This window comes from Argiope bruennichi, chromosome 5 (assembly GCF_947563725.1).
Source record: "Argiope bruennichi chromosome 5, qqArgBrue1.1, whole genome shotgun sequence".
NCBI classification, from domain to species: domain Eukaryota; kingdom Metazoa; phylum Arthropoda; class Arachnida; order Araneae; family Araneidae; genus Argiope; species Argiope bruennichi.
Window position 1 is genome coordinate 113,611,149 of NC_079155.1, and position 68,226 is coordinate 113,679,374.

Genomic DNA, 68,226 nt, shown 5'->3' on the forward strand with positions numbered 1-68,226 from the left:
AATATTTTGATATTAAAAATAAAATTAAAATAATATATATATATAAATATTTGTCATCTTCGAGCCTCGAACTGAAAACCTCCAAAACTAAGCGCTACACTCTGCAGATCCAGCCACTAAGCCTCGTAACTCGAGGGCTTCTGAAGGGTCTAAGAGTCTCATTCCGACTGTCCAGTAAAATTTTAAATACGGTGTCAATCTGGTCTAAAAGCACAATGTTAAGAATATGAATGAATTCTGCGCATGTGCGTGAACTTGACTCGTAATATTGCGAATAAATATAGAAATATTTTGATATTAAATTCTATTTTTTATGTATATTAATTAGAATTATTCAATTTATCTGTGGAATGATGGAGAAAACTAGCTAAAATAAATTTTTAAAAAAGAAAAATATATAAAAATATTTGTCGGCTTCGAGCCTCGAACTGAAGTCCTGCAAAACTAAGCGCTACACTCTGCCGATCCAGCCACCAAGCCTCGTAACTCGAGGGCTTCTGAAGGGTCTAAGAGTCTCATTCCGACTGTCCAGTAAAATTTTAAATACTGTGTTAATCTGGTCTAAAAGCACAATGCTAATAATACGAATGAATTCTGCGCATCTGCGTGAACTTGACTCGTAAAATTGCGAATAAATATAGAAATATTTTGATATTAAATACTATTTTTGACGTATATTATTTGGAATTATTCAATTTATCTCTAGGAATGATGGAAAAAATATTTCAGTTAACTCTGTTAGTGTCTCAGTGATAAACAAATCTTAGCAGATGGCACTAAAATTTGGGTCACGAAATATCATCCAATTTACTGATCCTATTATGAAGCAGTGCTCCAGACACTTTTAAATGAAGCAGTAAAGGATTTTAATGATAAGGATAATTGTACAGATGAGTTTTATGATGAAAGTTCGCATTCAACTGAATCTGACATGTATGTTGAAACGCAATTAATATTTCTAGTGATAATATATTTTGAAAAATTTATAAAATATATTAATATACCAAGATAAGTTTATACAGAATTTATAGGTTGATTTTATCATTTCATAGGTTGATCATTTTATCATTTCATAGATTTTATCATAGGTTGATTTTATCAGAATTTATATCATTTAGTTCTTAACTTGTATGTTTAAAATGCCCAAGAAAACTGTGGTATGAAAGTCACACAAGCCGATAAAAAAGGGCGAAATTTACGCATTGCCATTTTTTTTATTTTTCAGATAATTGTTGAATTTTACATTATATTGTCTTCTATATACGTTCATATACTGTAAAATTAAATATGATATTAAAAAGTAAAAAGTCATATGTTTTTACAAGAATATTATTTATTGTGACATGTAATTTGAGAAAAAAAATGTATGTTCCAACGCATTTACTTTTTTCAATGATAATATATTTTGAAAAATTTCTAAAACATATCTATATATCAAGAAAAATGTCTGCCAAATATATTGGTTGTTTTTCATACTAATGTATTCATTAGAAAATTGAATTTGAGTGTAAATGAAATGCGGTCTCGTAGACCGCACCTCCCCAGTTAAGTCCTAAAATTTCACCTCCCCAGTTAAGAGTTATTTGCATTTGAAAAAATCTAATAATATTATTCATAGTATTAAAAGGAAGATACAAAAATCCATTAGAGTACGTAAGTATCTCGAATGTCCAATATTATTTTTTATTAGAAGCAAAATGTTGTTTTAAGGGGCCAGTGGACTATGAAATAAGCAAAAGGGGACAAAAACCTGCAATTTAATTTTATCTTTTCATTACCAATATATATATATATATTCAAATGAAATAGTATTATAAAATGCATTCTTCAGTACAATAAATAATTGGAGAGTTATAAAGAATAAAAGTGCATCTTAATGACTTTCCTCAGAATGATATTGTAATTGGATCAAATATTTCTTTTTCCAGGTTTCTTAATTTTTGAAGGAATTAAATGAAATTGGTAATAAGGATTTTGGTCAAACCTTAAAAGAAAATGAGATATGCATTTTATGTTTTGAGTTTTTTATATAATTAAAGGTCAATTTTAGAAAAACATACAATTCCTATGAGAATTCAGTAAGTGTGCATAAAAATATTTCTAAAAAATTAGCATTTAATTGGAATTACAAAATAATACATAGTTTTGTTCCAAATAATTTCACATCAGGTAATAAATAAAAATTAAAAAATAAGACGCCTGGAATTTTTTGAAATTTTTAAAAATTATCTTTTTTTTTAATTTTTAAAAATAATATCTTTTATTTTAAAAATGCTCTCTAAAGAAATTTGTCTTATTTATATTTTAATACATATGCATAAAAAATTTCAAAACCCTGACTGAATAATTCCGAAAAGTATCTAACAGAATCCACTGTCCTCTTAAAAGAATACATAAAAATTATCTGATAGTTAAATAGCACAGAAAATTTCTACAAACATGGAGCCATTTTTGCTAAAATCATTTTCCCAGAGGATCTATTAAAGGACACTGTTATGGCAGATATCTTTAACTATCATTCATTCTCGACAATAACATTCATAAAAGCGAAACTGCAACGATAAATGCAGAAAATGAGTATCATTCTTAGCTTATAATTTACTTCCTTCAATATGAGCATAATTCCTCTTTTCACCACCAAACTCGCGAACCCAATTCCATTTATTCTCTACCATCATTTCAAAATTTAGCTCTTTTACCAATAAATGCTCTAACATGACCATCCACCATCCAATTAAAATATCGACTTCGCCAAGAACCAGTTCAACGAATCGCTGGCATCCTCGAGCGAGTCCATCAATCATCGCGGAAAATGGGAAAATGACTCGGAAAAGATCACTTCTTATGGATCCATTCGCTGGGACTCGTTTCGGTTACCGATGAAGGACTTAATTGACCTCTTTTACTCGAAATTGAACCCCAATCATCATTTCGCTTCCGTCATCATCAGCAGTGTGATGATCAGAAGAGCCTACTTGGAAAATGATCGCCTTTTGTCACGTGATAGCAGTACGTTCGCATCTTAAAAGTCGAATTAGCATAGGCAAATTGGGGCGCAGTGTCAGGATTTTAAACGTTGCTGCCGGACTCAAATGGATGCGCCCCCATAAATTGTGCCCGTGTAATGAAAGGGGGAGCCTCTGCATGGTGTGAAGATTTATGGGCCCTTTCGATCCTTCAGATGGTGGAGAAATGTTGCTTGTTTTGCGCAAGGGGGCGTTGGGATAAATGGTTGTTGTTTGCCTCCGCGGTGAAGTCGGGCGTGTTGTTCAAGATTGGTAGAGTTTTCCATGCTCGATCATTTCTGCTTCGCGTTCGATTTTAAGAAAAACTATTCTGAAATGTGGAACTTTTTGCTGCTTGTTGCCAAATAAGCATAAGATATTTTCCTCTTAATAAAAACATCACTTTTAATAAAATTGGAATTATTGCATTTAAATTCTCTTCGTCGGAAATAAAGAAATGAAATAAATAAATAAGTTGCATATTTGAAGTGTCAAAAATTTCAAATGTTTTTCCTTCAAATATTTGATTAAAAATATATTGAAATTTCTTTCAGTATATCCAAAATACTTTATTCTTTCAAGGAAAATGGGATTTTCAATGTTTATTGATTAAATAAGCAATTATAATAAGGAATAAGTAGCAGTTAATAACCATAAAATTAATATCACAAATCTCAAAGAAAAAAAGGGTGAACAATATCAGAATTATTGATCGATAAACAGAAAAAATATGGAAAGAAAAGAAATTATAAAAATACCTCAAAATCTATATATCTAAAATATAGTACTAATAAACTTTATGGATGTATATATGAGCAACCGTGAGTTAATTTTTTGGGAGTAAGTAATGCAAATCACATCACTGACTCTCCCACCCACCCGAAAACTCATTCATAAATAATATTCAATGACCAGACAGCTGCAACAGAACCATCACCGGCCACGTTACAATACTTCCCTAAGGAAGTATGCCCTGTCATCGATAGGAGGAGCCAAAATCTCACCTTTTCGTGATCCCCGGGGTGGAGAGAACCAATCATCATGTCAGAAACTTCTCATCTTCATTTCGAGGGGCCCCCAGGGGGAAGGATATAAAAATTAAGGAATAAGGTCTTATATTCTATAGCAGCATTTAGCTATGTAGAATTATTTTTTGTTATTAAAATTTTCATATATATATATATATATATATATATATATATATATATATATATATATATATATATATATATATATATATGTATATATATATATATATATATATATATATATATATATATATATATATATATATATATATATATATATGTATATATATATATATATATATATATATATATATATATATATATATATATATATATATATATATATATATATAGTAACAAATCTAAAGTAAGAAATAGTTTGAAAACGAAACTAAAATGAAAACGAAACAAAACAGTTTCGAAATCGCAACTAAAATTTATTACCTATTAAAACTAAAACCAAAAAAGAACTTCATAGTATTTAGAGAGCGCAATTTCAGCCACTTCTAAAATACAGATGAATTGATACAAAAGTATTAGAATCAAGTTAATAGAAAAATCAAAAAATCAAATAAAAGTTAAACCAAAAAAATTATAAAAAATATAAAAAAAGAATCCGGCCTGAAGACTTTTTCAAGGGTCACCCTCAGGCAGGGATTCAAAGAAAGGGATTTTTTCTGTGAGGAAATACAGACATTTGTCTAATAATGATTCCTCGTGACCCAAAACTCCCCTGAATTTATGCTCAAGAGATATACCATTTTAACAGAAAGGAAATACAAAACAACAAATTAGAAGAAAATAACCACTACAAAGTAAAAATACAATAAAAAAATAACAATAAAAACAAAAAATAGCACTAAAATTAAAAACGAAAAGGCCAGAACATACCATCAACAGTCAAGGAAATTTTAAGCTATCGTTCATAGTTTAATTTATTTATTAAAATGAATAGCTTAATACTTTTGTATGTATATATATATATATATATATATATATATATATATATATATATGATTATTTTAATTTTCCGAGAAGGTTTAAACATTCATTTCTACAACTTGTTTATCGAAATTTGCTAATTTGAAATAAGGATATTTTTTATTAATTATTATGGTTCATATGTGTACTAAAATCCAATACTTCAAATTATAAATTATTCTCTTTAAAATATGGCTCATAATTATAATATTTTCTGTAATTTAAAATTAAATTCTACATCATATAAAGCTTCAAAACTACTTTTTTAAAGGAATTTAATTAAATCTCAAAAATACAGTTCGTAATTACATTTACAGATCTCTGTAATAAAAAGTAATTACAATAATTTGTTTCTTAAATTACAAAATATCTCTCTCCAAAATAAAAAAAAAGCAAAAAAAACCATTCCATTTTTATTAATAAAAATAATAGTAGGTAAACTTTGATTCTAGATTTCGCTTTTCATTAATCTAAACTAAAAAATTATTAATTTTCTATTTCCTTTTAAAATTTTTCTTCCACGCCATTTTGCTACTAAGGCACAATCTTCCCCAAGAAATAATCTCCCCATTTTTGTGCAAAAAATTTCATAAATGTTGTAAATAGTTTTTTCCTATGAAACATTCTACTTTTTTAAGCGGAAGTTTGATAGTTGAAACTTCCTTATAGAAAAAGAATGCTCATAATTTACTTTCACTAGGTTTTTTTTTCTTTTTTTCTTTTCAAAATCTGGTAACTGATTAATCGTTTTCCAATACATTCTGACGACGAAAGGCTTCAGCAACTGCCAGTCCAATCAGTAGAACCATGAGCAAAGTTTTTTCCTTTCTTTTTCTTTCTTTTTTTCGTTTCATTTCAAAGCAGAGGTATGAAATTGGGACAACCTCTACCAGCTTGAAAAAAACCAGTAACATGCTTCAGAAAGCTAATGCTTGTTAACTGTTAACATTTTTGAAAAAGAAACTGTTTTTTAAATATATTTTTAGATAAATATTTCTAGTTTAAGTTTGAGAAATTATGTAGTTAAGACTGTTTTTAATATACCCATGTCAGAATTATAATCACGAATCAAGTAAAAAATCTTCTAATAAAATATCTTCTTTTCATTTTATCATTTATTGAAATATGAGACTTGCTTGTTGTGCTGTATACCTTATTTAATAAATTTATATATTTCTTTGCCAAAACATGGTGCATAAGTTCATGACTAACTTCTGAGTGATCAATGAATATCATACTAATAAATTTGTAATTTCAGCATTACAGTAATCGGCAAAAAACCAGTCATTAAAGTTGGTATTGGAAACATGTTAAGCAATTGGTACAGTTTCTAAATTAGCATTGCTTATTAAAATACCCATTATCCATTACAATTTTAGATACCTAACTAAATTACCATGAAACTTATATACAAATTGAAACTAAAAGAATCATCCCACTTATCGTAATTAATTCATACTCGCGTAATATTCATCTGATTCCTAATATAATATTTTGGAATATACTAGGGATCTTGCAAATAAAAAAACAGTTTTTGTGCACAAACTTTTATTAACGTAATATTTTAAAAGTGAAATTTTTTAAAATTATTTTCGAATTTTTAGCATTAATAATTTTTTGTTATGAGATTTTCTAACATATATTTCTGAATTTCTTACATTAAATTAGGATGCTCCATTAAACGCTGATTTAATTGATTTACTGAGAACTAAGCTCTGAAACTACTAATGTGCAGTTCGTCAAAAAAATGGGAACGCATCTGTAACTTTGTTACTTATTATTGAGCACTTTAAGCCAATGAAATTATAGATGTAATTAAAAGGAGTGAATTTTATTTTCAAGCGTAATGCTCTGAGTAAATGTTAAAGATTTATCTGTAAATTCTATAATAACAAAATTTTAAATTACGGATGTGAAAATTAGCTAGCAGTTTGAAATTCCACTTACCTGGTTATAGAGCTGTGTGAGGGTAATATATATAGTGATTAAACAATATTTGGACAAAACATTTTTTTACTATCCGCATACAAATTAAACAGAGTATACAGCTGTAATCTTCAAATAAATTTACCAATAGATTTCAGAGAATCTTCACATTTAAGGCCACTCTGAAACTGAAAATAAGTATATTTGAAATTATAACAATTTGTATGCGAATGTATTAACTCAAAAATGGAAGAAGTTATAAAGATGAAATTTATTGTGTGTGTTTTTTTACAACAAAATCACTAATTTAAATGAATTTTTGGATGAAAACTTCTAAAAGAAGTCTATCTATCTCATTTGTGCTCATCTAAATTTGTGCTATTATAATAAATAAAAAAATATGGCTAGATGGATGAAATGTTTACTGACTTAATCTTCGGACTTGTATATATGAGACTTAGAAAACTTCTAAAAGAAGTCTCTCTATCTCATCACTTAAATTTGTGCTATCATAATAAATAAAAAAAAACTTACTAAATGTATGAAATGTTTACAGATTTAATCTTCTGACTTGTATATATATATATATGTGTCAAATTTTAAAATTCCATTTCTATTCATGTTAAGTTAAAATAATCTAATCTCAAAATGAATTCAATATTTAGCCAACAGCGATATTAAAATGGCCACTAAAGCCTATACTTTATAAAGAGACGATCCATAAATTCAAATAAATTTCATAAATGGTTCCTCGAAAAATGGGCTTTGCAACTAAAAGCTGGAATTTTACAATTTTTGACATATAAAACTATTTGACATATGCGTAATTTTCTACATACATAATATTTTAGCATGTCAGATTTGCTCATATACAAGAAATTTATTATGTTACAATTCATTTTTTATCATATTAATGTTTAAAAATTAATAAAAATATTAGATATGTGTTATTTATGCATTTACTTCATGACTCTTATGAAATATGATAATAGTTTCTGTGATATCGCCGAAACTTCATAAGACTGACTTAACATTGGAAGCATCATTTTTTTAATTCTATAACTTCCCAAATTATCGTCATAATTCCATAAAAATTCAATTAGAGGTTAACAACAACTTCTGACAATAACCATGAACATTTATATAAATGTACCTAACAGATGAAATTAACGTAAAATTTGCATTTGACTGTGAACTCGAGCAAAATTTTCATATAGTTATTCAAAAAAAACTTACAGATTACACACGACTATCACTTCCTTGTTAATTTTGATTGAAAGGAAGAAAAATTTGAATACAATATAAAAATATAAAACATGCTTGATTCGGGAAAGTAATAATTGTCCTATGTGACTTCCTTTAGATAGCCCATTATCCGTGGTCGACATTCATCAAATAATTCTTCCCATTGTTATATGGTGCATTCTTTATGTTAATCTTCAGTTAGTTTATTGCTGTAGACAAAGGAGGCGCTAAGACAGAATTTCGGGATACTAAAAAAAATGAAGACGCAATTTCAGAAGCCTATATAGTCACAAACAGAATATGTATATCATTATCGAAAATGCATCAATGACTCCAATGTGTCTGGTGTAAAATGGGTGAACGAGGTTATCTAGATGAATAAGTGAAGTCACATACGGAAGTGACTAAATGATGTCATGTATGCAATTATGAAACTCACGAACAAGTTTTCTTCTTCAAATTCCCGTCAGAGTTTTGCCCAACATTTTTCATCCTTTTTGACAATCATATGCATATTCTGTTTTCGACTATATAGATTTCTAAAATTGCGCCTTTTTTTTTTTTTTTTTTTTTGCAAATTCTAGGCCATTTTTTAACATTTAACATAACACCACACCGCATCTCCGTTTCTAGAACTCATGTGACCCCTTTCGGATTGGTATAGATGTAGGTGGACTTTATTAAAAAAAAGATTACACAACAATCAATTTGAAAAAGCAAGCAAATGACAAAATACGAATACATATAACATAAGAAGAAATAATAAAGACTAGAATGAAAAATATCTGCAGTACAATAAAAAATGGATGAATGAGCATGATTATTTGTAGTCATTGTTATAGTTTTGTATTATCACTTAGAATCCATGTTTATCCGCTTAGATGATGTAACTCGAAATTCGCCAAAGTGAATCAAAATTTCTAATTTAATTAACTAATTACTAATTAACTTCAAATCCACTAAAACAAGTTATAGTCTTTTAAAATTATTCGTCTAAAAAGATTTTAAACTATACCATTCCATAACAATATTATTGTTTGTTTAGCAGAACTGTTCCTAAAAAGTAATTTGACAAGAAACATTATCGGGATCTAAACTAGGAAATTTTCAGCCTCTCATTATAACTAGAGCTACGTTCCTTCTTTTTATTAAAGAAATGGGAACTATAATTTGTTTCGAGGCAGACAGTTTGCTTTTTGTAAAACGAACCGTCACTCAAAAGCTTTATCTTTTATTTTTTAATTCAATTTGTTTCGCATCCATATTTTCTTGCAGACAAGGAACGATGTCTCTGTTTTGATACCAAATGCGGCGTATTATACCCATGATTATTTCTCGACGTTGTCTGGCATTTTTTGTTCTTTAAGTTGAAATCAAATATTTAAGAAATTGGATTATTTTCTTTCTTTCTGAATATGCGTCTGGAGTGGAAAGGGAATACATGTTGTTGTTGTCATATTAAAGTTAAAAATAAAGCATCTCGAATAAATGACAATATCAAAATACTTGTATATGCTTCAATTTGAATTTGAAAAATAGTTTTGGCTGAAAGAAACATTACATTTACGCAGCCCGATGTTGTAACTTAAGTGAACTATTTTATTTTATTATGATAGCACAGATGACATTTGAGATGATATCCGATTGTGCAAGAGGTTATCATTTAAATATCTATTTTGATGTCATGTCACAATTTAGGAAAAATTGCTTTTAAAAATGATATTTGATAGCAAGCTGGCACAGTCAGAAAAAATCAATGTCCACATGAATGTTTAATTTTTTTTTTTGAAGTCATAAGAAATATCATATTAAGAATTAGTCATGACAATTTAAATTTTTTTCTTTTCCAAAATTGGTATATTAATGGTATTTCTGAAAACTCTATTATAAAATTGTATTAAAAATCTATTTCTAAACATATAGACTCAACTGTAAGTAATAAAAAGATGTATTTTAAAACTACAATTTTTATTACAATTAAGAAAGACCAATCTTGGAACTGGCAATGCTATTATTTATTTCTTGTTTAGTTAAATTATCATATGAAGACTGTCGGCGTCCTGGCATTAGGGTAGCTTGTCTTCCACATGATCTGAGAGTCCTGGGTTCGAGTCCTGGTTCGGAGATGGTTGTTTTGTACCTTCTGTCCTATCTGTGATGTGGATGAAAGTGCCACCCATCACCCCACCTCCCTTTGAAGAGAGGTTGTACAAGTGAGTGCTATCTTCATATTAGCTAGAAGTCAGACTTCTGCCTTCGGGCACTCGGGGATCTTAACCCTCAGAAGCTATTGCACTCCCCTTTGCTCAATCGCTTATTTCGGTCTGAATTGGTGTTCAATCCAAGGGGAATAAGCAACAACATCATTTGAAGAATGGCTTATTTATTTAATAGCCGCATTTGTCAACCAGTTGGTTGACCGGGACTGTTGGTTACGCAATATTAACATTCAATCTTTTGTGCGGAATTTAATACCTAGGGTTTTAATACTAAAGTATTTCCAAATTTCAATTGTCTTGTAATTGGTAGTATTTTAGAAGCCTTATACTTTTATGTGATTGCTATAATTCTCAATAATTTTTTATCGTTTTATTCAAAATGTAAAGCTTAATTTGAAACTGAAAGTAACTAAATTTCAACTGATTCAATAACATGCTTGCTAATATATAATTCGCCGTCACTTTTGTAATAGTATTAAGACAGAAAAGAATTGCCCAACAATGAAATTTTGTGTGCAATACAGAATCTATTTTATGATTTACGTAATTTATAAGAGAATTATTCTATAAAAATTTCTTTGATTCGTTAAAAAGAGTATATAAAAGATTTTTAAAATTAGTAGTTTTTTTAACTTATCATCACTGCTTATTTCTGAACTCAAATGTTAGCTGCAATTATCATAGTATTCAATATTTTATTAAAAACCCTTGAACAGAGAGCAATTTAATATGTAAACATAAACCATATCTTCATATTTTGGTCATCAATTACGGAAGGAAAAAACAGAACAAAATCTTAGTAGTAACTATAAAAACAATATCGATTTCAGTTGCGACAAAGGGAATATTATTATAAAATAATATACGTAAAAACATTTCTAAAAAATAATTAATCTAAACAAAAAAAAATTATGGTTGCTAAATTAATATCAAAGAAAAGATTTTTTTTTAATTTTAAGATAATGTAAATTTTAGTTTTTGTGCTTTATTATTTTCTGAAGGTATCTCTTAAAAATGTAGAGATCTAACTTAAATTTTTATTTACTTAAAATATCAAATAAATTAAAAAAAAAACTTTCTAACATACACATTTTTATCCCCTATAGTATGGATATGCTAGTCTGGTACTTTAGGACAAATTATCTGTCTTGTACAAGGTCAAACCACTACAAGTTCACATATTTTATTACCAATATATATATAGCTCTTAGAGTCAATAGTTCAATGTTAATTTCTGGATATAAGTCACTTGCATATACGAAGAAATGCAAGTGACTTAAACGACTTGCTTTGTCGTTAAAGTCTCCTTTGTAAATAAACGACTAGATAGCACCACATTCTTTAGTTGCTGTGAAATTCGAATTTCATGCTCTATATTCTTGCACATAATAGATTTCTCCCTACTACAGTCATCATAATTGAAAGAAAAAAATGAATGTGAAATAAATATTTTATTTCATATTATTTTACTGACATGAGGTTTTTTTTTACAAAATTGTGATTATTGTGTGAAACCACAACGATATGTATTTATAGCGCAAGATATGTTTTTAAAACCTCAATATCTCTCCCATGACATTCATCTATTATCCAGGGACTGAAATCAAAAGATTTCTCTAGCTTGCTACAATGAAAAAAACAATCTCCTTCGGAAAAAAATTCTATAACTTTCAAGTTGATGGTCCATAAACGCTTTCGAGAAATTCCCTTCCCACAATCAATGAATAAAATGGCTCCGGCCGCCCCTAAAAACTCCAAAAGAAATAAATCTTCAAAGTAGAGTGGACACCCGCCAGAACATTCTCACACCCCCTTTAGCAAGCGATTATTCCCATTCGATCAGCAAAAGAGGTGCCTCGCCAGTTTTAATCGCCACCACAAAATCCCCTCTCCTTCACACTTTTTGATAAGGAACCTGTGACAAAGTGCCCTTTCCACATTAACTGTGGAGAGGAAGAAGAAAGAAAGAAAGAATTTCTCCTTTTTTTTTTTTTTTTCCTTGAAGAAGGAATTTATCCTTCGCACATATATTTATAAAAAATAAAACAAAAATACTCAGCAAGAAACTTCTTTGGCGAATTTCCAGCTAGAAGTGGCTATAGAGGAGGAGGTGGATTGCCCTTTCTTCTTTTTTTTAAATTTTTTTTTCTCATCTCCTTCTTCACTTCTTTTCATCAAGCGAATGCTTCTTTCAATTGCCGCACTCCAATAGCGGCTCATTTATCAATGTAAAACTTCATAGAAGGACTTTGAGGAAAGATAGTTTATCGAATAGTTCCTCTTCGTCTTCTTTTGTTGGAATCTCCCTACGCCACCCTCCTCTGCTCGTTTTTAAATGACTCCGACAGGACACTGTCTTACTGCAGGACGACATTCCGTTACAAAAAAGGACAAGAACTTTCAATGCCATTTCTCATCCTGTTTCTTTCCGGAAGACAGGTCCTGGACACGAGATGAAACAGATGATGTAGATGTCATTCCTTTGAGGACTTCTTATTGCTGTATTTGGCAACGAAATGTGATCCTGTAGTCCCGAGTTCGAACATGATGGAGATTATAAAAAGATTTGTAAATCTTTTATTTTTACGTTGAGATGCGATTTGCCAAATGCCGAATTTAAGTGTTTTGGGGCCATAGTCAATGCACAGTTTGAAATCCTTTCTTTTCTTTTAATAAGCTGGTTCAAGTTATTTTCATAATTGAATCACGTGTTTAACTTTATCAGTATGTTGTTGAATTATTTTTAATTATTTTTTGAACTTAAAACTTTATTAAAATGTATATTTTTTCATTTATAAACATAAACTTTCCTCATTCACGATCGTACAAAGTTATTTTTAAAGAGGTGCTCAAAGTTTATAAATGCTCTAATAAAAACTTGACACATAGTGAAACAATTAGGAGCATGAACAATTATATTTGACAAAGTATTAACGTTCTCCTAATAATGCATACTTCATATCTTTTTTTAAAAAATTTTTAAAAATTTATTTATTTGCCACCTTGTTTGATAATATTTTATTGAACCTATACGTAGTCCTTATCCAGCTTGCGAAAAAGGCATCTGCCTCATAAGAAAACACCATAGAACCATCAAGATTCTTCTTTTTAGGCAGATTCCTATAGAAAAACTATCTATTGCAATGGTACTTCAGGAAAATTTCTTCAGTTCTTTACCGATCATCGTCCCTAGAACCCAACACTATCCTTCGATCAAAAGTTTACTATGTGAGTATGTGTAAATTGGAAATTTTAATAATAATCAAACTTTTATCAAGAATCTTAGATTTTCAAATGAATAATAATTTCTGTATATCGAATAAAATTTCTTTATATCGAACAAAAGGTTTAGCATAGAAATTTATGTATACTTGTTGCAGTAAGAAGACGACTTTTGATTTCGTTTATAAAAAATTCTCGAAAATCTGGTATCTGGTATTATCTGGTATCTGGTAAAACAATAAACACTTGACGAAGGAGTATATAAGATTTAGGAAACTCTTTCTAAATTGGAGCGCTATTTTTATTTTCAATTCCTTTCAACTTTAGAATTCTTCTAGAGAGATGCGCTAAACAAAAGAAAATGTCAGCTTAATAAAGAATGTAAAAAATGATTTAAAAAGTAAAGAGGCGGCAAAAAAATTTGAGATTAGAAGGTTTCGATTTTGCTTCTTAGGTCACTGCCCAGGTTGCACTGATGGTAGTTACTGTGTGTGAGCGTGCGTGCGTGTGCGTGTGTGTGTGTGTGTGTGTGTGTGTGTGTGTGTGTGTGTGTGTGTGTGTGTGTGTGTGTGTGTGTGTGTGTGTGTGCATGCATGCGTGAGTGCGTATAAATCTTTGCCCATACTATCTTAAGAACAGGATAACGAGAATAATTTTGTTTGGATTTTAATTGGCTTAATATGCTGTTAGAAATGTAAAAACCTCGGACCAGTTTGTAAATGGTCCATCTAGCTCAAAAGGGGTGGAAATGGTGGAGGATGAAATTTTCATATCGCTATAATTTTCTTAATATTAAAGATAGAAAAATAAATGTTTTCTTAGAATGCAAAATAAAAAAGATGTTGGAAAAGCTTTTAGTATTTACCTAATATCGAGAGAAATCGAATTTCAGGGTAACTAAGATCTAAATTTTAAATTTTAAATTTAAAAAAATTAATTGTGAAATTATGATGAAAATACATCTACAAATGCGTTAAATGTAATAATGAATCAATTATTCCTAAAACCTTCTAAGAAAAAATGGCTCTTTAACACAGAGAGAATCCAGAAATCATAATAGGTTAAACATGTCAATCCTAATTTCCAGTAAAAGGCCATACTAATATGAGCATGCCGTCATAATTATATTCAGCACAATAAACGTTACATGGTTAAGATCATCTTTGGAATAGTGACAATAATATATTAGAATCTGTAATTGCAACTACAGAGGAGATTTTACCCTCCCTTTCGCATAAAAAAATCAGATAAATCATTCATAAAATTTCCTCTGAGATCAATGACTAAACGATTACTTATAGATGCATAACACATAAAGTTACATAAAGAGCTAATCAATGTATTCGCTAAATACATAATAGACTCTCTTTATTCCCGTATGGTCAGGACTATTTAAAAAGATGATACCATTTTGAATAAAATCCATAGATATGGAGATCTGGACACCCCTCCTCCCCATTAAGAAGGTCTCTAATGCCATTCGCCCATTCCACTTAAACTGAAAAGAACAATGAAGTTAACTTATGCAACATCCCAATTCTGCGCATGTACGCTATCATACATTGTGCTACGATGTCGCACCTGTTATTTAGTTCTATATATAATCATTTATTTATTATCTGAAATAAGCATTGTTTCAATATACGTGAGATGTTTCTGTGCCATCTCTATGATCCTACCTTGAACATTCTTTCAAAACTAAGATCATTTCCATAATATCCTCCATATGGATTAAGTTTGTTTTGAGGAAATCCGTCTTAATATTTCTTTACTATTGTACAAGCCTATAAAGTTGCTTCCTACCATAGTTAGTTCTATCATCAGAAAAACCGATTTACAATCATCTGTATTGGATGCTGCTCGGGTGCCGAGTCAGTGATCTTAAAGCTTGGCGACAAACTTCGCGATCATTTGGCGACGAATTTGGTGACAAAATAGGTAAGAGTAACTTCGAGAATTTTAACGATCCCTCCATTAGGAAACGAGATACGCCTGATTGGACTAGAAGATTCCCGACCCGCCTCACGGGAGATATAAAAGGCCGGCAGTCTCAAGCTGCACTGAACCAGATTGGAATCGCAGACAAGTAACGAATCTTCGAAAGGATAGCGAAGCAACGACGGAGTGTCAGCGTGGTGTGGAGCCCAAGTTATTGTTGAACTGGGCTGTTTGCCTAGTCCTGTTGTCTATTGTGGAAACAGCATCAAGTTGTGTGTGGAGTAGCCAGTCGTGTGGTAGTGAGTTGACAGTTGGATACAGCTAAAGCGAGGAGACAGTGAGAACTTCAGCCGTTTGGAGAGTCCGTAGAGCGAAGCTCCGGGGATCACTTCTCTTGCTGGATTCTGTCTGGTTGCTTTGTGTGTTGTGGACGATTACTATTTGTGGGCTACTATTTGTCGTAGTGTGCTGCTGTGTGTTCGTTTCACTTGTTTATAGTTATCGTCTTTGCATCTGTCTCGTCTGCGTACTCGTGTTCTTCGTGTAAATAAACGTTGTCGTTGCTGTCGTTGCCGGTGAAATCCGTAACATTTTGGAGGCACCGTCGAGATTCTCCTGTTTGGTCCAAAGTCGCCAAATTCGTCACCAAGCTCTGGAATCACTGGATCGGCAACCCGAGCAGCATCCAATATAGATTATTGTAAATCAGTCTTTCTGGTGATAGAACTAACCATACTGGGAAGCAACTTTACAGGCTTGTTACATTATTCATCCTTGAACGCTGTAATTTCCTCTTTTCATGCAGCTCTTTATTAGATATTAGAAACTGCAATTCGTCGTTAAAAAACTGTCATCGGCTGTATGGCTCTTCTATAACCCGGCTCGGTAAAAAAAAAAAGAAGTACAGAATTTAAAGAAAATCAATGGTACATTCAGAAGGTACTATGTGGATCTGACAATTTTTAAAACGATTGTACCAGATTGTGCAATTTAAGGCGTATTTGTTTGAAGCAAATGCAATTTTAAGTTATCTAGAATAAAAATGTATTATTTACTATTAATATTTCAATTATGACGAATCATATTGAATTAAATTTTTTATATGATAGAAATATTTTTAACCTCGTTACCTTGTTCCGGTGGAATCTCATTTGTTTCACAAATGTAATATGTGTAATGGATTTATTATTTTTAAATTTTCTTGAATCATATGAACTTGAACAGACTCACTCATAATGATATCTCCATAGTTAAATCAAATTAATCAGATTCGAACATGTACTTTTATATTTTCTTTTTATTCCGAAGTATTAAACATGGTTCTAGCGAAGAGAACCTTTTAAATCAAGCTACGTACAACAATATAAATCATGATACGCCTTAAACAACAAAAACAATCCATTTTTTAAAATATTTGATTCAATCTTATGTCATACATCAAAAATAATCACAGATATAATACAACCCATTTCGAATGAAATCGTAAAGACGCAGTTCCTCATCAGCAAAAAGATATAAAACCATTCTCTAATACATAACAAATTGAATTAAGAGAGGAAAGATACGGCTCTTTGAGTGACATTTCGCCTTGCAAAAAGCAAACAAGGGATGCTTCTTGTTTGATTGTCAGCCTCTAAATAAATTACAGCTCCCATCCTCTGATTAAATGGAGAAACGCGGGTTACAAGCCATCCTTGGGCTAACGAAAGACAGAAAATTCACTCGTTTAGATTACCAAAACATTTCATGTCACATTATTTTCTAGAAATTTTTATTTTGAAGAGAACACGGTAAAGATAGTGTCATGGAATAGTGTGATTTGGAATCTATGCTTAATATGTGTAACGAATGAATTATTGTTTCGGAATTTATGCTTACGATAAGGAATGTTAAAAGGATATATTTATTTAATTTTTTTATTCTGTCAAATGAAATCAGAAACAACGGAACTTTTCTGGTGTTTTGTTATAAAATAAAAGTCATTGCACCAAATGTATGCACTTTTTTAAGATCATTGAATGCTCCATAAAGATTTAATTTTGGAATCCATTGAATATTTTCGGGCAGAAATAAAACCTGACGTCAACTTTACAAAAGATATGTTGTAAGACAAACTGCAATTAACCAGTTAACTGCTCATGGAAAAAGTACAACATTTTGCGTTATGACGAGTTTATTTGTCATGAGTAATAAGTAGCGACAATTTGCTGTTTGAATTACAATTTTAGTAAAAGCTCAAACATATTCGTAAATTTCGAGATATTTAAAATATTTTGAGGCCAATTCAAAATCAAAGGAACAAATAAAAGATAATTGATAATTATTATAAAAAACCCGCATATAATATAAATCATTTTTCTTAAATATACCACTGTGTGTTTATTAGTCATGCCAGAAACGATTAGGCAACCATAAGTTGTTTTAAATTATTCTGTAAGTGGCGCGCCTGATAAGGAAAACCGGAATGAGGATCCTTTTATATTCTTTTCGCATGTTATCAAGAGGCGGTATTTTTTTATAGTTCATATGCAAAAAATGTATGCTGCTTTAATTAAATAAATAAATATGAATATTGAAATAAAAAATAAAAGTCATTTCATGACAACATAATTTTATATTACATATGCTCAGTTTTTGATGAATATATACGTCATCGCTAAATTTTTGAGACACAATTTAGAAACGCATTTTATGAAGAGGTTGAAACAGTTAACTGGTTAAATGACACAAATATTTATTGTGACTTTATGAGCATAATAAGTACTTGTCTTGTATGATGTCTTCTGACTTCAAAGTAACACAATAATGATTGATGACATTGTTTTTCCATTATACTTAATGATATCTCAGATGTTGAAGATGATAGAATGCCATTCTATTCTTTAAATTTGTGTAAAGTTTTTTAAAGCACAATAACGCATATCAATTTTATGTACATGATTTCTTCAAATAGAAAAAAAAAATCCCAACCTGCTTCCTTAGAGTGAAAATCGTTTGGCACCAGCCGAAATGGTCTCCTATAAGGGTGTTATCGCCCATCCCCTTAAAAATTATGGACCTCTGGTAAGACAGTGAATGCCTTGAATTCATTGGCAAATAATAGTTACAAAATATTGATCTTTGGCATGAATCTAGAATTTTACAGATTCAGAATCGGCTTCCGATTAATACACAAGTACCCGAATTCGTATTTTGGTTATCTTTTTTCAGCAAACTGATACTAAAATTTGATGACTAATTACAATTATAGTCATAAGACCACGTACCAAATTTCATTTAATTTTTATCCTTTTATCTCTGAGTGATTTTATTTACATGCATGCTTAAACACAGACCTGCAGATAGTCAACTCTTTGAAATCTTGAGTTTAAAATTTGATATACATTATACAGGGTGAATCATATTTTATCTCTCTAGCTCTATACATTTTGAAAATTATCGTGTTCATTTGTGAATGAACAGTTGGATAGACAAACTTGTTTCGTTTTCGTCTTTCCAATTTTATGCGGGATGAGATGCAATACATTTTTATTAGAACGTATGCAAACATTTCCAGGAAAAAGCCACATCCGTTGCTTTTTATTTCAAAAAGTTCATAAATTCGTTTTTGGAAATGGTGCATTATGAGTCTGTAAGGAACAATTTGCAAACTAGTGGGAATGGTCATCCCAAGACGTTGTGGTGAATAGCATATAAGCCAGTTAACGCTAAACGAGCATATGCTTTTGTATCCTGGTCATGTTACTGGACTACTAACCACAAGGTCCCAGGTTCTACCTTCGCCCACACCAATCCGCTACATTGGTGACCTCGGATGATGACTCTTCAGCCTTCGAGCAGCTGTTGTGGCGTCTTCTACTCACAGCAAACCAAAGTCGTCAGACTCACTTGACTCAGCAACCATTCACTCACCCACACACGCTCACCATAACGCTTGGCGCTACTCAACTGGGCACAGGCCCATTAGGCAACAGCTAAATACATCACCACTCAACAATCATATCGTTCGTCTCACCTCCGACTCACTGGAGGGAGAGTATGTGGTGAATAGCATATAAGCCAGTTAACAACTACGCTACACGAGTATATGCTTTTGTATCCTGGTCATGTTACTGGACTGCGAACCACGAGGTACCAGGTTCTATCCGCGCGCATCTCAATTCTCTAAAACGTTCTCGCAAATTTTTTTAATAAAGGTGTTATCCCAGAGAAAGCCTTGCATGGCATTTACGTACAATAATTACGAAATATTAATTTTTGACGTGAATTCAGCATTTTTACTGAATGCATTGTGGGAACCTTGGCGAGTTATTTGGCGATTAATCCTTGCTAGGTGGTAAATAGCATCCGAAAATCGAATTTATGTTTTTGACGCGTTTTCCCAAACCGATTCAAACAAATATTTGACACAAAATTACACTTGTAGTTACAATAGTTACAAAACCCCATACCAATTTTTATGCATTTAAGTCTCTCAGTTTTTTATTTATCGCGATACATACTTCTGAAAATATAGACCGACAGACAATCAACCCATTGTCGGATTTGGCTCAAAATTTGGCAGATGTCTACGCTATAGATTTTAAATCTGTGTACCTAATCTTATCCATCTAACTCTCTTCATTTAGTAATTATCGTTTTAACTTATATTCGAACAGTCGGAAGATGAAATTTTCTAAACAAATTTGACAGAAATCTACAAGTTTGGTGTAAATATCGTCTAACTCAAAGAGATTTTGAGTTATAATTGTCGCAGACATTTTCCAAAAAAACATGTTTTTTTAACTCAAGGAGGACTAAAATTTGGAGATTCGTCAAAATCTTGAATTGGATTTTTTGATGATTACAGTAAAGATGAATGATGCTGTATGAGTGTGTGGTGAATGTACCCGAGCAATTGTTTTGGTATCGTGTTCATGTTACTGTACTGCAAACCACAACGTCCCAGTTCTATCCTCGCGCATCTCAATCCGCTTCATTGGTGACCTCGGACAATGAACCTTCAACCTTCGTATAGCTGTTGTGGCGCCATCTACCCGCAACCAAAGTCGTCAGACTTACTTGAAGCTTCAACACAAAAAGGTAGCAGCAACCCAAAGCCGTCAGACTCACTTGGCGCATCAGCAGCCACAAAACGCTCCCCATGATGCTTGGCGCTACTCAACTGGGCACAGGGCCATTAAGACAACAGCTAAAAATACATCACCTCTTAACAGCCATATCGTTCTTCTCACCTCCGACTCACTGGAGGGAGAGTCTGTGGTGAATAGCATATAATCCAGTTAACAGCTCTTCTACCCGAACAATTGCTTTGATATCGTGTTCATGTTACTGTACTGCAAACCACAAGGTCCCAGGTTCTATCCTCGCGCATCTCAATCCGCTTCAAGTGGCATTTCCTGTCATACTTTAAAAAATGGACTAAACATAACACCAGATTTTCGGGACAAATTCCCTTTTTTTTTTTTTTTTAACTATGACATTTTTCTTTCTCGAACTTCATGTCATTTATCTGCTTTAAGCAATCATGTGTGAATTAAAATAAGGTTTGTTAACTAAAATATTAGATTTTCTCCTTTTATTAAATGAACTTAGTTTTCATTTCATAGTTAAACTTTTATAAGAGATTTTTAGTTAAAGTTCTTACAGTTTTTATAAGTAAAACTGAAAAATAAACATGAGAATCATTAAAATTTAAACATCAGCGCCAGCGATGACTTTATTTCAATACCTAACTTTAAAGCCATTTTTAATGAGGAATCAAACTGAAAGTTTTAAAAATCTCAAATTTTCGATCATGTGAAAACAGTTTGCTTTTAATCATGCGATATTTTTATTTTTTAGATTTAATCGAATCGTTTAGTATTCATAGGAAGAAGTTCAATAATAGAAAGAAAATTTGTAAACGTTTTAAAACATTTAAGAAGATAAATTTTCACTTGTCAGAGCTTCAAAACACTTTCCGGAAAACAAACTACTTCATAGAGATAACATTACTTTAATTGGATTAAAAAGGATAAGAAGCTATCTTATTTGACATCAAAAAGGGAGAAAAAAATAAAAGTAAACCAGTAAAAATTACAGAAACTTTTCGAAATTAAAAGCTGAATGAATTCCTTCTCCAACTTTCTTTCAAATTAACCGACTTGAAAACTAAATCCACTTATATTCTTGCACCATCAAGAACTGTCAACTTACACCGAACAAATCAACTCGCTTCAAAGAAAAATGGCATAGCACAAAGCATGAAGGAGGAATGAAAAAAAATCATTTTAAATACTTTCTAATTAATATTCCTTGTTCTGAGATTTTACTGTTAAATTAAGTATCAGAATTCAAGTATGGGTTGGTTCCAAATTCAAGATTAAACTGTCGTTTTTCTTTTTAGAGGGAGCCACAGACATGTTGTTAATCATTCTGTTCTTTATTCCAATGACTACGGATATTCTTTAAAGAAATAATTATTCGTTAGAAGTAATTAGAATACATCTTCCAAGTTCCTTGGGATATAAGAAAAATGGAAGAAAATTAATGGAATTTTTTTCCCTGTATATTGAAGTAACAAATAATGCCATATTGTTAGGCATAATCAAATTTATGAAATTCATATCAATTATCATTCAGTCAACCAATTTAAATTATTATTTTCTAATAGAAGTATTTCCAATTAAAGTGGCATAAATTTATTTATTATATTTCAAAACGGTGGTGTAAAATTTTATTGAAAAAATAATATTATTCTATTTTAGTTGTCCATTTCAAGAATAATTTTAATATTTAGATATATTTACCAACTAGTCGCCTCTGGAAATCAGCTGGCACATTGAGGATTTTGGTTATATTCATTTCCAATTTGATCACTTAAATACAACTTCATATCCATTACCAAATTGTCAGACATTAAAATTGTGTTATTTTAATTGTCTAACGTATGTCTTGTTTATTATATACACGAATCTCTTTAATAAAGATTTTCCCCATGACATCATATCACTTTTAAATCATAAATGTGCGATTCAACTGTCATTTAAATTTCGAGATATTGTAACTTCATTTTTTTTAATTCGTTTTATTATCTATAGAGATATTAAATAAAAAATTTCTTAACTGTAACAATGGGAAAAATCATTGTTGGAAAAAAATTCTGAATAAATTGCACGAATATTACATTAGTGTCATTGAAAAATAATTTTTGAGTTTTTAAGAACATGTAAAAATTATTTTTGTCTGTAATATTTACAGAAACTATGGTGGGAAAACGTCAAGATTTTTTAAAATTAAAAAAAAAAAATCTCTCCGAGAATGACATTTCCTACTTCCATGATATATATGTGCCAAATTTGGAAGTTGCAGATCAAATGGCTACCAATAGACACACATATTCGCTTTTATTATTGGAAGTGATAGAGATAGGTTGGCATGTCATTTTACAATTAACCTCCTTTTCGCACCGTTTACGCATTCTATCATATTATTATATAATTTGCCTCCTCATGCACTTCAAAGCTAATATTGAAGATAAATTTTAATTCTTGCGTATGAGATCATTCTCATCAGTCTTAACCCAACTGACTTCCAATTTGTTGATTACAATAGAGATATCATTAGATGGATGCCGTTGTGCTATCGAAAACTAATTGGCCTTTATGAAATCCGAATTCCTCATTGAAATTGTACGGAACGGTATGTGATTTGCTCAACAAAGCTCAGCCAATTGTAATTCAATCCGTTACACAACTGACTATTTTTGATTCCAAAAGCAGTTTTAGAGTAATGCGGTATAAATAATTTGATGTAGCGTTTGATATAGCTCAAAAAGGGCATTTCGAGTGAGGCATTCAAAAAGGGCATTTTGAGTCCAGTTGTTCGTTTACAAAATGTATTTCTACTGCTTCATTGAAATCATCTACATTCAAGAAGTTGAAATCTGTTTTTTCTGTATTGTTATGAATAAATAATACTGCTTTATTGAAATATTAGAATCATTGATGAAAATAATTACAGAAATAAATGCTGAATGGAATGTCATTCATTCCTCACTTTGGTAATTATTTGGCGACTAGGTGACTAATTTGCAATAGAATTAAAAACTCTGAAAATACAAGAACTATGGTGATTTCTCTATTATGATCCAAGATATGTAGATCCTTCTAGAAAGTTCCATCCCCTACTGGAAAGCTACGAAAGGAGAAGCATTTAGAAGAGGAATCAGTTATTTCTTTAGAATGTTGATTGCAGAGCAAGCAGACTAGTTGCATTTTCAGCATATTGCTGCATTCTACTTGCCAATGTTTTGAGTTACTACAAATTCTACTCTTAATAAAAGCATCAGATGTCTATTTTTCTAGGTTTATTTTTAAAAAAATAAAACACCGTTTTCCAATATCAGACGTGTTATGCATCTTTCACTGTACAACACAACCCCTACTACTGCAATACATGCATTTTTTTTTTTTTTTAATTTCATCTCTATAAGTGATACCGTGATGGAAGAAAATTAGAAACATTTTCTTTACGACAGATTTTCATACTCCCGGCTTTGTGAATCAAACTCCATTCTAAGATTTAAAAAAAAAAAAAAAAAAAAAAAAAAAACAGAAACTGGGGAACGTCATCAAGACGGTCAGACGGGCTCGTTTTAATCTCTGGTAATCGAAAGAAACCGTGGGTTCGAATCCCTCTCCTAGCAACTATTGCGATATCTATATTTTTTTTAATCTCAGCTTTATAAGTAATATTGTCAAGGAGGAGAATTTTCTTTACGTCCGATTTTTTTTCTAGTGAAAATGGTCTGTAAAAAAGTTGCCAAACTCCAAAGCTACACAAAATTTCATAAACAAGATTTTGATGAGAGTCTAAAACCGAAAATTTTCATTCTATATATATTTAAATGTATTCAATATATAAAACATATGTATTCAATGTATAAAAGTCAATCTCTTTTTAATGATACTTTGTTTACTTCCACCGCCATTTTTTTTTTCAATATCCGGTAATTAATTCGAACAATATTTCGAAAAAAATGAAATGCTTAATAATATATTTAGATATTTAAAAAAAGACACATTTTTTCATTAGATTATGCAATGGAAGTCGTTTATTCCATGAGATTATCAGCGAAATAACATTAAATCATTTGATGCGGCATAATTGCAGGTATCATCCACCATCTCGCTGTGTTGTGAGATCATATTCTTTTTTCTTTTCTTTTTTTTTTACTCTCACAAAATGCACAACGGGTTTCAAAATTTATTTGATTACTTGGATTGAATTGGAGATTATTTTATAAAAATAAATTCATTTCGTTTTGTACAATTTCAAAAATATTCTTTAAAATGTTGCCCATTTGTTTTCTAAATCAAGGAAATGAATCACTATCAACACTAGCTTTCACAACTCGATTTCTACAAAGTCGATCGTATCTGCTCTTTCTTGAATACTATCTGAATGCATTCTGAAAACTAATATGCTCTCTTATTTTCTTTATTTTTTTTATTATTATGAGTTATAAAAATTCCGCTTGTGTCTCATAACCAGATTTCCTGCATGCCACAAGTATTTTTTTTTTTTCTTTTCGATCCAATATTTAGCTCTTTTTAAAAAATGTTTATAGAATATACTTTTGATTATATTTACTCCACAGTGTGAGATCTCTCTACTGGGAATGTGTGAGCGCGTGTTACTTCTTGCTTTATGTATGAACGTTAATAATGCTTTAACTGCAGAAGTCTTTTTTTTTTCTTTCTTATACTATAGCATCTAGAAAAAACCAAAACCTCATTTGCTTCATAATTATTTTACGGTTGATTTGGAATTATGTATATGCATATCGTTTCTTTTATTTAACTAAAAAATTTTATAACAGTGTCTGAAGATCTTAATTGGCAAAATATTTTAACGTAATCTTATCTTTAAACGCATTGAAAGTATTAAGATTTTCTGTTCTGTTCAACCAGAGACTTAATGCTTTAATAACGAGTTTGGAACATTTACTCTAACACTTACTACTTAAAAGAGTTGATTTACAAGCCACAGAAAATAAAAATGGAAAGTACTAGAATCTCCATTAAATTTATTCACTCATCATACTCAAAGCACAAGAAATTAAGAATATAATCACTATAAATGATAAAAATTCTGTGGCTTCTTTCAAAACACTTTTATAATCTCCAACACAATTTCCATAAACACCTTTCTCATCATTAATTTTAAACTCCGCTGTATTAAATTTTATCACGCTTAAATAAACAGGAAACTATTCCACCGACCACAGTGAAACTTTTCTCAACAACATTCCATCATTGCCATTTTGGCTTTCTAGCGGTACTAACGCCCTCTTCCGGGAAGAAACGACACTTTCCCTCGGCAGAACAGATCTGCTTCAAGGTTTCCGAGCCGGTTGGAGTGGAGTACACTGGAAAAAATCCCCGTTAATTGGCAAAGAAAAGTATGTTTACTTTAAACTCTCTGTAAGAATTAAGAAGTAGATCCGATGCCCGCTAATGAGCTCATCTCCTGCAAGCGGGGTGTGCGAAGATCACGCGAAAAAAGAACTTTATTAAAGCAAGTTTCTGCTTCATTAAGTGCCAGTTCATAGACGGACGGAAAATGGCTTTGCTCTGGAAAAATTTCTTGAAGGAGCTTAAGCGAAAGTGGTGAAATCTTCGTCCGCCGGCGTTCTAATTAAACACGATATAAATATTCGGTAACCAGATCTTGTTAAGTAGCTGCGAAGGGCGGAAATTTTGTTGAAGTACGAACATGCACAGTTTGAAAGGGAAGTGATAAATCCTGCTTTCGTAATTCAAATCCCTTCTTCAGTTTTACACAGGATTATGCGGCAGATCATTTCTTTACGCTCGAAACAGTCATTTAGTATTCACTCTTCTATTTGTTGGATTTCCTGCATTTGCAGCCATTTTTGATTTAAAATAAAATTGGAAAGTAGTTTCTGTAACCAAATTTTCTGAACTTTATTCCGAGATGTTTTAAGGACCAAAGAGTCATTCTAGAAGAATAAGTGAGAAAGAAAACTGCACCGGGTAACTTTGAAACTTTAGCCAATCTCCAATAACGGTAAAATACAACAAACTTACTTAAAAGAAATTAATTATAAAAGCATATATCAATGACAATAAGAATGAATAATGCTACAAGTTCCTTAATTTTTAAATTTTTTTTATTCTGAACTGCTATTATGCATGAAAATAAGTTGACATTTTTTTAGTATAGAAAATAATAGAAGAATTTTTTCTTTTCTAGGATCGTTTTTAAATAATAAGTAAATAAATATTCAAATTTAAAAAAAAATCATTTTTTTAAAACTGATTAAAAAGTATAAAATAATTTTTCCGAGTCAAAATTATTTTATACTTTTCTCAAAATTTTGTGTTTTAATGTGTGTGTTTAATCTGTGTGTCTCAAAAATTTGTGTTTTAATATTTTTATAGTCTTAAAACCGCGACATACTAAAAGATTTATTTAAGCAATTATTTTGTACTTTTTAATCTTGGTGAGTGAAATTTTTTCATCGATTACAAACTAACTACCCAATGAGTTTACGACTTATCATGGCGCCATCTGTCAGTAATGAAAATTTCTAATCGGTTGCCAAATTTGAGCAGAACCGAAAAACAAATTAAAGAAAGCGAGTTAATATTACACTACCATCCAATTCAGTTATATGTTCAAAGTTTGAAGTTCCTAATTCGCCTGGAAGTTAGTTGAATATCAATTGAAAAATGTTTACCAAACAAACAGACAGAGAAGAAAGCGAGTTACTGTAAATGGAATCATCCGGAACATTTTATTCAGAAATGTTAAAAATTCGATTCATCCCAATGAATTATTTGATGCAGTACGTATTTTTAAATATAATATTTTGATTCACTTTTAACAATTCCTGTACCAATTTTTAAAATGATTTTCTGTTTCCAATGTAACAAAAATTTAATTTAAATTATTTTGGTGTCAAAACATAAGAAGCGAGTTTCAATTTTAATAAGTATTTTGAAAAATGACAATAAGATACCTGGAGTGATATTCGATTGGCTATTGCATTTTTTAAACAAAAATAATCTCATTAATAGAATTTTTTCAAATATTTTATTGTGTGAGAATATGATGTTATCTTAAGAATGAGATTACTTAATGTCGAAAAAATTGGGCAAATATAAATGTAAAGGCCATGAATTATCGAAGGTATCAACTATGGGAAAATTGACTTCAAATCGAATTCTTAGAAAACATAATATATCAAAAAATATTCTAAATTCTCTGTTATATTCTGAATCCTCATCACACGTTTCTATTTTTAAGCACATTGTAGAAATATTTCTACGGAAAAAATATAGCAAGAAACTTAATCTCTATTTTTCGTAATTTTTGGATCGTTCAATTCATCATTGCATTTCGTGTGCCCAACTATGATTTAACAATCTAACTCTTGGGAATCAAATTTATTTTGCAATACAAAAATATTTCCACATGATAACTTAAAATTTACGATAACAGACTTCATTTTTTCCTTAATATACATATTTTTTTTTAATTTAAATGATGCATTTCATATATTCAAGAGTATTGCAAATAAATAATCTAAAATTGCTGTACACTTCACTTTATCGCCTACGCTGGCGAAATTTTACTTGTAGCAACAAATTAGATGAGCAATAATTTCATGTAAAAACTAAAAAGACAGCAAGCTTATCACTTTAATAATTCAAACTGGCATGTATAACTGTCTAGTTGCTGCTTTTTTTAGAAAACTCTGTAAACGGGGACAAGATTTTCGCATTCCACTCTACTGTTCTCGGAAATTTATTCCCAACTTTTTAGTGGATCCAATGAATATTAAACAAGACGGTAAATTAAAAGGCGCTCACAAAACGACGACGCAGTACAAAACTTATTTGCATAAAGAAAAAAAATTTTAAAATGAGAAAGAAAAATTTTGTGGAAGAAAAGAGAGAAATATATATAGATAAAAAAAAACGAAATGTTTAAAATGTCGGAAAAGTAAATACCTGGGAGGGTTAAGAAGTCGAGTTTTTAATATTTGTATGCATTACCCCTGCAAGTGGAAGGAGAAATATGGAGACGACATTTGAGAGTGCTTAGAAAAGAAAAAAATTCTTTGGTTGCTGTTGCGGTCGGAATAAATTGTCGTCGAGGGTGGGCGCGTATTCCGCCGAGTCGGAGCAATAATATGATTTCCCTTTGCATTGGACGGTCCCGGAGGTTTTAAAAATAAAATTCTCGGTGAATATGAAATTGCATATTTAAGGCGCTGCTTCCACAAAGGAAAGGGAAGGTCGTGGGAGTTAGGGGTGAGGATTTTAACTTTTTTTTAGAAGGGCAAAAAAAAAAGAAAGAAAGAAAGAAAGAATGGAAAGAGCGCATTATTATTTTTTATAAGGAAGACTCATGAATTGGAAAGTGGTTTTGAAGTTTATTGGAGTGGTTCAATGGGTGAAATTCTTCTTCGCTTAAAAGATTCGAATACTAAACGAAGAAAGTACAAATATTTAAGAAATTGACTCATAAAATGCCCAAATAAAAGACTACTCGGAATTAAATGCCATCATTCATGACAATTCACTGAGGTTTTAATTGCATTTATAAATGCATTCTAAGATGTTATCGCTTATGTGTCACTTGAATAGTGTTATGCTGTGGGTAGATGCAAAACAAAAGCATCCAAATCGCATATTTGATTTTCTTGATTATACCATGAAGCACAAAATTCATAAAGGACTTTAAAAATGGAAATACGTGTCTCTCACGTCCTTGCCCGAAGTCCACAATTGAATGCTGGGAAATGAGAGATGATGTTTTTATTAAAGAGGGTGCGATAAAGTTTCGGGGTAACAACTCCAGATGAATAAATTTGATTTCAATTGATTGATATCATAAAAATAATCATAATAATCATAATTTTTGCATTTTATGAATAGGAAAGAGAATACAACTGTGGAACTCGAAAATAATCAATGGCTTATTACATTAGTTTTTTTTTTTAATATCTTTTTTCTTAGGTAAATATTAACACTCGTAATAAGTAATTATCGTTGACAGAAGACTAGCTAAATGCTAATAGTTACTTCTCTGTGAAATATATAAAACCCGAGAGATTTTGCGCGGATTAGAGCATTCATGTATAACAATTGGATTCACACTTGTGTATCTGTGCTATATTGTTTATATTATTTTGAATTTTTAAAAAAAATCTTATATTTATTTAATTTAATGAATTATTTATTGAATATTTTTAACTGAAACTTCGTTAGATTTTACTTTTTGCTTCACATACGCTCTATTCCTATCACTGTAAATTGTGATTTGGCAGAATTTTTTTAAAACATGCATCTTAAGCTTACGCTCATTGAGTTTGTTGCAAAATATTAAACGATAGAGTTTGTATATTTTTCAGTACACAAAAGTCTACGTTTCAATAAAATATCTTGCTTTTAAAAATTTTATTAAAATATAAATAAACATAAAAACATATATCTAAATAAATATATTTAATTATATGCCTTTTACATTTAATCATTAACAGTACATAATTATACATGAAGAACGCTTTATATATTTTGAGATATAATTCTAATTCTTCAGTTTTTGAGAATTAATTCTTGCATTATAAGAGCCTGCTATGCAAGGATAATTTTACAGAAACTGCATGAATATACTTAGATTGAAGCAATGAATCTGAATTCTGCAAAATGGTCAGGTAAGGAAAAAAACCCATGATACTAAAATGAATAATTTTGTAAAAAATGGCTAATTTGTTTAATTATATACTTTAAATTTATCATCATGCAGTTTACATTAAAATATTATTATTATTTTTCAAATATTGTCAGGCAAACTTTCATTTTCATGGTAATAGATAGGTGAATTAAGAGATCTTGTGGATATAACAATGAATCTGAGTATTTATCATCCATTTACAATGTATCAATTTGACCTCTCCTTCTTTTTCTTCTTACTCAACCAATCCAGACAGTTTATGGTAGGAATTTCAAACAGCAGTGATGCTATAAAGGCAGCAACATATCCCCAGAAAAAGGTATAAATATACAGTGATATCTGAAACATATTTGAAAATGAATTCTTCGAAAGGAATTGGAACGTACATTCTTAAAAGAATTTCTTCATCTTCATTCATTAATAAATCTTTTTTAGTTTCTCTTGTACAAAGTATGTACAGAGATCAAGTATTGTACTTGTCAAAATGTGCAAACTCGAGATCTTAACGAATCCACTATTTCATACCTCTCTCCTTGAGTCTGAAAACATGCATTTTTGAATTATTTTTGTGGATACGATAACTCGAATACACTTTCATCTAGATTAATGGAATTTTGTAAATGTCTTAACACCAAATTTGGACATTTTTGTCGAATTCTAGATGAAATCTATGCACAGGAAGTATGTATATATAAATCTGTTAGACTACATTGAACTCCATAATCACTAAACATAAAGAGATAATAAGATAAAATTTGATATACAATTTTAGTATATAAAATAAAGATCTACATCCAGTTTTGAATCAAAGCCATCAACAAGTTGACTATCTGTCAGTCTGTTCATATACATGTATGTCGGTAACTCAAAAATGCAATGACTTAAGTAATTGAATTTTGTATGCTGTCTTATGACTAAAAATTGCAGTTGTGTGTCAAATTTTAGCTTCAGTCGATCGAAAGAGGGAAAATAGCTCCCAAAATGCATATTCTATTTTTTTTTCACTTTACAATTAAACATAAAATACTCAAAAAGCAAATAATAAAGGGGATCTCAAAAAATCTGAGCACTGCCAACATTGATGATCTTGCCCAAGGTCAATGATTTTATTTGAACTGAACTGGAAATATATCGGATAGCTGGAAAAGCCGCCATTTGATTTTTATATATTTTCAAAAATACATGTAAAGAATAAAAATTAATTAATGGTGTAATGCGTCGTTTGTTCGTATACTTCTTGCCAACTCTCTCAGAGCTTTATTATTTCTTCCTTAGGAAACTACGTTTCCTTTTTCCGAAAATTGATCAAGGTGTTGATTTACAGTTCTGTCTAAACTGAGCACTATGCAGCACAAAGGATTTTGAAGAGAAGGGAATATGCGTCATTCTGAAGGGGTAAGATCAAACGAGTGGTGAAAATAGCCATAGAAAGAACCTCACAAACTCCAGTAATTTTGATAAAGGATGGATGAAGTATTAGCTGAAACCATCATTTAACCGATAGTAGAAAAGCGAATGAATTGTTTGTACACTAAACAAGCATCACGTCAGGACCAAGATTATTTTCACAAATATTGCCCCAATCAATAAATTTCTTATCATAAATTATTTGTCACGTTTAAAAAATCTTTTTTTTCGGTTATTTAATGAGAAAATCATGTATGACATGTCTGTACTCATCCACAAATGGACTTGATTTGATTGATTGACAAAATGAGAGGTTGATGATTATTGACAAGATGAGAGAGCAAAAAAAAACCCTTTTGATATAAATTCAAATTTTTATATAATTTCTGCTACTTCTCGTTCCATATAATGTAGATTTGACACAAATAATGTCTTTATGTTATTCTCACCAGATTTCCTGAGCCATTTTAATTGAACTGTGTCTTGAGATCAATATGACTTGTATGAAATTTCCTAAACCATACATAATAATGATGCTTTTAAAACCACTGTCACTGTAAATTTCGCGCAATTTCGAGCATTCTTGACGTGCATTCTTCCTATTACGGAGGTAAAGCAGTAAAATATGGCCAAAATGAAGAGGCTTTTTTTCATCTAATCCTTATTAATAAATCACCGAAATTTCGAAAAAATCGCTCATTTTCTTATTAGAATGAAACTGCATTGACATCTGTTCAGAAGCAGCAGCAATAACATCGATGCACAAAAACATGAATGTTTCGATAATGAATTAGAATGATGTATTATAAATTAAGAAAGGAATTTTCCGCTAGCCTAATAATGAATATCATTCATTTCTTAATTTTTCCTGGCGCGATCAAAGATTTGACAAATTTGTGTTCTTACAATAAACATGATATTTAAAATATGAGAAAATAGGGTAGTGTATATTAAAATAAACAATTTGCATGGTAGAATGGGTGGTATGAAAATAGATAAATAGACGCTAAAGCATTTGGAACTCGTTTCATAGTCTTCAAGCTTCAGCACGGGACTGTTACCGAAAGAAAATAAATGCTATCAATCATCTTGGAAAAAAAGTGAAAACCCAATTTCAAGAGAATATCATGTGGAATAAATGCTATCAGTGCTAACCTTGCAAAATTGTTTCAGTGCATAATCGTTAATCTTAGTGAAAGCCTACGGAAGAATGGAGCGATATTTATGAAGACGGAAATGGTGAATATCCATTTCGTTTTTACGAAATTTCAAAAGGAATGATAGAGAGACAATACCAGCTTGAATTTGGTACGTTACCATCAGTTGTTATGCATGATGTGATCTTTTCTAATTTCCCGATGGAACTCAATCAAGATAGGATTATCTGAACGGCAGTCATAGTATTAACTAGTTTCAAAATACAAGCTCATCAGTTAATTACAAACGCTTGAAACGTGAGCCGTAACCTTGAGATTCCATTCTCCACACAGTATTGTATGATGAATCATGAAATGTACACTTTTACTTGTTCATCTAGTCCAAGTACTGATTATGGAGAATTATTTTCTTTAAATGGACTTCATCCAGTTTGTCTTAGCAGTAATCCCGATTTAGTCTTAAGTGTATTTTTCTTAAATGAATGCACTGTTGCAGCTGAAGATGCATATAACACCATGTAAATATATATGAAGTTAAATAATTCACATGTATATCCCCGACATATCATCAACTATTTTAGGACAAGAATAATTGACATATATTCATTTAGACTGCATCTTTTACTTAAACGCATTTCATAAAAAAACGCTTTACTTTTCTTCCGGCTGTGTAACCAGATCTCGTCAAGGCTTTATCAGCACTCGCTATTTAAGGTAATTGAACACTAGTTTATTTAAGCAGAGATAAACGAAACTGTGAAATGAAATGCCATTGAACAAGGTTTTCTTGTTATTTCGACAATGATAACATAATTTGTCAAAGCTCTTTTCTTTTTCAATAAAGCTACTCAAGAGCCTCGAGGTAAACCTTCCACTAATTCTGAAGATAAACTTGTTGAAGGGCTTTTGGTCTTAGAGAAACGTGATAGTATTATTATACTCCAGGATATTTGTCCATTTCACTTTTCCCATTTCCTCTTCCTTACAAATGCTGATCGCTATTTTGAGAAATTATTGTAATTTTCTCTTGTTAAATTGGAATTTGTAACTTAAATATCATTCTCAGGATTTTTACCAAGCATTCTAGGCTTAATCTTGCACCAGATTGTTTCTTTTATTTGTATATCGCCGCATCTTAAAATATAGATCATCTTTTCTGAAATACTCTTTTCAGTTCACTTCGTTTCAAAATAGAATGAAATGGAGTTTTTAATGAATTTAGCTATGAATATGATAAAAATAATCATAAAAATAGAATATGATAGAACCTTTTTCTAACTAAAAAGGAACCAGAATCAAAAGAAGGCAAAACGTTGTACAAACCCAAAACATGTAACTGAAATCCATCCCACCTTCAGTCTGCTGAATTCGTCTCGTCACTATGAGCATATGAATTAAGTAAACGCTGTAAGACAACCGGGAAAGAGGGAGGAAGCCATTCCAAGACAGACATCTGTTGATTAACTCTGTGGATGAACAAAAGATTCGTTGAATAAATGCCATTAGGATTATGTGGTGAGTAATCAAAATCAAACATTTTTAACATAGTTTTAGATACTCAAATCAGCAGTCGTGTGAAAATAGTAAACCCGATTCGTTATTAAATTCATACTCACAAAATGGAACTAAAATTATATTAGAAAATTATTTCTTCTTTTTCATGAAATATATAGTAAATATTCAAACTTCATTTTTTTGAGAATTTAGAAGGAAGAAGAAACATTAAGAGGAAACATTTAATTTCGTTAAAAAAAATGCAAAATGAATCAAAAAATATTCCTTTTATCTAAAACATTTTCTTAAGTCCAAAATCAATCAAACTAAATTTTAAAAATCAGCACTGTATGACACTGTACTGAATGTATTTGTATCAGTATGGCATGTACCAAGATCAATACATGCTATTTTAGTATACAAATTTATAGATTTATAGTCCTATCGAATTGTACTTTCACATAAAAAATAAATAACAGCAATATTATTAATTTAATATGTTGAAGTGGATATCCCAAACAGGCCTGTAAATTTACACTCTGATATGTTACTGCATAAGAAAGGGAGAGCGGATAGAAATTTAAAATATGTGAATGTGTTTTTTTTTCATTTTAATTAAAAGTATTTATTAGAACAGAATAGTTTAAAATAAAAAAAAATGTAGCTTTTAAATAAACCTTTAGAATCAATTACCGAATAGTGTGATGGTTTAAACAAACCAGGGATAAATTTAAAATAAGTGCAGTAGTTTTAAAAAGAAAATAATTTCACCTCATAACGATTGATTCTTGGAAAAACTACTGATTCTTGAAATGATATGAATTCAAGATTAACAAGTGAGACAAAAAAAAATTTAATAAAAACACTTTTTTTTTCTAAAAATCTATCAGCGAATTCTGACTGATAGAAAAACACTTATATGCACTTTTCAAAAGCTATTTTATTCAATAAAGTTGAATTTCCAATAAATAAACATAATTAATCTGAAACTTTTACCAGTTACCCTTCTACGTAACTTTTAACAAAGTACCTAATGATAACAAAATTGCATAGTTTATTTCATAGATTTTTAATAACTACAACTTTTTCAAATAAATTTCCGAGCTGAGATTACTAGATTTTCATTTGAATATCTTATTTCCGTTATCTTGCCCTTCTTGTCCAATAGCATATACAAATTTAGAAACCTATTTTGGATAGCAATTCAATAACTTAAACCAATAAAATTGATATTATGTATTTTCCCACATTATGTTACTTTTTGTAACAATTTTACACGATCTTAAAGAAATTTAAAATATCCATGCAATAATTTCGTTTTATCCTCTCTCAATAAAACCGAAATAAAAAGTTTCCGTTTCAATTTCGTGAACCTGTTAAAATAGTATGAAAAATTTGCCTTCGGAAAACTCTTCATGAAATAATGCCTTTTTAAGAACACAAAAGAAACTGGAATTTTATTGTTTGACACCAATGCTTTGCTCCAGGAAATTCTACTTGTTTAAATTCTCCTTTAAGTTGGAAATTCAAAGGTTTCGAGGAATGAGCATTAAAAAAGCGAAAACCAATAACTGAAATCTTGCTGATAGAACATCGTTTTTTATATATTCATAAATTTATGCTATTTAAAAAAATTCTGTTCTAAAAATAAAAAAATTATATTAATAAAATTTATTATGATAAAACTTTCTGTTAAAAATCCTCTCATACTTTTTAGAAGAACTACAAGAAAAAATTTGCAAATATTTCAATTGATAACAATAATAAAAATTATCTTTGTTTAATTTTTGAAACCTTGAACAAATAATAATGAAAACTATATCACATCCCCTGCATAAACTAACATAAAAGTGTGGATTAATTTATTTTTTTACAGACACAATTTTTTTCATACCTTAATTGTGGAAAATTTGTTATAGAACCATTAATTATTATAAATATCTTCTAGTAAATGATTAAAAATTTTGAACTTATGTTCAAAAGAAATAAAATCAAAAGAAAAAATGAATTTTCTTAGTTCAAAAATATCACTAACCTGCTTGTCCAGTATAGAGAACATAAATCATCCACGCTAAACTGAGAGAGAAAAACAAATGTTTTGTACCATTATAGAAAGCTGTCTCACTTAGCACTTCTTCTCTTTTATATAGTGAGAAAATACAAATCCACATGAAACAGACAGTTGTGATCCATCCACAATACAACGTCACCTGCAAATAAAGAATTTTCTATGTTAGCTATTTTCTACATAAATATATTGTTTTCATTATTGAAAAGTGTAATATTAAAACCCTGTTATATTGAGAAAATTTTCATAAATTTGTAAAATCTGTGGTTTTATTTGTAATAATATTTTTATAGGATTCATCACGCTCCTAGAAACATTTATCATAAAACAAATTAAAAATATTAGGTAGAAATTGATTGCAAGTAATGCTTATCTTGATGAATGGATCTTTAATAAAACAGAAATTATTCTTGGCAATAATTTTAACATCGTACTTAACTTAATAAATTATTATAAGATTTATTACAATACAAACAAATTTGAGCAATCGTTGCTCAAGAATAAAATTGTTTTAATTTAAGTTTAAATTTATGTTGCAATGAAGTACACATCGCCTCCTTTTTAAAGATAATTTCTCAGGGAAGATCAGTCAATATTATTACCTGACAGTTCTGTAACTGTACTCCAAATATCACAAGATGCTTTCTTCTTTATCCTACTCCTAATGCCTTCACTTTTAAATAAAGCTATTGGTAATGTTGCAGGCTCGAAAAAGCCCTAAGTAGCCAATTTTTGTAAGTTGTCAGATTAGTAAACAATGCCCATTATTTTCTAGAAAAGCTGTGTTTTATTGGCATTACCATGCTGATTGAGAAAGGCACGTTCTTAGTTAGACTACCTCTATTTAATTTGAAAAGGCTAAATTTTTATAGAATGAGTTTATATTCTTCTCAAAGATATCTGCAAATACAGCTTCGTAGTAGTTGATACCATTTTATGCAACTAAACCAAATTCTAGAAAGGACAGATCTAATATATAAAAAAACACTGTAGCAATATTACTTTGTATTTCTCGGAGTATAATTCGCTAAGTTTAAGTTCTTAATTCAATATGTCAAGTTACAAATTGAAATCGTGTGACTGAATTCTTTTTATTTGCCTTACAAATATGTTGGATATTGGACAAAAAAACTACCAATGGAAAAAATTCACCGTACAAGGGCCAAACCGCACCCGTTATCTTTAAATGACAAATTGCGAAGAAACTAATTATAATTTATGAATAACCCATTTGTTCTTTTTAAGTATACTTATATCTAATTTTTGCCTTGGATAATATTAATCCTTTTTCCTTGTTGATTGAATATATTTTTTCAAAAAACTGTTTTCCCATTTCTCTAGAGACTTGTTTTTTTTTTTTTTAAATGTAATCAAAAAGCAGATTGACATCAAAACTTCAGAGGAAAGTAATCACCTACGTTAGAAATTACCATATTGCCTATTATTATTTTTATTGATATAAGGCTTAGAGTTTTAAAGCGTTTTTTGATATTCCTCAGTAAATGTGTCCTGAAGGCATATGGAGAACTGATTATTCAGGCTATGCAATTTTCTATAACTCAGAAAATACAACTATTCCTCAATTAAAATGGTGAACAATCTAAGGTATAAGGTAAGTGATCTGACGGTTTAAAAACTTCCTAATTGAGTGTGCGTAGTCCAAACAGAAGGAGTTATTAGAAAATATAATTCAAACTAACCATACTATTTTTTATTCTTCTCTTGTTGATCCTTGCCTGACACAAAAAAATGGCTAATAGGAGTCCAACCAAATAAGCTGATATTCTAGTGTAAGGTTTCACATACACGATATTAACAAATTCAGAAAATCTGAAAAATATAAAACATGAAGGCATTTAAATAACATACAGACAATGTTAGAAGAATGTTACGTATTTGTAAAATTCCTTAAATTAATAATAAGTTAATTTTATTTTTGAATTTTAAAGTAGCTAAAAATAATTTTTACGACGCCATACTATTGTTCTAAGTCGCTGAAGAAGCACTTTAACATTCCCGTTAATTTTTAATTAAAATCTCAGTAAAATTTTAGACATTCTTTATATTTTATATGTGTAACTTTCACCAAGAAATAACAATGTGATAAATATTGTGGCTCTAGGTGCATTGATCTGTCCTTTAGAGAGTTTTTCAAGATTATTAATCAGGAAGATATATATATATATCAATACATATACTACACCAGAATATAGACTTTATCATATTAAAGCAGAATCGGGACTGAAACTTGTAAAAAAAAAAGAAAAATTCAAATGATTAGTTCAACGAAAGTGTGCACTTATCTATCTATACATGCATGTAAAGAATTATATTTATTTTATTAAAAATAACAAAAATCATTTACAGTAAACTAACTTTTCCATATTAGTTCATTCGAAAATCGATGGTATGGACAAGTTTTGGGAAAATTGCAGCTTGTACGATATTTTTGAAATTCAGAATTTTAGCGACACTTCGCTTTTGAATTTCGCTAACGCTTCGGCTGTTTTATTATTCGGCTTTAAATCCATGTATTTTCGTGAAACTGGCGTCATCTTAAAGCATTTTGACTGTTCTTACAGAATATGTGTTCACTTTGCATAAGGATATGGCCAAATTTTTCTAAGTTTGATTTTTCCACGATTTTGATCAAAATCATTGGATTGTTGGAGATGGGAGAGGGTATCTGTAGTATTTTATGATACCCATGGGCTCTTCTATTACTCTGTTTCGTTTGTCAGATTTAACTGAAGAGAGAAATGGAACTCTAACTTCTATTACTCTCTAGATAGTTGATCAAATTCACTTTTTATATATTTACAACTAAATTATTTCTTATTCCGATATCTTCCATGTCGAATGTAACTTAATACCCCATCGAAATCATCGTTCTTTGTTTTTGTTCACATTTTCTGTTTCTCCTTTCTATTGCATTTATAAGTATGTTCCACAGATGTTATGATATACACATGATCACATGTTAAAGCGGTCTTACATAAAGTGTAATAACATGAAATCAAGATTCACTTTAAATACCAACACGTAATCGAGTTAAATCGCAGCGAAAATCGAGATTTTCGTTCCTTCCGTGGTTTCCTACTTAATATGCTGCTTGCGACAAATGGTACACACATCGATTTCCTCATTATTTTCAAAAATTTGGTACATTCTTTGATCAACTTTTAAATCCGTAAATGCATATTATCGTAATGCATGTTCGTTATCTTTTTCAGACTTCTCTAAAATAATAAAAATGCAGTAGAAGTCTCAGTGTTTCGAACTCCCGTAAATTGGAAATTTTAATAATAATCGAACTTTTATCAAGAATCTTAGATTTTCAAATGAAGAATAATTTCTGTATATCGAATAAAATTTCTTTACATCGAACAAAAGGTTTAGCCTAGAAATTTATGTATACTTATTGAAGTAAGAAGACGACCTTTGATTTCGCTTATAAAAAATTCTCGAAAATCGGGTATCATCCATGGTAAAACAATAAACACTTGACAAGGAGTATATAGGATTTAGGAAATTCTTTCTAAATTGGAACGATATTTTTATTTCCAATTCCTTTCAGTTTTAGAAGTCTTCTATAGAGATGCCCTAAATGGACAAAAGGAAATTTCAGCTTAATAAAGATTATAAAAAGTAAAGAGGCGGCAAAAAAATTTGAGGTTAGAAGTTTCGATTTTGCTTCTTAAGTCACTGCCCAAGTTGCCCTGATGGTAGTTACTGTGTGTGTGTGTGTGTGTCTGTGTGTGTGTGTGTGTGTGTGTGTGGCACCTGCATATTTAGTACATTTTACCTTCGTCCTGAAACACATTAAAACACCCTTGATTTCAAAACTGTTGCTGCTGTTTTATCGAGATTCATTATTACTCAATATGAAACTCTTTTTATCCTGCTTCTCTCAGTAAATCTTGAAAGACGTAATTTGCTCTGAATTGAAATTAGTGCCAAAGAATATACAATACAAAATGGAATCCAGCTTTCCATAAAAAAATAACTTACCTTTTCGCAAAATGGGGATCCCCTAAGTGAAATTCAAGGCGTGAAAATCCATCTATCAGATCAAACTGGTAAGTCAGCAAGAAGTTAGTAACACATGATCCGCAGATGGTGACAAATGTCAAGGCACATCCGAAGCGTGGCCTCCTGCGTAAAAATTCATTTTATGAGGTGGCTCTTCTGTATAAATTGATTCAGCGACAAATCCCTGCAAATCCGGATCACTACCACTTCAGTGCATCCAAAAGCGTTTCTCGCGAATATCGAGGCATCTGATCAGAAAAGATTTTTCGACTATTGGAGACAGAATTTCCATATATATATCATGATTCTGAGACCAATGCGAATGCATATTTTAATAATTTAAGAGTTATATGTACTTCTTACCAAAGTAAACTCGAGGAAATTTAGTACACATTATTTTTTCTTAAGTATGAAGTATTTTATGATAAAGTATCCTAATCATTTAAAAATTTCTCTTCAGAGTTTTGATAAATTTACACATTTTATGCCACAAAAAAAAACTCTCTATCTTCGGTCTAAGAATTTGATAATTCTCAAACAGAACAAATGAGATGAATGAAATTAGCGTAGTATGATTTCATCGCTAAACTTGCTGAAATTACCAAATTTGGATTAAATCACCTAAGGAATTGATTGTCTGTAGATTTTCTCAGTCGTGTGTATTAGATATGAAACTCAGTACCATAAAAAATACATATATGAAATTAGGGATATCTTTTTGACTACGAATTGCAAATATTCATAAAAATTAGGATATGGGGCCTAATAATAAGGTCTCGACATGAAATCGAAGGGCTCCTGGTCGAAATTCAATTCTACTGAAACTCCATCGTACATGAGAACTTAGTGCCTATTATGTCAAACTTCCTTCTATTGGTATAATGCTGATGTTTGAAAAAAGGGTTCTTCTCAGGTGTCATCCTCGACTTCTGATTGTGGTTCTAAGTACGGTGCTCACTTCAAAATATTCTCTTGTTGCTTCAAAACTAGCCATTAAACTAAGCTAAATTAATCGAAGAATGAGCATGGTAATTTAAGGTTAAAAAGTACAAACTGGCATTTGATTTCGAGAAATATAAAATCGTAGATGAAATTTTACTCGGTTATGAATTCGAAAATGTGTAAAATATATAATGTAAACATAAATAAGATTTGAAGGTAGACAGACCTCTTCCGTTTAAAAGAATTTTAAGATAAATTTTTAATTTCTCCGCTAAAGAAGAAACCTCTTGAAATTAAAATGTTCTTTTGTTCATAGAGATGACTGTTGCTTCTGTTATCGTTCGGTTCCGATTGGGCTTAAAATGTCGGTCACTGTTTGTTTTGGAACACTCAGGCGCATTCATTATTTTTGTCTCTATGGATGCCAGCTTATTTTCTTTTCCTGGAGGTGTTAGGCAAAATAATGACAATATATATCCATGACATTAGAAATAACTAGTAACCCTAAACGCCCAGCTGATTTATCGAAAATATTTTATTTAATTTCAAAAAATGTCTTTTATGTATCTTTCTGTGCATAATTATCTCAACATAGTATTTTTAAACATAAAAATTAAAGCCGTGTTATTTTAATAACCTTTACATATTTCCTATTTATTATGCACACGAATCTTCCTAATGGAATTAAGTCCAATGATATCATATTTACCGCTAAAAACTTAAGTGTTTGACACTAATTCCACAATGCCTTTCGAGGTTTACAGTTAGATTCCTCAAGTAAAATGAGTACATATTTAAAAAATCTTTCTTCTTTGAAATTGAAAAATTGAATAAATTTATAACATTAAATATCGGTTGAAACAATAGACACGGTTTTAATTTTATTACAACAATTAAAATATATTATTTAAGATGGCACAAAAAATATTTTTAACACTCTGGAAAATATTCCATGATAGCTGAAATAATTGACTCAATAGATGATTTTTTAATAGTTTCTTAAAGCACTGTAAAAATTACCCTTGAACAGTAATATTTTCAGGAGTTACTGAAAAATGCCAAACATTGCATCATTTGAAATTCGCATTAAAATATGAAAAAATATTTCCGAGGTGCATATTCTCATTCTCCAAAATATGTTTGCACCAAATTTCGTAGCTCTAGATCAATGTCATCTGCCAGAAGAATGCCAAGACACTCATAATACATTTTCTTTTAACATTGGTGAAGATAAAGAATAGAAGTGAAAAAAAATGTGCCTGCTTTTTGCGTAATTAAAATCATGAAGTAATTTTATTTCTGAGGAGTATATTACAAAAACCAAAGAGTACTTTTATGTAAGAGCTATGTCACAATAAATTTATGACATACCTTATTAATGAAATCATAAATAAAGGACTGATAATGTAAAACTGCATGTCAGCTGCCAAATACCAAGTCCATCCCATACACTAAAACAAATGAAATCATAAGAAAATGCAGCAAAATAATCGAAAAAAAGAAGCAGGTAAGCATGCTACTGAAATTTGCTTTATGATCTAAAGTAATTAAATTTAGAAATTTAAAAAGAAATTTTTTTTAAAGCTATTTCTTTATCGCTTAAATATCAGTGTTTACTTTATAAATTTTATTTTATATTTAAAAAATTAAAATGAGCATTTTCTACTGTTAATTAAAAAGAAAATATTTACTTTGATTTCATATAATTTTTGAGCGGTAATGCTTGAACAGTACCAAAATTTAATTAATTTTCAGACTAACGCATTTCGAATTTTAAATATTTATTATATACATCCTGACAATCAATCTAGCGTAGGTATTTCATGCATTATTAATAATAACAGAAGCATGGATAAAAATTTCCTCGTGAAAGGAGCAGCGTAAATTCCTTAAGATCAAAAACAAGTGCTATTTTTTTACGTTACATTATTATTTCATAATTAATTTTCATAAATAATAAAATGAGAATGATCTGATTTAAAATTTCTCACCGTATTTTGAACCTTTGTAAAGTTATTGAGATAAAGAAAGTGCCACCACCATTGTTTCTTGCAGGCTGGATGCGTATCGTATGTTGGGCATGCAGTACCCGTTCCTGTGTAGCTGAACAGAGTAGTGTAAAATCCCAGGACAATCATGTACAAAGGAGTCAACCTAATAATATCGATTTGAAAATTTAGAAATGCCTTAATGTATCAATTATTGCTGAAAATAGATTTAGCCTACTTATCCAAGTTAAAGTATAAGGAATAATGAATTAAAATTCATAATTTAAAATGAGTACATAATAATGACATACAAAATATATTTGAAAATGGTCAGTTTTTAAAAAAAACTATAAAATGTTATTTCTTGTTATAAATTTCGAAAATCCTTTTAGTTAGATCAAGGTTTTAAATGTTTCGAGCGTCTTTTTTCCACCCATCTGGAAATCATAATAAAATCTTAAAAGAATGATGTTTTCCGCCCCCGCGGAAGCATATCGGAAGCATGTTAGTTTGTTTTTTACTGACTATTTATTTTTAAAAGTTCGGAGCAATTTCTTTTGCAGGACATCTATCTTCCTTTCTATTAATCTATTAAATATCATATTGTTGAAAAATAATGTAGTATATAACTAAAAAATTAATTAATGTTTCACTATTAATCATAATAATTACTCTTGAGATGTTTAGGTTCTAGGAAAAAACTGAATGACCTATGTACCCAGAGAGCAACTCGATATCGGTAGCCAGTTATATAATGGCTCCTATCATAAGAGTCCTAAATCCTTCTCATAAAAAGTGCACTTTATTATTGAGTATCGAAAACCAGTGCAACTATATCATTATGGATAGTCCCTCAATTACAATGTACCCCCAATTACAATTAGCTCAAGAGAAGTCAAAACCCGCGTACTTATCCGATGACTTCTCATCCATGTATTTATAGTGTCCACCGAGAGAATATATATTAATACTACTGAAAATCATAGAAAACCGTTTTATGTATTTTTATATTGTGTTGGCAATTAAATTCAACAGTTGTTTTTTTTAATTTTAACCTTCATTTTAATTAAATTTTCGACATAATATTTTAAATCATTTGAAAGACAAAATTTTCTTCTACAGGGATTATATATTTCATTTTTTTTTGTTTAGTTTATGTAATTTCTGTTATATTTCAAAGAATTAAAATGGAACATCAAGTTGAGAAAAATGAACATTTTCTATACCTTCTGTTTGCTTTTAATCAATGGTCTAAGGCCGCAAAAGCTGCTTGCGAATTCGTGCTGCCTATGGAGAAGGTGTCATAGCTGAAGAAAACCGCTCGTGATTGGAATCCCAAGTTCGAAAATGGAAATTTTGATTTCAAAGACGCATCTCGTTCTGACTATCCAGATGAGTTCCATGAAGAGCGATTAAACCAAATTTTACCCGAAATTTCTTGTCAAACTAATTCTGACAAGGGAACGGGTAGACAAAATAGAATGCGCCAATAGAGAATCATCTACACTCATTGGGAAAGTTTCTGAAGTCTGGGGGTTTCGCATGCTTTAAGTAAGAACAATGAAAATCAATGATACACAATCTCTACTGATTGGCTTGATCGTCACTCCTCGACTCATGAAATCTTTGAGTCGAAACCGAGAGAGTTCTAGCAACGACATATTAAAAATATTGTTGTGCATTCGGAAGCAGTTGTAAACAACAAGAGAGAATACATTATTAATTAGTAGTTAATTTTTATTGAAAAATAAATTTTAATTTTAAAAATGACGGGGAAATTTTTTTGCCAATTTTTTTGTTACGCTGTTACTGATTTTTAATATTGATTTTCAGGGTAGTAAGTCTGCTAGTAAGGAAGATAGTTATACAGAAATAGTTATGGCTGATGAGCAGTAATCCTCGATTTTGACTGCCATTTAACGACTTGGGGAAGAATTGGGGGGGAGGGGATCAAAGATTTCAAAAACAAGAATCCTGACAATAGAAACATCAGAATTCGAGTTATGATGGTCTTTTAAAATTTTCTGGACCCTGTCTCAGAAATTGTAAAAGGCCGAGAGACAAAATTAGAAGTCAGTCAGTACTGATGTCAAAGAGTCAGTCAGTTTTGACCAGAGTAACGAGTCAGTCATTTATTTGAGTTGAGCTCAAGCTAATAGTTAGTGAGAGCTCTCTGCACGCTTTGTGCTGTTGCAGTTATTGATTTCTTATTAGCTACTTGTGTTCTACTTTCACAGCAAATTATGTCACTGTGTACTCTTCGGCTGTCTTGTGTTGCATATTTGTTCGTACGTTCTTGTAGAATAAAGCGTTGTATTTGTTATTGTACTGTTTCGCCATACACCCACGGCATCTGTCTGGGATTTACGGATTTAATTTTCCGTATCAATACAGAGAATCACCAAGTATTTAGAAAAAAAATTTATTCTCAAACCAGCATTTAATTTTTTTTTATCCAGAATATTCTTCTTTGTTTCCTAAACGCAATCTCTTAAGATCTTGATATTGAAATAGTGAATAATAAAATAAGTACCAATATTAATTGCAAAGGAAATATTAATATTTTTGGAATAGCAGCATTCTCATTTCGATGTAACGAAACATAATTATAAATTTTATATATCACAATACATTTTATAATCAGGAATATGATTGTAGAGCTCCATAATATTAACAGTTTTATCTAAAGGTTTTTTGAATTAGAAATATCCTTGGGATTTCTCATTTATCTATATAAAGACAATCATGTTTTCTTTTATCTTTACTACTAAAATTTTTCATTTCGTTATTTATTATTTTTTAAAGCATACCATACCATTTCTTAATCCTTAAAATTCAAAATAATTTAAAGAATCAGAAATTGATAAATACCTTAAATATCGCTTCAAATAGAAAAAAGTCCAAGATATATCTCCATTGCTTCTGATATACTTGTAGTAAAAACAATAAGCATTCAGAAATCCGCTAAAATTAAGATTAAATGAATTAAAATAGTAAATAATCAAGAATTCGGAATTTCGCTTTTTTTCATATTCATAAACTTCAGAAGGAAGAATTCGTCTTAATGCTAACAAACGACGCATTGAAAATACTTTGATTTGAACTTTTTTTAATATTTTAATGACCAATTAATATTAGAAGTACGAAGTCAATCTTATATGCGTTTGTAATATGTGTTTTTCAGGGGTATATGTCCAAAACTATTTTGCACTCTTTTCTGAAGTGGAATTAACTTTGTAATTGAATCATCTGTAGGCCTAAATCAAAATCAATCGCAATCAAGCCATTTATAAACGTAAAATGCGGAAAGAAATAAGTCATTAATTGTTCGTTATAATGTCCACATACTCAAATCTTGGGATAACACGAAATCTATTTAATCAATATTCGTGTATAGATTTATAATCGAATCTAATGGAAACAGTTCTAAATCTTTAGTTTAAGCTATTCGTTCGCAAATTAAGTCTAAATTAAAAGAATATTCGCCTCTCGGCTTCTTTATGCACTCACTCAATATGGCTCGTTTTCCGTTGAACTAAGTACTTGAACTGTTTGCCATCTATCCATCAATTTTTAATGCCTTAACAGTGGGAAGTAAATACGGATCTTTAAATTAAGAGATTTTTTTATTAATTCATGCATACAAACTTGCTGTAAACGATTCTTAACAATACTTGACATGCCATTGATTCCACTTCTGCTTAGTTTTATTGTGAATTAGAGTTTTTAGAGTTGCGAATTAGTATTTTTAGAGTGAACATTGTTTAGTAACATTTTTCTCAAATTCTACTTACCATCCATTCTGAAATAAAACCTTACCTAGTTTGGCATTCAATGAATGCAAAATCAAATAATGATAATGAATCTAATTAGAATAAAATCTTCCAAAAAGGGATCAAAGCGTAATGAATGAAGAAAAATCACGCTTTCTAGCATATAGGTATTTTTTATATTAGTCTTTACAACAATAGCTTCAATAATTAATTAATTTCAATAAATAAGCAATACATACAATTTTGATTATAACAATTAAATTAAAGTTTAAAACAAATTGGACATTTCGTATATGGGATACACAAATATTTTTATTTTTAAAAAGTGTGAGCTATTTGAGCTATTTATTGATCATTGAATACATTATACAGTAATGATGTCCTTAAATGATTTCAAAGCCTTAAATTGCTATTCACTTATTATCACTGAGACGTAAAGCAAGGATTATTTATACAACAGAAATAATTCAAGGACAAAAACACATTTTATTTACTTTTAGTTTCACTTCTCGTCATATATAAATTAGAATTACAGGTGGTATTTAACCTTATCTTAAAATGAAATTCAAGAAATCAGAAAAAAAAAGTAAGAATTACCGACAAATTCGGATTAGTCGAGCATCAAAATGAGTTTATTTATGCTTTTACCTGTCATAAATCTATTTTATTTACTTGATGTTTTCCAGAACTTATTAATTTAAGGAAATAAATCTTAATCAATCTCCAATCCAATTTTCTTGATTATTTTATTTTAAAAAATTATTGGACTATTAAAGATAAATATTGAAAATGCAATTTTCCAAACAAAATTATTGAAATTGTAATTATTTTTATTTATTTATTTACTTTTTTGTTTTATATTTTGTAACAGTTGATACATTAAAAAAAGAACTTATTTTATATTTATATGTTCCACATGATGTATGCTTAATTTTAAGTTAAATGAATAAAATTTTCTGAGAGGAAAGAAAAATTCACCTGATGACAAAAAATATATCAACTGCAAAGCTTCCATTAAGATAAAACTGCGCTGCTTTGTATTGTAGGAAAGGCTTTATCTCTTCCTCATTTTCTGTGGAAAATATCCTTGAATTAAAAAGTAGGATATATATATATATTAGAATTCAATACTATTGACGGATTCTCTCTTTCCTTTTCTGCTTATGTCAGAAAAAAACTAATAAAAAAAACTTTTACTCTTAATACTATAACTTCGTTTTTAGACATAAAGCTGGGTATGCTTTTTTTCTCGTAACTGACAGTTCTTCTATTACTGGTTAAGCTCAATATAAATTGTACCTGATACACAGTTTACACATAAGAGAATACGGGCAGCGCATTTTATGCAGATCCGCACAATTATATTCACAGATTTGAAAAAACACAGCATATATGCAAGGTATCCAAATCAACGATGCAACACTTCCAACATTCCTAGTAGGTATAACATGAAAGGATAAGGCAGGTGTTTTTGCCCAAAATGTCTTCAATAGACAGGACAGACAACACTGGCCGCTGAAAAATGTGCTATCGATAGGTCTGAGTGGAATATACAATAGCAATCTTACCGGCTGTACACTGTACGAGGACATGCCGGGTTCCTGTAACAGTTTAGGACGATTTCTGATTTTCTAGGACACCTGCTGTTGTTTCATCTCCAGAATCAAAGGTTTTAATGGAAAATCATTCTTCCATAATAGATATAAACAGTAAAGCAGTACCTACTGCAGACATTCTAACAACTTCTAACAACAAATTATGGATTATGGTAATTACATAGAGTAGTTCCCATGAGTATCTTACTTGGTGCCATTGGAATTTTCCTATGACGACAAATAGCAGGTAAGTGAGATTTCTCAAAAAGAATCAAACCTTTCTTTGTGAAATGGTAATGTCAAGAATGTTTTACTAAACATGATTAATAATACTAGAGGATTAAGTAACATTTTAGATTTCTTAATTTCTTTACAATAAACTTGTTGACACAAATAATATAAAATACAATTCTTTAAGCCATTTAAAGTATATTACTAAATGCTTAACGGTGTAAAAATTAAGTATCGGGTTATTGTTAAAGTGAATGCCTTGTATAAACAATATAAAAGATTAATATAATAAGAACATTGTGTTTGCATAAGATTTACTTACTTAATTTTTGAGTATATACTGTGCCAGTATGAATCAAAATTACCCAGGCAGTACCGATAACTCGTAGTCCGTTAAAATACTCAATCTGTTCTTTTGAGGAAGCGAAGTTTAGAATTTTTCTTCCGTTGTCAATCAAACAAAAGCACTTGAGAAAAGATTTGAAGTCTTCCAGCCAAGCTAAAAATTGAAATTTTATTTGAGTCGTGGAGTTAGCTCATATTTGATAGAAAACGATTTTTCATAGTACAATAAGGCAGTAGGGATTGCAATACCGGACCAAAAGTTCAATACCGGTATTCGATATTTTTTAAATCCTAATACCGGGATACCAGTTTTAATACCGGTATTAGAAACTTTAGAAAAAGAAAGAAAATACAGGTGTTTCTTTGTTTTATTTGCCAGTTTTGTTAGAGAGTGTAAATATCACAAAAAATAATTTGTAACTTATAAATTATAACAGTAAATAAAAAATCACAAAAAAGTAAAGTAACTTATTTATTTAAATCACAAAAAATTATAAATATCACTATTCAGTCTGTGGTACTATAACAACTTTTTGAAATGTGATCTTAATAAACATAATGCATCAATTGTACTGTCATTAAAGCTGAAAAGTAATTTTGTGTAAAAATTACCAGCTGTCGAAAACGCTCTTTCAGCATCTACGTTAGTTGGTGGTACTGTTAGCAATGCGCAATATACTTTTTCCAAGTATTTACCTCTAAATCCTTCATCTTCAAATAAATCGATTTCTCGTCGGATAGTTTTGGATATAGTTGATTTCTGTATTGTATTTTGGTTCGTTGAAATTTTTTTATTTATCGTTAATTATAATTTTTGTTCAAGAGACAATTCCTTTTCACTATCGACAATAGTGACATCATAATCTTCGATAATTGAACCGAATTCTTCTGAATGTGGATAGGGTTGCGGGTAAAAAATTTTAAGAAAATTTACTCTAAACTTAAGCAGATTTGAATTGGTTATTTTCTTTTCTTCTTTTTCATTTTCATTTTTAAAATCATTATAATTATGTAAATACCTTAAGACATTTTCTATTTCTGTATGCCTTTCTTTTGTGCGATTTTTCAATGTAATATATAATTCTTCAGATAGTGATGTGTGCTGTTCTTTCAGTGACTGCAACATGAAATTTATTGTTGCATTAGCGTTTAATAAATTAGAATCTCTCCGACACAATGCCTCAATAGTCAGTTTTATTGGAAGTAGAGCTGATATAGTTCTGGATATCAAGTCGAATTCACTACCTGAAAAATTAATTTACAGGTTTAAGTCGATTATTGCTTTTTGGATTGGACTTCTCAGTTTCAAAAATCGTTCCATCATTAGGAATAAACTATTCCAACGTATTTTAGAATCTAATATTAACATATATTCTGTTTTATTTTCAGTTAGTATATATTTTAGTAAAATATCCTTTTTATAGAAGAACGCTTAAATATCTTAACAGTTTTTCGAACTTTATAAATTATAGGAAGCAATTCTTGATAGGTTAATATTTCATCCTCATTAATAATATATTCTTCAACAATTACATTGTCATTATCTTCATTGTCAATATCACTCTCACTCTTACTCTTTTCAAAGTTCGAATCCGAAATTTCTATATCCACAGTATTTGGATTCTTCTGTTCTTTATTTTTTTGGTATAATACATCTATTACTCCTAATTGAATTCCATGTGCATAGCATAACTGCTGATTTGCACCAATCAACTTTCCAACTTTTTTCATAATTGTTACTCCATCAGTCGTTAAGGATACAATATTTTCTTTCAGAAATAATCCCTGTTTCGCTAATTTAGATTCAAGCAATTAATTAAGCCATTAATTAGCTAATTAATTTTGCCAATTATGGAGACATAAAAACAAAAACGCATACTATTTTGCTATGTTCGCGATACCTGAACATATAGTGGAGAAATTTCAAAAATTTCTAGTAAATACCGAAAAACCGGTTTTAAACTTGTGAATACCGGTATTACGAAATTGTACAAATGGCTCAAAATATCGGTATTCGGTATCCCGGTATACCGGTATTGCAAATCCCTAGCGGCAAGTTTATAAATGCAAACAAGTCCACTTTACGATAAATATTGAAAGTTGAACACACACATGGGATTTTTAGAATTTGTTCATTTGATTTAAGAGTGAATATATAAATTTTTAAGCTTTCTTTTTGTTGATTTAATACTGATCTGAAAATTCTCTTACATTCTGGATAAAATCGGGTCAAATACCAGAGCAGAAAGAAAAGAATGCTCTAAAGTTTTAGCTGTTCCAAAAGATGAAAGATTTTTACAAGATGGAAATATAATTCATTCATTCTAATTCTTGAACAATAGAAAAATTGCATTCTTGCTTTAATTAGAGTTAATAACTCTTTTGAACTTAAGTTTTTGTTGACTGAGAAAACACATTTCGTTGTTGCGCAAATGCATGAAGATCATGTTTGCTTGTATGTTAAAAAATCTAGTTCAGAACCTATAATTAGAAAAAGAAGAGACTCTTGACTGCCCTATTTTGGGTGCTTATTAATAGCAAATAGAAGGAAAACGATTAAAATATAAAATGTTGGTAGATTAATGAAGTTATAAGCTAAAACCTATGAACATATTTAAGAAAGAGGGAGAGAAATGATGTTACAGCCATCTACTCATTCTCTGAATTCCTGCTAGATGTATGATGTAGTTTATTGTCTTGCATAATTGCATATTAATTCGCAGATAGTTATTTTGAATTTTTAAACGCTTTCATTTAACTTGACTTATTTCATTTTTCTAGCGACGGAATTTCACAAGCGAATTTTCATTCACTTCTTAACCTTCAGATCTCTGACTTTTTATATAGCTGTGTGTTCCCCATGGATAGCAGAGTATTGTTAATGGTAAATGAAATCATGAAACAGGATAACATAAAATGAAGCCTTATTCCATAAATATTACAGAAAACATAAATCGGATGTAATAAAAGCAAAACTAAGAGTTCACAAAGAATAAAACCTAAAGCACAATCATATAGAAAATCTCTCATTAAATAAAATTAATAGCACACAACGCCTGCAGATTACTAATTCACTCTGCGATCAAAATGGCAGCGAAAGATTTAATTTTCTCAGATTCTCACAAAAGATTAATTCAGCCTCTCTGGTTATATACTTTTGAATAGAGAGTCATGCGTCATTGAAATCTGTAGAATACTCTCCAGAGCACGGTTTTAAATAGAGATAGGGCTACAATTCTGGTATTTTTCAGATCATTTCTGTTGCCCCTATAGTAGGTGATTGAATTGCCATCATTAAAAATCTCTTTACTGTCTGCCTGCCATAGGAACTCTTACCGCCGTCTAGATTTATTGTGTTCACTGTAGGAGCAGATTTGGTTGGGAAAAACCTTTTTGTATAGGAGAAATCCGTTTAAGTTTGGGGCTTATTTTATTCTTGACGTCATTTTGTAAAGTAAAAGTACAGTTGATCATTCGTCTTCTCGCTTTCACCACAGCTGTACGTGTTTTTAAATTCTCACGTCTTGTTTTTTTTTTTTTTTTTTTTTTTTTTTTTTAATTTCATTAAACCTTTGTCGTGTAAAAATGAATTGCATTTCACTATTTATTGAATTTTTCTTTTTTCTTCAATCTTGACACTTTTTTAAAAAATGCCCTTTATTTTAAGAAAGGACAGACTTTAAATTTTCAAACACGTAAAATTACGCCTAAGTTTGCATTATTTTGTTTCCAGAATTGCTTTTCCTTATATTGTTAATGAATATTAATATCCATTGAAAAGAAAAGCTCATTTTTCATTCTATTAGTGAAATGACAGTTCTCGATAAAATATTTTCTTTGTCATAACTGTTTTTCAATTCTCCTGCTTGGGAGATTGATCACATGATCATCGGAAATGTTATTTGAAGTAAATTTTTACACTTTTCCTAGATATAAATAATTCAAAACTATATTTAAAATAAAATTATTTGGTTTTTTTCTATAAATACGGGGCCTATATCTCCCACGTGAAAGTGCAGTTAATTATTTTAAAAATCAGAATATTTTTACAAATAAATTTCTCGTTCATGTTTCAGAAAATGTGGAAATGCCAAAATTAATTTACAAATAAAATTTATTACAGACAAGGGTTAATTTTTTTAGTATGATAATTTCTAATTTTGTAATTGCAAAAATATATAATTCAGGGAAAGTAAATAAATACAGATTTCGAAAAGGTTTCCTGCATATTTAATTATGAGCATTTTGCTTATTATTAGGACCTAAAACTTACATAAACATTATGAAATAATTAAGATTAATTGCACTATCTTTTTTATCTTCAGTTGAGTGGCTTATCTCACGCCTGCTGCGGGGATTTTAATGTTTATTCCTTATCTGAATTTAGTACAAATGGAATAAAATTAAACCAATTAATTTTTCACTTAAGTTGGTCCTAATACTATTTTATATTTCTTCTTTGATTTTTTTCACTTTATTGTCCAATTGTAAGACATACATATAATTATTTAGTTTTTCTATTTTATTTTCGTTGCTCTTCGTATACATAGGGAAAGGATGCATGATACTTTCAAGATTCTGAATGTTCTAATAGTTTATCTTCAAAAATTAAATATAAAATACTAGATGCAACTAAATTGGTGCTAATCCTGTCAATGTAATTAATTTTAATAAACCTTTATCTTACTGAAACGGGCTCGTCATACGATAATCTGTTTCCATCGCGAGCGTAAATGAAGACATTTGGCTGTGAGAGTTCTCGTGTCAAGTAGACAGTAAACTTCTTTTTCCTATCATAAGATTAAGATAACAATGAAATTGTTTAAAAGATTTATAAATATTTTTTTAGAAAAATATAAATTAAATCTATTTACTTTAATTTTATTTTGATATTATAGGTGTGGCATGATTTAATAACGAATTTGAGAAAAAAATAGTTAATTTATTTATTAATAATATTTATAATAATTCATTATAAAATAATCACATGCCAAAGTTTTAAAAAAAATTTAAAACATTGTAAATATGTGAGTGAATAAATTAGGAAATAAAAAAAAATTCATTATTTAAAATATGGATACCAAAACAAAATCGTAAATGCTATAACCAATACTAGACCAATAGAAAACTAAATATAACCAATAGAAAAATGAAGCTTCAATGAATGTTATAGGAAAAAAAACTAAATCAAAAATTATGTTTTGATTTGTCTAAATTTCCAATTTGCTTAGAGTGTTATTTTCAGGTGCACACGGTATTTTTATGACATCTGTACTTTTTTTAATTTAAAGAAAGTTCAGTTTCCATTTTTCAATGCATTGATAAAAGTCTTTTTAAAAAAAATTTTAATTTTTAATTTCGCATCATTTTAATTTTAATATATCATTTCACATTATTTCTCATTATCACTCACATTCCACGCTATTATGCTTTCAAAACGTCTATGCATAAGATTTACAAGCATAGATAAAAAAAATAGCCTCTATAAAAAGGTGAATGTAAAAGATGACTAATAATTGAAAATTGCAACGTGTAAAGGGCTTATCTAGGATCAGGTCCTCTTTTTCAATGTTCAAGGTAGTTATTCAATTATCGTTTAATTTTTATTCACGTGCTCAAGTTGACAAGGTGATTGCGAAAGAATTACGGTTACCCTTGAGCTTGTAGATTCATTTACACATATTATTGACAAGAAGGACTAATTATTACAATTAAGGAACAGCTGAATTTTTTACTTGAAGGTCAGTGTCTTTGGGTAAGTCAACCTTCTAACTCTCCGACCCGCTAAATTTTATTTTATTGCATAGTTGACATCTAATTGATTATGTAAGTATTTTTTGCAATAATTTATTTGTTTGCGAAAATATGACTATTTTATTTGCACAGAAATATTTTATGACTCGTATTGCACGTTTGAAAAGGTTACTTATTTGTATTCATATTCACTGTATTGATATTCTTTGTATTAATCACTATTTGTATTTTATAATTGTATTTATATTAATTTTCGTATGCTTTACGAATCAGGGTAAATTTTGATGTTTACTTGAAATGCTGATGCATAATTAGAAAGGTACGCAAGCGTTTACAGAATACTCATGAAACATAGGAAATTATGAATAGTGAAATTAAAGAATAGACATTCAAAATAACAGCCGTCAATCATTATAGTTAAAATATGCTGTTTTATAGGCTTCATTAATATGCTTATTGAAGGGTAATATGCTGACCTAGGGTAGTTTAAATATATTTTGAAAATTCGAAACATTGAGCTGTGTGTGAAAAAATTAAGCTGGATAGTGATACATATATAGAGAACTTCAAAGAGAGCACTTTATACTCAAGAAGCATTTTCTATGAGTTAAAGATGAGAAAGCAACAGACGTTGATAATTATAAAAAAAGAATATTATGGACTATAGCTTGAATGAGTTCGAATGTTGCTTCAGTAACGCGAAAAAAGGAAACGCGCTTGAAGAAGACAATTGGGTTTAGATTTTATTTTACAAATTTACAATTCTACTGAGTAATTTACTAAAATTTTAAATCTATTTTTAGTATCTGGTTACTCCCTCAAAACTCGGAATAAAAACAAGAACTGCCCTTATTTGAAAAGATAGGACATTTCAAGCTGCAAGTTTTATATGTTATTTAGTCTGCTCGCCGTCTGTTCAAAATTACTGGATAAACCCATTACTAGGAGATTCTTATCATTGCTTAAAGAGAAGGCGAAACTGATTGTATGATAATTGAGATTTCTAGAAAAAAAAGGAGTAATGAAAAGATACAAAACAGATTATGTGATTTCATCAAGATAACAAAACAAGAAAATAAGATGAAAAACATGATGTCATTAGATATTAAAAATGTTTTCCATATAGTAAACTGGGAGAATATTGTTCATCTTCCACAGAAAAATATTTCTAAAAACTTTTGAAAATTTTTAAGAGTTTTTGGACTGACAAATCACAGTCGTATAACAAGATAGTAGATCCTCAGGATTTGAGCTGAGTTTATCTGGTTCAGGTTGAGTTGTGGTTAGGTCAAGCTAATGTTGCTTGACCTCTACTGTAAAAGTGATAAAAATGAAGTTTCTATAAAATACAAGAATTACTGCCCCTAGAAACCGAGATCTGGTGATATTTCTAGAAAATTTCATTTGACATTTCACATTCTTGAAAATCTATGAAATTTTGAGGATAAAGTGATTGATTCAATTCTCTCTATGAAGTATTGATTACAGAGTGAAATGTCTATTTGCTTTTTGATAAATATTATCAAACTGTTCCGTGAACTGTTGTCTGCTTGTATTTTTAGCATCTTCAAGTGTTGCTCGTTTTGTATATTATGCTTGTGTTTTTACTTGTGCTCCGTGTTATCTTTAATATTGATGCAATAAAACGTCATTTGCTATTATCCATTTTTTGTGAATTCCTGCAATGGCACCAATCTCGCAATCTTTGAAAATAACAAGTATTGAAACTACATTTGAATGATACAATATATATGCAACCTATTTTAGTTGTTGCAAAGAACTTCCTTCCGTTGTCAAATGAACGCATTGTCGCTATTTTTTCCAAATTTCTGCTTTCTTTTTTTCTTTGGAAGAATTCGTTTGAATAATTCAAGATTTGAATAGATAATTAGTTTTCATAGTGTATAGAATAATAAATATTAATAAACATTAATAGCTAATACAGATAATATTATCATAATAGATAATATATTATACATAATATAGATAATGTGAACAATAAAATATTACAAAAGTGAAAAATAAACAGTAGAATCACATAAAGGAAAGGTATATATACATATATACATATATATATATATATATATATATATATATATATATATATATATATATATATATATATATATATATATATATATATATATATATATATATTTACATAACACGCATGCAAAACAACTATTTTATAAAAAAAAGGTTATTGGTGAGAAATAAGTGAAACTTGAATAAATGCAAATTAATAAATTTGTGAAAAATTATAAGCTTTTTTTCCAATACTAAATCTTATTGTAAAAAAATAAAGTATATCACCTGGATCTTGGTTTGACTTCTTTCCCTTTTCAAATACAGTCACTTTATTTGTAAAATTCCCACTGCTGTCATTTCTGAGAGATTTAATCTTTTCTTCCTTGTCTTTAAAGAAAAATTGATAAATAGTGACTGACGTTCCTAGGAATGCGAGGAGCAAGACAGCAGAAATCAAGCAACTGAAAAAAAAAATAATTATTGATTTTTATTATCTGTAGTTAAAAGTTTTACTGATTTTTCTTTAAATAAAAGCTAAAATTGAAGGTTGTCATTGAAACTAGATGAGATGATCTCAAAAAGTTGGATAAATATACAGGGTGATCAAGAAATAACAGGAGGTTTTCGGGGCCCTGTAACGTGTTATGTACTGGACGAAATATAACAAAATTTGGCCACCATACACATTAAAGTATGCGTTTTCGATTTAGCAAGAAAAAAAAATTAGTATCAAAAAACGCCGATAGGGAAATCCTGGTTCGTAAACTTTATTATGCAATTTACTCATACGGATACTTTGTGATATGACATCAAAGATAAAAAGACGAGTTGCGGGAATTTGTGTCATTCGGCAAGAATTCGTCCTTCGATTGCGTTGTCACTACAGGAACGCGCCTTATTAGTCAAGCTGTTTTATCAGCGGGATGAAAATGCCAGTGCTGCTCTTCATGAATACAGCCTGTTAAAACAGTTACGTAGAGGGCCGATGACCATAACTAACTTACGAAGAATGGTTGAAAGATTTGGAACAACAGAAATTCTTGGTGTGGAACCAGGTGGAGGACGTAAAGTTATCAAGCAGGAATAAGTTGTAGAAGTTGCAACAGCCGTTATGGATCAGGCGATAGCTTATAAGCAGGTTAGCAGCAGTGCACAATCAATATCATAACAAACAGATACCCGTATTCGACGATGCAGAAGATATTGCATTAGATCTTGAAATTTTATCCGTATAAGATAACACCCATTATAGTTTAAACTTTTGCTAGTAAGTAATTTTTCTTCTCTACCTCTTTTCCGGATTGCCTTTAATCCAAATTTTATTTTATAGACGATAATACTACATCACATTGGACTCTGGCTATGGATGATCCACTAGAATGTGAAAATATCAGGTGAAGAGATTGGTCACCATGCTCCCCTGATCTATACCCCATCGAAGGGTACTGTTGAAAGAAAATTTCTTTCACATCTGGCAAATATAAAACAGCTAAAATAAATTCCGAATGAGAAACGTATACTATGTCTATCCCAAGGGCTGCTTAATAACTATACATTGCAAATGAGATTTAGCATCCATTACATTAAAGAAACTTAACAATTTTTTTTTGTTTGTTTCTAAAAACATCTTTTTTTCATAAAACCCTCTCTCATTTGATTCCTTTCAGCATCATATTTCAGATACTTTAGTATTTTCTAGCTTTTATGCTCAAGTTTGATTCAACTGCCTTTTCTTATCAATCTTTTTAGCTGTAAAGAAGTAATTATAAAGAAGCTACAATGACTCCACATTGTAACTGTAAAGAAGCTACAGTGTGTATTTTCACCCTGCAAGTGATCTTCTGCTATGTTACGGAGTAAGTATAATTTCAATTCGCCTCTAAGTTTTGCACATTGGGGCATGTTATTACAGTTTTGCTAAGAATTTTGTAAATCCAAGATTCTTCACTTTATATGGACAATTCGAGCGATCAGATACTAGTATTTAACAATGAAAAAAGCAACTTCCTTTTTCAAAGAGCTACTATGGAAGTAAATTATTAAAGAGTGAAATAAAACCCTGGATGAGCCACTAAATATTGAGCCATGGATGAGCCACTAAATATTGGAGTTCAAATACCCACTTTCTTTTACATTTAGTATTGCTTTCTTTGAGGTTTCTCAATATTTGCAAATAAAAACTGTTATAAAATACGCCGTGACTTTCAATATTACCTACTAAAATGTTTATTTTTATATCCTTTTCATATTTCCATTTATATGTCTTTAGATCTCTTTCACATCTCGGTTTATTTATCTGCCTACTTCCCTTCCTTGTTTATTTTCTAATTTTAACACGATTTTTTCCGTCTCAAAACTGGGTTTCTAATGGAAAAGTATTGAAAAATTATTTTGACTTCGCTCATATTATACATTACTTTGTTACATACTATTCATCTTATAGTTACGCAATTTTTCTCCATAAACTTATTTAGTTAGCAAAATCACTGATTAGAAAAAATTCCGAAAAGCATTATGTAAAAAGGGTAGTATAATTACATCATGCAAATTGCTTCTCCTGTTAATTCCTTCGGTCCCCTCTGAAGAAGGATCTCAGAAGCTCGATTGGTAGTATCTGTTTGATTAGAAAAATGTTTATGAATAAATTATGTTGAGAATAAAGAAACACTGGGAGACTGAAATAATAATTATGACATATTTTTAATCAAAAAACAAATATAAATATTTACTAAATAAACTCGAAGGATTTGACGGTTCATTACTTTGAAACCTGCTATCGTCTCCCAAGGATTTTGAAGAAGTTTCCATTTTGATAAAAGAGCCTAGAATTTAAAAAAAAGGATATTTTACCATCGATAACTATGTTCGAAAAAGCAGATATATCATGTTGTTGTTGTTGTTTATAATGGCACTTGCCATGCACAAGCTCGCTGACGAAGTCAGGGATTTTAAGCCAAGGGAGCGTCTCTTGTTTTAGTAACGCCAACTAGGGCCAAGAGTACGTCTTAGCTACTCACGCATCTCATTCGCTTGCACAACCCCTTTTTACATGGGGGCACATTCACGCATCTCACAGATAGAACGGAGCAAGAACAACCATGCCCGTACCGGGACTCGAACCCAGGACGCCCAGAACACGGGGAAGACGCGCTACCCCTATGCCAGGACGCCGGGAGATATGTCATATTTCCAATGAACGTAGAGACATATTCTTTGAAGTAAATTTTCAATATTTCCAATTAATAGTTAATGATCAATAAGTTTCCAAAGTCTTCCAAATTTCAATTTTTCATCATTTTAGAAATTTTAAAAACATAAATTTTTAATGTAGCTAAAGCGTATAATTTTTTAATAAGATATATGAGGATAATACAGTGAGTAGTATTGATATGAAAGCTTGGCATTTTAAATGTTTGTTTGAGTTTTTATCCAAAAAGTGCTCTACTGTCATAAAAAGAAAATTGTATAGATACTGCGACAGAGCTCTGAATTGAAGTCCAATAACTTTTCCTGTAGTTAGTAAATTTGTCTTTTCATAGTGACCATTTTAATTTTAATTCATCTTAATTTTAATAATTAGCTTTCTAATTTTTTAGTATACGAAGTATATAGGAAGTATAATCCTCAAAAAATTCCAACTCGAAATTTCAAAGAATCTCCTATTTTCAAATTTTTCTGAGTTCGGAAAACACATTTTTGGTATTATCTCTGTATCTCTGTCTGCCTGTGAATACAGAAATTCAAAAATCTTTTAACTAAACGAATTAAGTTTGAAATGCCAATTTTCGATCAAATTTGTAGATTTCTATCAAATTTTAAAGGAAATCTTTCCTTAGGAAGTATTTCTATCTAGCTTTTCGAGTACAAGTGAATTTAAAAACTACTAATGGAAAAGAGATATATAAATACAATTTGTTAAACAAGTTTAGCATCTAAAATATAACCAAATATTATATATTTGAACCATATTATATGAACCAAATCCGTCAAACTCCGTTCAATCGTTCCGTTTGAACGATCGTTGAACGAACGAACGAATCGTTTGAACGAGCGCAAACAATCGTTCCGTTTGAATATTATATATATATTTGAACCAAATCCGTCAAACGGTTGACTGTCCATCGGTCTGTACGTTCGTATGCATGTAAATGTAATCACTTGCACAAGACTTAAATCAATAAAAATCGGTATGTGATTTTATGTATAAAATTGAAGTTCCATGTTAAAATTTGATGTCAATTTGTAGGCAATAAAGTATTCAAAATCGATATTCTCGCGATAGCTACTAGATTCCAGACAAAAGTTTGAATCTAGACCAACCAATGCAATGCAAGGTACGACTGTACCGTTCACAAATGCCATGCAAGGTATTCGCGGTCTTACCCAAGGTCATTAATTTTTATGAGTGGGAGGAAGATAAAAAAAAACTTTATTGAATGATAGGAGAAAAATTTCGGGGAGAGCTCACTCACTAGTTATTCGTCATTATTATACAGAAAATTAACAGAATACTTCTTTGTTAACTTTTAACAATGGAAGAAATTCCCGCGATGAAATATTTGATAAAACGTTGAAAATAATTTTAATTTAAAGGGCCTTATATAATGCATTGTTGGAAAATAAGCAATAAAAATTTTTAACATCGTGGAAATTCATAAAAATTGCAGTACTATTAAATTTTTATCATAATTTTTTTTTCATTTTGAAACATTTGTAAAATTTATTTTTCTGCTATATTTTCGGAAATTATCATGGAAAAATGCCAAAATTTATTTTAATTTTTAATTAATTAAAATTAGAATTAATTTTTTTTAATTTCTCCATTCCCACTCTCCAAGGATAAATGTACCAAATTTGGTAGCAGTAGGTGAAATGGTCTGACCTATAGGGCACGAACACATTTCCATTCATCTTTATTAGTAGTATAGATTATTATATAAGCATCCGTACTATGTATGTACAAAACGGACTATAAAGAGTATTTATAAAATTATATAATTCGTTCAGTGAAATTAAGCTGAAAAATATAAATTCGATTTACGAACAATTCGAATTCCGACTTGTCTATTAGAACGAGTAAGGTGTCTCTTTTAATCGCTATTTTATCACTCTTAGGGACAGAAATTTCAAATTAACGATGAATAGTTTTCAATGAAGGAAATCAGTGTGAATGCATTTAATTTGCTTTGTTATTTTTTAACGTAAATATTTCTCTAAGAAGACAAAATTTTTTAAAAGATATTTGGATGAATTGCAATAGAAATTATCTTGTTGTTCAGAGAATGTTTTATTTAAATTCGTTATTTCCAATTCAATGATTGAGAATCCAATTTCCTTGATTTTTCATTTAACGGAGCATAAAATCGTATTAGATGCAAAGGCAATAAAATAAAATAAGCTTTGTCATCCTAAAAAATGTATCAGAATGCCTTATACAGCATTTCATTTCTATTTGTTCAACCTTCTGAAATTAAATTTATTTCTAGAATGCTTAATGCGACGTTTGTTAAATATTTATTAAATCAATGGCTCTGGTATTAAAAAGACAAATAAAATGAACTGAAAGCTGTATTGGTGTAAAAATGAAATAAAACAATGACTTATGAACAACAATCGTTTTTAATTCACTGACAAACGAAACTGGAAACATTCTTTGTAAATATCAGAGATAGATAATATTTTGATGAATCAATCTCTGTTTTGCAATTAACTCCGTTTTACCGGCACTGGATATTTTTTTACTAAACTAGAATATATATTTTAATTAATTTGTTTATTTTTAGTCACAAACAGACGAAAGATACCAATTCCTCGTCTTGGAATCTTTCAAATTATATTTTCAATCAAATTATTTCAGTACGACAGTTTTCGAATTATTTATTCATGCCTTGGTTATTTATTTAAGTACAATGAGTTATTCAATTAAAGTTCGAACCCCTTTTAGTGTGCCTTTAATTTAAATTTTTCTTGAGATTCTCTGATATAAATAAGAAGAAAGTGTTTAGCGATATTTTTTGGTAATGTAAGATATCATACATTTTATTCAATTTTTTATGAATATCTGCATTTTGCTCGGGGCTTTAGGTAGATTTTGAATTTATTACTGATTAGATATTTTTTTTGTCTTGATTTAATAATAGCTACTAATTCCTTGTTAGTATTTTGTCGCATTTGATACGTGATTTTCAGGTCAAACACTGAATGTCACGAAGTTGACTCGCGGTGATGGTGACTCGCTTAATTATTTCTAAACAAACTAGTTATAGATATAAATGTTTCTTAAGGGTTCTAAAAGCATTCATTAGTATATTAGCAAATCATGGAAGGTTAAAGTCAGAATCCTGCAGAATATCATGAAAAATCTGGGAATTTTCATTGGGAATAATAAGGATAGACTCTATGAACTTGGTCTCCATCGTAGAGTCTAATAAAAAATTCCATTCCAATTAATTCTTATCATTTTATTTGCTTCAAAGACAATATTATACTTTTTACAATATTATATACATACAATACAATGTAAAATCATACAATATTATACTTTTTTATCTCTCTAAATGATCTTAAAAATCCAAGAACTACTATAAAAGAGTAGATATAGGCAGCAATCTGTAAGTTATCACAAATTATCTATATATTTCTAGAATCAATTAAATGAACAGAAATTATGGGACTAGTTGCAAGCTGCTCGGAGAAATAATTTTATTTCACTTATTTTACTTGTCTCAATGAAAAGACATTATCGACCGTCGATAAAATAGCATGTCTATACATGATTACAAAAGATTTTAAAACTTCCAATAACTGCATTCAGCTAGTATATAGTGATCGAAGTTCGTGTAAGAAATACAATTTCGTCACTCTTTGATGGTTAGTTTTAATAGAAAATCATTTGAAATATTAAGCTTTTATAGATATAATGTCATAGCCGATTTTCATCTTCATTGAAATCATTATGTATTGACCAGCGATTAAGGATTTAGATCCAAAGTTCTCGGTGATTGCTTTTCAGATTGCTTTTCTACTAAATTCTAATACTCAAAAAACAAATCAAATGTCAAGCTACATATTAAAAACAGAAATGTCTTTTCCTATTTTTGAGACCTTTTAAAGTATTATATTTAACATATAATATGTAAATATTCATCATCTAATATCACGATACAATTTCAAGACATTTCGATCTCTTGCAATATAAATCATATATTAATTATTTGTTGAACATCATTCTTGTTTTTACTGTTTTATAATATTTAAAACACTGTAATGACAAAAGAATGTATAAGAAGTAGTTCTAATATACCTAAATCTCTGGTGTTTAGAAATAGTCGGTCTTATATCAGGTGTCATTAGAAAATTATGACTGGTTCAGTATATATATATATACTGGAAGGTATATATATATATATATATATATATATATATATGTCACTTGTAGAATTGTAGAAGCAAAATGAAAGATCTTATATGGTAAGCCTTTAGGGTCAGGATCAGATTTGAACAAGTTTCGTTCTGTCACTGTTTTAAAGCATTTTTAAAAACAGCAGCAGGCGACCAGGAATCTACATTCAGAATAATTCACAAGAAATAGATCAGTTTATAATACTTTGAAATAATAATCTGTATTAGATTTCTAGTGGCTTACCATACAATGCCAATATATGTCAGTTCGATACAAACTTGATGACAAGTTACATTTTCTTGTGATATTTTTAATATAAATGCTGACTAAATGATTATAATGCGATTCTTCCAAAGGCATCAAACACCATAGTAAAATAGAAAACTGCAACATCATTCTCCCATGATTGGATGGATGGATGGTGGATTTCACATGAGACCATGACATAGAACAAAAATAACAATGTACTGTGTTGTACAAATAGGTTTCCGATTCCGATATCTACGAAGAAGATAACATACCATTATCTCCCATTCAAATCTTTACATAGAAAAAATCTTTAAAAACGCTTTTGAGCAAGAATTCCATTGTCGAGAAATCAATAAGAATAAGCAAATGAATTCAAAAATACAGGAACACTGATCCATTTCCTAAACGAGTAATATTTCATTTTTTGTTTAATTTTGGCAATTGTTTTAGGAATAAAATAGATCTCAGATGATATTAGTTCAATTCTTTGCGTAAAAAAAATGTTTAAAGAAGTAACATAGTTGGATAAATATAAAGTTAATTACTTAAATAATTGGAAATCCTATGTCTAAAGGAAAATTCAACGAAGAAATATGAAAAGAAGTCGATTGAAACTTTTGAGAATATCTCCAAAGACTTCTCGTTTTAAGGGCCATTACATGAAGCAATATTTTTTAGCTCACTTTAAAAGCAATAGGATATGTGGGTTATTTCGATTAAAATATATTTTCTTTTTCGGAATCTTTTATGATATAATTCTCCTACAAGAAATGTTCACTATTTTAAAAAAATAATAGATGCAATAAAAAATAACATTTTACTAAATCCATCCTAAAACAGAAAATTAGTTCACGAAAAGTCAATTCCCTAAGTATATCCGTAAGTCAAGTATATTTCTGCAGATTTGCAAAAATGCATTTAATGGAGTACATATTAATCATTTTTCATTTTACATGGAATAAATATACTTGTATCTGTAATACGCCCTGTAAATATATGTTAAATGGGTTATAAGAATTATTATAAAATTTGAAATGAGTACGATTTGGAAATGATTCGAGTTTCGATCGGCCAGTCGGAATTAGAAAATATTTCCTGTTGAACAAATAAGTCTCTTAAATTTCACTAAATTAAATTTAATTGTAGTTATTAACATTCCTTTAAATAGAAATTTCAAATTAATGATGAATAGTTTCCAGTGAAAGAATTGAGTGAGAATATGTTTAATTTGTTTAGATGTTATTTAACGGAAATATTTTTCTAGGAAGACTAAATACTGAAAGATGTTTGGATGAATAGCGAAAGAAATTATCCTGCATTTCGGAGAACGTCTTATTTAACCTCGTTATTTCCTATTCAGTTATAGGAAATCCAATTTCCTTGACTTTGTATTCAACGGAACATGAAATCCTATTAAATGCAAAGTCAATAAAATGTAATAATATTTGTTATCGTAAGAAATTTAGCAGAACTCTTAATGCAGCGCATCATTTATTCTTGATTCGACCGTTCTAAAATTAAATTTAGCTCTAGAATGAATGAGAAATTCGTTAACCGTAATTAAGAATATAACTCCGGTATCAGAAAGGAAAATAAAATGAAATAAAAGCATAAATCGGTACGAAAACAAATTAAATCTACGGTTTATGAACAACAAGCTTTCCATTCGCCGACGTTTAACAAAAAGTGCACTTTTGGATTTCTTTGTAAATAATAACATTGAATTTCAGTAACAGATATACTCTTTAACAAAAATGTCGTAATTAAACAATCAAGTTTTTTTGGTACTTGAATATTTCTTTATTATATAAAAATATATATCTTAATTTATTAATTTAACGTTAGTCAGAAATGAAAGCGCAATGTATATTATTCATTGTTGAAATATTTCAAATTATACTTTCAATAGAATCATTTCTTTATATTAAATTTCATATGGTTACTAATTTAGTTGATAAAAAATTATTTTTTTTAAAAAACTAATATCTCATCAACTTATATAAAAAAGCCATGCAAAAGCAAAATATATTTTTAAAAAACTGCCAAAATGCAGGAAAAATTTGCACGATTATTAAATTTTTATAATAAAAATACATTATTCTTAATGCATACATACATACATACTTATTGTTTTTAATTTTTAGGTATTTTACAATTTATTTTTGTCTAATGATATTTTAGGAAGTAATAGCAAAAAATACTTCGCCAAAATTCGACTTACTTTTTAACATTAATATTCTTTACAATTCAACTATAAAATTTAAATCGTTGAATTGAAAATATTTTGTTTATAAATTAACGAGCCGCATTGGCGACAAGCCGGTTCGCCAGTTTTAATACTGGCTAAAATGTGCAATGGAATATTTTATGTAACTTGGTCTCTTAATAGCTTTTTCTGCGAAATATTTTTAAGCTACAGATTTTGATAGTTATATAATTCAGTCATACTATTATGTAGGCCTTAAACAGTTCTGTTCATTGTACTACTTATCTCTCTCTATAATTTTCTGTCAGCCCATAAAATTTCAACTTTAAATTAGAGTGAAAATGTCAAACTGCAATTAATATAAAAACATTTTTTACTGAAATGAATCATGTATTTTGTTTTAATCTAAAAATTGAAAGCAGAGTCGTTCGACATTGAAGTTGTATGTGCACTGCAAAATAATTTTCATACTTTATATAATATCTTAAAGAATTATTCAACAAAAATTTCTCTGATTCATCGGTTTGGCTTGTAGAGAACCAACACACACACCCACATTGAGCTTTATTATAAGTATAGATTAATCTTATCATAGAAAAAGAATTTTATTAATAATAAGTTACGTATAATGATTAAAAGTACTTGAAAGATATTAATTTAAAATATAGCGTGATTGGCTAATCGAACTCTAATATATATATATTTAACTCATTAAAAATATTATCAAGAAATATATGATTGTTTACTAACAAACTATCCAGAGTAAGCATCTTTGGCATTTTTTAAGCTAAAATCCTTTTTTCCTTACTTACCTTCTGATGTTTCTTAAATTCTGTAAGCAGTTTGAAAAAATAACATTCATAAAAACATCGTCACGGAAGCTAATCCTATTTTTCTGGATATATACCGATTTCAAGAAAAATATCTTGCCATATCAAACGAATAAATGACAAAGTTTCAAAGTCTTATCAAATCGCATATTTGTGCGCTTTCTATAATTATGACACAATAAGGTGTTATCAAGAAACAAGGTTTTGAATTGTGATTCTATGCTATTTTAAAAAGTTGAAGATCATCCATTTTAATTAGCTTCTTTTCCTAATTGGTGTTTTTCATCTCTCTCTCTGATTAAGCGTGTGTCAGAGAGAGAAAGAGAGAGGGAAAGTTTGGGTTCAGAATCATGCAATGATAAAATAATTTTAATATATCGTAATTTTACCTCTGCATTTTACTGTGA

General features: G+C 29.7%; 1 protein-coding gene across 1 annotated transcript; it reads right to left on the reverse strand.

Annotated features, from left to right (window-relative positions):
- Positions 1-30,399: 30,399 nt before the first annotated feature.
- LOC129968350 (nose resistant to fluoxetine protein 6-like) lies at positions 30,400-59,940 on the reverse strand. Its single transcript, XM_056082208.1, has 13 exons — positions 59,862-59,940; positions 59,671-59,746; positions 57,418-57,593; positions 49,328-49,504; positions 48,158-48,251; positions 46,278-46,370; positions 43,410-43,572; positions 42,790-42,869; positions 40,456-40,599; positions 38,145-38,274; positions 36,412-36,586; positions 34,206-34,348; positions 30,400-30,657 (listed from the first exon to the last, which is right to left on the reverse strand). The coding sequence occupies exons 1-13, from the start codon at positions 59,938-59,940 to the stop codon at positions 30,526-30,528; spliced, it is 1,662 nt and encodes a 553-aa protein (XP_055938183.1). The 3' UTR covers positions 30,400-30,525.
- Positions 59,941-68,226: the final 8,286 nt, after the last annotated feature.

Bases quoted from the DNA above. Each gene is read 5' to 3' on its own strand.
- LOC129968350 (XM_056082208.1), bottom strand. From the start codon at position 59,940: ATGGAAACTTCTTCAAAATCCTTGGGAGACGATAGCAGGTTTCAAAGT. The intron at 48,252-49,327 runs GTAAGTAAATCT...TATTTTCCACAG, and splicing joins AGTATATACTCAAAAATTAA to AAAATGAGGAAGAGATAAAG. The intron at 38,275-40,455 runs GTAAGTTATTTT...TATATTTTTCAG, and splicing joins GATCCCCATTTTGCGAAAAG to ATTTTCTGAATTTGTTAATA.